This window comes from Pinus tabuliformis, chromosome 5_2, assembly GCF_031772625.1.
Source record: "Pinus tabuliformis cultivar Carrire ecotype Pingquan chromosome 5_2, CPIR1, whole genome shotgun sequence".
Lineage (NCBI taxonomy): Eukaryota > Viridiplantae > Streptophyta > Pinopsida > Pinales > Pinaceae > Pinus > Pinus tabuliformis.
This window is the reverse complement of record NC_142306.1, coordinates 1104775868-1104847956: the sequence shown is the minus strand read 5'-3', so window position 1 is coordinate 1104847956 and position 72089 is coordinate 1104775868. Positions and strand designations below refer to the sequence as shown.

General features: G+C 41.1%; 1 pseudogene; it reads right to left on the bottom strand.

Moving 5' to 3' along the window:
- Positions 1-21779: 21779 nt before the first annotated feature.
- Positions 21780-52821, bottom strand: LOC149163093 (subtilisin-like protease SBT2.3 pseudogene; annotated as a pseudogene).
- Between the last annotated feature and the right edge of the window lie 19268 nt (positions 52822-72089).

Below are 72089 nucleotides of genomic sequence, written 5' to 3'. Positions count from 1 at the left end.
TCTCTGAATGGTCTTTTCACATAAGGAATGTCCCATCAATCTCCAGTTTGTCCATCTGATGAGCGCGAGTGATTCGGGAGACATGACTGAAACCCAGGGGGCATGCACCCTGGTCTGCTTCGGCAGGAAAACTTCGAGTATAGGGTAGGTTTCCGTGAGAGATATATGACTGGTTTGTACTCCCGTCTGTGATTGGAAGAGGGAGTTATTCTGGAACAAGATTCTCTTGTCAAAGTTACGTGATTGGAGTAGCCTCCTCCACTCACCTTTGTCTATTTCGGTAGACATCACCGAAGAAATGTTTTGTTTGCGTCGTGAATAGAACAGTCTTTGGTAACCTGAAAGAGGATTACCTTTCATGATAAAACAAATGTTTTGTCAGTTTGAACAAAAGGTGGCCTTGAAACTTTATTTTATACCTGGGGGCATGCAAACCTTTTGGCATGCAAGTGAAGAGCGACTATTTATTTTTTAAATTTGTAGGTCCTCTAACCCTTTAAACTCGTAGGATTGGTCGTTTCCTAACTTGCATAAAGAAAGGATGTGGGGCAAATTGTTACACTAAAAAATGTCACCTTGACTACTTACAGTTAGTATGGCTCAAATCAACAGTCATGCTACCCTCTTAGGCAAGTCTCATGCCTCTGTTATCCATCTCAAACTCAAAGAAGAGAGAAAGTCTTGTAAAAACTATGTTTATCTCTGGGGTCGCAGGTTCTCTCTAGCCTTACCTGCGGGGACGCTGACCATGTTCACAAAATCTGCGTCCATGGACGCTCTGTATGTTAAGGGACAGGTGCGTCCCTCTGTAAAAGGCAAAATGCGCGAGTTTTATCTTGAAAAAGTTACTTGTGGTTACTTCTAGAACATTCTAGAGGTCGGTTTGATGAAATGGATGCGCCTCCAGTTGGTTCATGTATCTCTATTAAGGGGGAACTTATCCCATCAATAAGGGAGCTATCCCACCCAAAGAGGGGGATGATCCCATTGATAGTGGACCTGAATAACCTCTTTACAGCACTATAAATAAAGGCATTGAGCCAGAAGGAGAAGAGGTTGGAGCTATACATTTTCTTTGGGTAAATGCTGCAGGATTTAGGTCTTCCATTAGAGCCTTTGTGAGGAGAGATTGTCTTCACTTGATTCTACTTGGGAGAGGGTGAGCTTTGTCAAAGTAGAGGAAAACCCTTGATGGACCCTGGGAGGAACTTGCACAACACCAAGGCCAGGTTGTAAGAGTTTCTTTGTTTCGTTATTAATACAAACTGGTTTATTTTTCTCAATAGCTTGTGTTAATGAGTTATTTCATGTGTTCCTTGGTCTGCATGTTGAATATATGTTTTATTATATGAAATGCAAGTGCTTGGTAATTGTTTGATTGTTTGTGGTTGCAGGAATTGACTTGAAGGAGGAGCTCATCCGGATCGTCAAGAACGGACTTCAACAACAGCGTTTTGGAATAAGGTAAGCCTAAACACTTGTAGTTTTCATGTTGTAAAAGGTGTATTTAGAGAAAGATCACTCCATTTTGTCTTGTTTGTCATTAGAATGTCTTAGACTTCTAGGAAGGTCAGTCGTGTCCGCACCCTTGACAGATCCCGTGTGACAAATTGGCGACTCCGCTGGGGAATCCATTAATGTGAAAGTCTTTTCCTTTGTGTGAACTTTGCTCTGAGAAAATCATTTTTATGTTCTGGTTTTTGACTGTGAGAATTAGTATTTGGGTGGCTTAGCTTTAGATTTAGTTAGATTTGCTTTTTCTTAACTTTTCCAGAAGGACGCACCCTCTGAGTACTGCACAGTGCGTCTTTGGACGCGCTGTTGCCGTTTGCACAGAGCGGGCCCGCGCCTGTTCTAACGGGTTGCCTGCGTCTTCCTGTAAAAATTTAGGAAAACTCCATTTTTGCTTTAATTGCTTTTAGATTTTGGTTTTTCTTAGTGTTTTCTGCCCAGATCCTTTAGTACCCTGTCAAAAATTTTCACCTGAGCTTGTTCCTGCTCTTAGCTTTCATCAATTGGGTGTTTTGAGTCTCTTTCTTGAGTGTTTTTATGTTTTGATCTTTGGAACTCTCACCCAATTTTCTCGACTTGCACTTGATTGGTTCTTAGATTACATTAGAATCATCTTGTGTTTGAGAATTCTCTTGCATAGATCACATTTGCATAATTAGAGTTCTCAGTTTCAGAATATGAATGAAAAATGTGCATAGATTACATTTGCATACTTTTCATGTGAATTGTGCATAGATTACAATTGCATAGTTTACATTCTGAAAAATCAATCGTAGATTTAGATCAGCTTTCTTTGATTTGAATTTACACAAAAATAAAAATATAAATTGGTTTGGAATTGATTTGCATTAGTTTTTCTTGATGAAATTAGTGCATTAGAGAATTTGTTAAATTTTCTCTTAATGATCAATTTTTTGCATTGTTGGAAGTGAATGAAAACTCTCTCCTTACTCTAGTTAGGATTCATCGAATTGAAAGGATTGCATTATCATATTCGATTGCATTCAGTTGAGTCGGGTCATAACACCATTGGTTTCATCTCCATTTACCCATTTGAGTAATAACAGCCTTAATAACACAGCGCTTAATTAAAATTCATCTAGTAATTTTTACATTTCTAGGGCTTTGAAACACCAACATAGCTTAGGCTAGGGTCTTGGAGTAGGTGAGTACTTAACTCTCCAAGACTACAAAACCAAACAGATAGTTTATCTTGAGTAGAATAAATCCAATTGTTTCAATTGCACTCTGGGAAAGCTCCTCTTAAAGGAGAAGCACGAGCTCATGTCCGAACCAGTGAGGGGATCATTCCCCCCTCGTTGGGAACGACGCCAGACAGTACGTATTACAAACGGTAAACCTCGGATTAACCATTGTCGAGGAGCCAGGGGTCACTTATCGGTAAACCTTGGATTACTGTCAAGGAGCCGGTAAGGGGATTGAGCTTGTTACTCTGCCCTTGCGTGCTATCGGAGTTTAGACTGTTCCCCCAGGTGTAATTGTTGTGATTGGTAACTTTAGTGACCATAATCTTTAGGGTTCTACCGAGGTGACGGTGGAGGGAAGGTCCCACTGTACCTGGAGCAGACGTCGGTTATACTCACTTGGATTTTCCGGGGGGTTCACTTCACTTCGAGACGGTTAAAGTGGAGGAACTTGTGCCGGTCTATTCATTAAGCAGGTTGCCGGGGTAACTGTTCCACCCACCACTTCTGTACTGAATTCGGCGATGTTGGGTTTCATCTCCAACTAGTGTTTTCGGTCTGGAAGGCTACTGTTTGTGCATGGTTTGACTCCTAGATTTGATAGCGCGTGTTAATTTGTTTGTTTTTACTTTTAGAGACCATAGGTGTGAATTGTGAATTTTAATTGTTAGGTGTGAATTGTGAATTGTTAATTTTAGTTTTAAATTGTTAATAAAATTCACTGAAGTTGAATATAATGGCAAATGTTCCGGAATTTATCAACCTAGGAACCCCTCCTAATGAGAATCCTAGTACTTTTCCTTACTTTGGAAATGTTGGTCCTCCTTATATGGCTACTTTGTCATTACCTGGATTTACAATAGGTTTACCGATATGGTTATTTTCAACTTCGTTGGCCCAAAGTACTCCAATTGTTCCACCTCAACCGGATGCTTCACCTCAACCGAGTTCACCATCTCAACATCACCAACCTTCTGTTGACCCTTTACCTTCTTCGCCTAATTTTTCTTCCTCCATTTCTTCCTCTTCGCCTGGTAAAAGCCTTGATGCTAGTAACCAGGAGGCTAAGAAGAAGAAGAAAGGGAAGAAGAAAAAGAAGAAGAAGAAGCAAGATAAGAAAGAAGTCAACCAACCAACCATGGCTGTAAGTGTTAGTTGTGTTGAGGAAAACTCCGACATGCATCGTAAACCCAAATACCCTTGCAGACTTTGTAAGGGTGACCACTTCCTTGTCAATTGTCCTGGTATTCCAAAGGTCTTGGAAGTATGGTCAGAAAAATCTCATCAACTTTCCGTTGATCCATCAACCAGTGATAGTCAGGTTCCTGGGAAAAAGGGTAAAGTTAGGTTTCCTTGTAAGTTATGCAAAGGGAGTCATCAAACTCACATTTGCCCTCACATGGATGAAGCCTCAACATTGTTGGAACAACTTACTGTTCCACAGCAAGAATTTCCAACTGGTTACCGTAAACTTTCTCCCAACCTACCGTCAACTGACGGAGTGATTGATCTAATATCAAGTACAGTCAATCACACTATTCCATTGGAGAGTGAAACTCATGTCACTCAAGTTGATGATCCATTAGTTGATCAAGTGGTCGATTCAATTTCACATTCGGTCGATCACACTCTCCCTTTCGAGAGTAAACTTCATATCGCTGATGTTCTTTTTGTTACATCAGATTCTTCTATGCCGGGGGGCATTTCACCTGTTTCTACAGAACCCCCTCCAAGTAGTGAGGTCTTTTCCTTTGATTGGAATAGACTGACAGAACCTCGTCTTCCTTCCTCCATCCCTTTCCAAATCATTGTCAAAGCTGGTGGTAGGGACATACATCGTACTCAGGTAGATGAAGGTGCTTCTGTTAGTATTTTATCCTCAACCGTTTGGAAAGCTTTGGGTTCCCCTCAGCTTGTGCCTATTACGCAGAATCTGAAAGCTTTTAACAGAACCATTAGTGAACCTTTAGGGATCCTTCCTAAGTTTTCCATTACATTGGAAGGTAAAACTGTCTGTATTGATCTTATCGTAGTTCGAGGTCCCTTGGATTTCAATTTACTCCTTGGGCGAGACTATGTTTATGCAATGAAAGCTGTCGTATCGACACTCTTTCGCGTGATGTCTTTCCCTCACAATGGCAGTATTGTGACTGTAGACCAGCTTTCGTTCCCTAGTCTTGTTTCAACTACCAATAATATGACACCCCTAACTGTTCCTGATTCTAAAGTGGTATCTACCCTGCCACGGGTTAACTATGTGGCAACCGGTCCCATGTTTCCAGTTACCAATGTAAGTGAGCCTCTCACTGTTGATTTAGATTCGGTAATTGACATGGAAAACTCTATGGGATTACTTGAACACGATGTTCTTATCCCTTTTGAGTCCCTTGACATGTGTTCCTTCCAGAGAAGTATTCTTCCTTCTGATGAAGATCTCTTGGAAGCCATGATCAAGGTGTGTCCATTGACATGTCTTTCTTCCAGTTAGAAGCCATGCTCAATGTGTCCGAGGAAAGTTCCTTTTACTGTGTCAACCTCGTTAAAAAATGAATCAGTTGATGAGGATAGTTCTTTTACTGAGTCAACCTCATTAAAAAATGAATCAGGTAGGTTTTAGGATATGTAGGTAGATTGTAGAAAGTAAGTGTTTATGAGGATAGTTCCTGTTGCTGAGTCAACCTCGTTAAAAAATGAATCAGGTATGAGGATAGTTCTTTTCTTGTGTCAACCTCCTTAAAAATGAAACAACTCCCTTTTCAAGTTAAATATTGAAAGTAAACCTTCATTTCATCCAGCCGGTTGAATGCAATGAAGCCTGGGGGGCATGTACCTCGCTTTGCATCATTATGCTGGGGGCATGCGAAATTTTTGAGCATAGTTCTTTGTCTTGTGTCAAGCTCGTTAAAAAATGAAACAATGGTAGGTTAAATAGGTAGTTTGTAGAGAGTAGTCATGAGCATAGTTCCTTGTCTTGTGTCAAGCTCATTAAAAAAAGAAACAAGGATTTTAGAGCATAGTTCTTTGTCTTTTGTCAAGCTCGTTAAAAAATGAAACAAGGATTTTAGAGCATAGTTCCTTGTCTTGTGTCAAGCTCATTCAAAAATGAATCAAGGTTTTTAGAGCACAGTTCCTTGTCTTGTGTCAAGCTTGTTAAAAAATGAATCAAGGTTTTTTAGAGTATAGTTTTTTGTTAGGTAGATTGTAGAAAGTAGTTATGAGCATAGTTCCTTGTCTTGTGTCAAGCTCACTAAAAGATGAAACAACTCCCTCAAGTCTTTCCAAGATTTTGAAAGTAAAGCTTCATTCCATCCACCTCATTGAATGCAATGAAGCTTGGGGGGCATGTACCTCGTTTTGCGTCATTATGCTGGGGGCATGTGAACTTATAACAAGCATAGTTTTTCGTTTCAAGCTTGCGTAAACATGAAACCGAATCCGAGCATAGTTCTTTTCCTGTGTCAAGCTCGTTAAAAAATGAAACAAATCCTCCTCTACTTGAGTCGAGAGATTGACGAGATCTTATAGATGTTAAGTTTTTAGGTTAGTTATTTCAGTTTTTTGCATAATTTTCTTACAGTTTTAGGTCAAGTCTTTCAAATGATCTCGTACTTGAACCTTCATTTCATCCACCTTAGTTGAATGAAATGAAGCTAGGGGGGCATGCACTCTAACAGTTATGCTTAGGGGGCATCAAGCACAGTTTTATCTCTGTTTCAAGCTTGTGTAAAAATGAAACTACTTTGAAGCATAGTTTTATCTCTGTTTCAAGCTTGTGTAAAAATGAAACTACTCTGAAGCATAGTTTTTCTCTGTTTCAAGCTTTTGTAAAAATGAAACCTATCTCGAGTCAATTTCAGTTATTTTCAAGACTCGTTAAACTCATGAAAATACCGAGATTATTTTGCTATCTTTCATTCTCGTAAAACAAATGAAAATGCCGAGATCTTTCCGTCTTTTCCTACTCGTAAATTAAATTGAAAGTCGGCCATATGAGTACATTTTTATCATTTTTTCGAACTCGTTAAAACTTACGAAAAAGTGAAAACCATGAGTACATTTTTATCCCTTTTTCGAACTCGTTAAAACTTACGAAAAAGTGAAACCTCAGAGTCATCTTTTAAGCCCTTTTCTGACTCCTAAAACATGAAAAGATCGCCGAGTGTTTCTTTTTCACTCGTTAAAACGGAATTAAAAGACGGTCCCCTTTTAGCTCTTTTCTGACCGCAAAATCAGGAAAAGATTGCCGGGTTTTTGACGTTTCGAACTCGATAAGGAAATAAAACGACGTGTCCTTGATCGCTTTTTACTTTTCAGGTCAACGACACTATTATGAAAGTACTCCTTGGTCGCAAGATCAAGCGGTTCCCCCAGGTATTATTTTATACTTTTTCGGGCTTGAGGGACACAAATATACGAAAAAGTTCAACGTGGAGTCTCCTTTAGTTTTTTCAGACTCTCTAAAAATGAAAAACGCCGAGTTTCTCCTATACTGGGCTCGTTAAACTTTTACAGTAGAGGACCTGTTCAATTACAAACAGGAACGAACCACTCCTTCCTAGGGTTCGAATTTAAACTAGGTTGGACTCGTCCGAAGGATGAGCTTATAATCAAGCATATGTTATCCTCCTCAAGCTTGTTAAAAATAAAGAGGTACTTGCCAGAAATGGTGGGGGAAAAGAGAGAAGAATGAACCTGTTTGTCACCTTTTGTCTCAGAAGAAACTTTATTACCACTCTTGAACACGACACTTTTCATTCACCTGGGTTGGGAAATCTTTTACCTCACAGTTGACCAAATCACTTTGAAAGTCTTTAACCGGGTTTCGGGGATTAACTTTGAGTTATTCGTCACCAAGCCATCTGTTGTGTCATTATGTGTTCAAGAGGTCTGCAAGCAAAAATTTCATCTGCAAAATACTTGTCATCCATTTGACCATCCCTGAGTCAGTCCTTACGGCAACATTTCTTCAACTTGAACAATGATTTCGTGTTGCGGGCTTGCCTGCAACGGGTCGCTTTCTATCGACATCGGCACATTATCTAGAAAGATGACTTAGGAATCGACAGTACCTTGAAGTCTGCATACATCAATGGCAGGTTTCTCGCCTTTGACGTCAGTTTACATCATTGACTTTCGATCAAAGGATTCCGTGAAGTGTTCGACATCAAAACATCTATTCACATTTCACGGGTTGTGCTTGGTACTTTGAGAACCATTGACATTACTGGTGGTTTCTCTCACGCTTGTTAACAGTTTACATCATTGACTGGTAATCAAGTGGTTTCTACCATGTTCGACATCGAATCATTTAATCACATGGCTAGAATCGTACCAATTCGGGAAGTAGAAGTGAAGACCCTGGATCTAGTTTCTACCATCCAGGCTGCGAGGAGTTTTGTATTCATTATCTATGTAGACTAATCATAAACAGATGGCTGCGTCCATACCCTGTCTACAAAAGTCTATTAAAATGATGTACTGCAAGATCATTCCTGTATCAGAATAGTTAGTCCATTAGTTAAAGTTTTGAATCTGAGTATGGGAATGCCTACCTCAGTGATGATATAATCTTATCCATGTATTTTGTGTTGAAAATTGCAGGTTCCAACCAGGCCATCCACAAGACAGTCCTTGAAATGATAAAGCGCTTCACCCTTCCTAGAATTACAAAACCCTATTCTATTCCAGGCTTCGCACTTTAGGGGGCAATCTGTTACACTAAAAAATGTCACCTTGACTACTTACAGTTAGTATGGCTCAAATCAACAGTCATGCTACCCTCTTAGGCAAGTCTCATGCCTCTGTTATCCATCTCAAACTCAAAGAAGAGAGAAAGTCTTGTAAAAACTATGTTTATCTCTGGGGTCGCAGGTTCTCTCTAGCCTTACCTGCGGGGACGCTGACCATGTTCACAAAATCTGCGTCCATGGACGCTCTGTATGTTAAGGGACAAGTGCGTCCCTCTGTAAAAGGCAAAATGCGCGAGTTTTATCTTGAAAAAGTTACTTGTGGTTACTTCTAGAACATTCTAGAGGTCGGTTTGATGAAATGGATGCGCCTCCAGTTGGTTCATGTATCTCTATTAAGGGGGAACTTATCCCATCAATAAGGGAGCTATCCCACCCAAAGAGGGGGATGATCCCATTGATAGTGGACCTGAATAACCTCTTTACAGCACTATAAATAAAGGCATTGAGCCAGAAGGAGAAGAGGTTGGAGCTATACATTTTCTTTGGGTAAATGCTGCAGGATTTAGGTCTTCCATTAGAGCCTTTGTGAGGAGAGATTGTCTTCACTTGATTCTACTTGGGAGAGGGTGAGCTTTGTCAAAGTAGAGGAAAACCCTTGATGGACCCTGGGAGGAACTTGCACAACACCAAGGCCAGGTTGTAAGAGTTTCTTTGTTTCGTTATTAATACAAACTGGTTTATTTTTCTCAATAGCTTGTGTTAATGAGTTATTTCATGTGTTCCTTGGTCTGCATGTTGAATATATGTTTTATTATATGAAATGCAAGTGCTTGGTAATTGTTTGATTGTTTGTGGTTGCAGGAATTGACTTGAAGGAGGAGCTCATCCGGATCGTCAAGAACGGACTTCAACAATAGCGTTTTGGAATAAGGTAAGCCTAAACACTTGTAGTTTTCATGTTGTAAAAGGTGTATTTAGAGAAAGATCACTCCATTTTGTCTTGTTTGTCATTAGAATGTCTTAGACTTCTAGGAAGGTCAGTCGTGTCCGCACCCTTGACAGATTCCGTGTGACACAAATCTCTAAAAATTTCCGTTTTTAAATGGGACATTCTTATTATACGACTGGATTAATCGAGCCGTTTTAGCGCATATTTCAATCTCGTTAAAAAATAAACATAAGCCATGAGCAAATGTTTCCCCCCGCGTTTAAGCTCATTAAAAAATGAACTATTTCCCGGTAAACAACCATCGTGAATGAAGTACTTCAGCCTTTAAAAGCCTTGGTCGTGTTCTCACCATCACCTCCACTCTGTATTGGTCGATCATTCACCTCCATTTGATTGTTTACCCCCTTTTGAGGAACAGCTGCGAAGAGTGATCTCACTAGCCATCCTTGTAACACTGCCGTGATTGAAACATTCCAAACCTTACCTGGAATCAGTTTCTACCCAATTTTATCACTCGTTCCTCAAAAGATGAGTCTCCTTTAAGCTCTTTTCAACTGACTCGTAAAATATGAAAAGATTTTCAAGCCATTGGCCTCTCCAGCTCGTTAAAGGGACCGAAAGTGCTATCCCTCCTTTAGATTTTAATCTTTTTGGACTTGAGGGATTATTACACAAAAAGATCGAGCGCTTGTTTTGTTCGGCTCACTAAAAGGATTGAAAATTCATCCCTTCTGTATTGTTTTATAACTTTTCGGACTTAAGGTATTAGATGACGAAAAAGGAAATTTGGAGTTTCCTTTACGTTCCTTTTCAGACTCTCAAAAATTGAAAAGGACCGAGTTATCTTTGTCGTTAAACTTGTTAAAACTTAATAGCGACAAACTTGTCTATAGACGAGAACAAGTTTCACTATCGCTAGGCTCGTTAAAACATAGCGATGGGTTTGCCCGAAGGTAAAATTATAGAACAAGCATATGTTATCCTCCTCAAGCTTGACAAAAATAAAGAGGTACTGGTCAGCAATGACTGGGGAAAAATTGGGAAGAAAACTTGAAGAAACTTTGTTGGTAGCAAGTCGCTCTTGAACATGACACTTTCACTCGACATCCAAGTCGGGTTGGGTTGTTTCATTCACTGGTCACATCACCATGGTCCCATCATACCATCCACATTTGGGGTTAATGCTACCAATCCATCATGTCAGTGTCACCGATATGTTCAAGAGAAGTCATTCAGAGAATTCACCTGTGTCTCACCCACTACAATACATTCACACTCCATTCTTTCATGACCGCCACCCTGAACCTTATATCCCCAGATCGTTTTCACCTCCATTAAAATCATTTGCTCCGTTCCGTGTCATTGATTTGGGATTCATTAAGGCCCTCCTATGACGGATCGCTTCTTGTCGACATCAGCTCATTATCCAAGAAGTCGATCTAGGAACACCCCATTTAGTACTTTGAAGCTTGCATGCCTCAATGGCAAGTTTCTCACTTCCGGCAACAGGTTTACATCAATGAACTTCGACCGAAAGATTTTGCGTGGTGTTCGACGCCAAGTCCTTTATTCACACCACATGAATTGTACTGCAGTACCTTGAGGGTCATTATCATTAGCGGTGATTCCTCTCGCGCCTGTTAATAGCTTACATCATTGGCTGGTAATCAGGCGATGTCTTTCCATGTTCGACTCCAGAACATCTCTCACATGGATCGACTTGTACTTCGAGTGAAGATCGAACGAGATTGAAGACCCCAGATCTAGTTTCATCCATCCGGGCTGCAATATATATTCAGGGAAATAAAGACATCAAATGTACGTCATTGCTGCACAGATAATCATCCAATCAAAGGGATGATGGCTCTACCAGAATCATTAGTCTACACTCAGACGATTGTCTGTCCTATGTACATGAAAATGAATTTATAAAGCTGAGCATGGGAATGCCCACCTCAGCTAGATCATGAAAATATTATGAAGATAATGTATTGTATTTTATCTTATTACAGGTCTCCTCCTAGCTTGAAAGAACTTCGGATCCTCATAGTAAAGCATTTCACCTGACATCAGAAGATTAATGACCTCATGCTTTAGGGGGCAACTGTTATAGACATTTTTGGGCACTACAACCCCCAAGCATGAAATGGCCATAAACCAAGGGCTCCTAAGTCCCTAAAAGTGTTGTTCTAACCCCTAAAGGAACAAGGTCAATTGATTACAACTTCTCCCAGAAGTTCTCCATGAAAAACTGCTCAGAATGGGTCAAAATAGGATCATTTCAGATGCTCCATAGGCAAAGTGCATTGCATCTCACCTAAACACACTGTGTGGGTGCATTGCATTTCAAAAATCCCTTCTATGGGGTGAGATGGGCGAGAAGTGACAAATGGAAGTGTCATTCTGCGAGGTGGAGAGGCAATGGAAGCTTCCAGAAACTTCTCCTGTGACAATTGCCTCTCTAAATTCGACCAAGGATGAGTAAGAGATCTCCAAGTGGAAGCAAGAACTATCAGAGGGAAGACACTAATCAAATCACAAGCTGACTCATCTCCCTTACAGATATCTATATATGGATCCCTCATCCCAGAGATCCAGAGGCTGGAATTTTGCATATTATAAGGAATTGCTGTTGGTTTCTTGAGATAACATCAGATTGTTGGGTGATCTAAGCTTTGTATGAGGTGGAGAGGGGTTTCCTTGCTGAGAGCATGAAGCTGGGTCAGAACAATTGGTTGTAACTCCCCTTGGCTCTTTCTTGTTTATCAATAAAAGCTATTCAAGTTTTCCTCCATACTCTTGTGTCATTCATGTTTGCTGCATTTGTATGGTCAATTTACATCTGATCCTGGATTGTTTATGATTATAGATCCATGTTCTTGTATAGTGTTATGCTACTGTGATCTTACAGGTACTCTGTGAAGCTGGGCGTGCAAGGGAACAAGTAGCGAAAGACTATCAAGAGAGAGAGGAATCGAACTAGGAGATTAGCGCAAGACAGAGGTTGGTCTTCTTTGTTCTTCTCTCATCTATACTTCATAAAGGAAAGACGAAAGTAGCTTTGTTTTTGTTTGTTTCTAAGGTAGCTATCACACCTTAGTGGGATAAGCAGTTCTGTGTAGACACTTTTCCTTGTAACAGGTGATGAATAAGGACTAATGCTGGGACGAATGATGCCTACTTCCAATAGTTCCTTGATTATTTTTTCTATTTCATTCTTTTGGGTGAATGGATATCTGTATGGGCACACATTTGGTGGTTGGGCCCCTGGGACCAAGGTGATGCTATGATCTTGTTCCCCTCTCGAGGGTGGAAGCTCATGAGGCTTGTCAAAGACTGGCAGATGGTTATTTAAAATCTGTTGCATCTCAGGATGAATCGACAGAGAATTGGGTTCGATGGCCTATATGGCATTAAATTGAGCTATAACTCCATGATGGCCCTTTTTTAACAATTTTTCCATCCTATGTGAGCTGATGATAGAGGGAGCTCTAGCCTGGAGTCTGCAGAGGGTATGTGTGGGTTTGTTCTGCTTAAAGCTCATATATAACTCCTGGAAATCCATTGTGATTGGCTCGAGTGTGCAAAGCCATTCAGCATCGAGGAAAATGTCATACCCTCCCATGTGTATGGCAAACATGTGGGTCTTCAACTGATAATCCCCCATTTGAAGTTTGACATTTTCACAGCGGCCTTCACATTTCATTGTTCCCCCATCCGCAATTTGGACTTGGAAGTTAGAAACTACTTGTACAAAACAATGCATTGCTTCCGCGACTTTTTGATGGATAAAATTATGTGTACTTCCAATATCAATCAAGACTATACTAGGCGATGCTTAATAAAACCTCTGATTTTGAGAGTTTGAGGTGAAGAAATCCCTGCCAAAGCATGCAGTGAAATAACTGGTTTGTCAGGGACATTGTCCTTCTGGTTGTCCTCTTCTGCCTCCTCAAGTTCCTCAAGTGGTGGGGCTTCCTCCAATGAGCTGTAATTAGTGGCATCAATTTGAAAGAATTTGGGCTCCTTGCATTTATGACCTGGGGAGTATTTTTCATCACAGTAGTAACATAATCCCTGCTTTCTTCTTTCTGCCATTTCTGCAGGTGACACCTTTTGAAACTTAAGTGTTTGATTCATGCTGTGAGCCTGTGGGGGGAAACCCTTGGTGGTGAAATTTGGGCGAGGGACTGGGCCGCTAATGCATGTTCCACATTCCATGTAGAACGCATCTTGGAGACCCCTAGTGCGGAAAGCTAAGGCTTCAAAGGCTATAATATATTCATCCACTGTGCCAATTTGTCAGAGCTTAGTAGACGACCCAAAAAAGTGGAGTCATGGTCAAAGCGCTCTATAAGATCTTTTTTGAAGGTGTCCCAAGTCAAAAAACTTCCATTGCAACGTTAATGCCATTGCCACCATTGCCATCTTTCATTGTCCAAGTACATTCTCCCCACCATAAGTTGAGTCTCATTATCTAAGATGTAATTCAAATTGAAATAGTGCTCCATTTGCGCTACCCATGTTGTCGGGTGAGAACCATCAAATTTATGCATATCCAGCTTGGGAGGTTACGGACGGGATTATTGGTGGGTGCCCCAGAGGTGAAGAGAGTGGCTAGAATCACCCTCACTATGTTCATGGCCAATATACGCCTCCTCGCGGGCTTCCACCTTGCCCTTAGAGAGTTGGTTAGTTAGTGATGTCAGCTGATCTTGGAGGTCTTTCAAGGATTGTTGAAGTTTGTCAATCTTCTCATTGGCCATAGCTTGAGCTCTAGTTTCTACCATGCATCGATCCGATGTACTTGAAATTTCGGACCTCCTCAATTTTTTTTTTGGCACTAACAATTGAATGGTACCACCTTGCTCAACTTGTCGTCTTGATTCTTATGGGCTAGATCACCAATAAGTGCCCTGGGGGGTCTCAGACTTAGGAATAGTGCAGTAGCCGAATCCCCAAAATGTCAATGCTGCTAAAAGTCCTGCGAAAATCATGCCCCGGTATAGGAACCCCACACAACTACTCAGATTTGGTGGATCTGAGAGATCTGAATGGATAGCTCTGAGCGGCGGAACAGATTGTTGCTACGGATCTGATGGATTTAATAGATCTGAATGGTTGTTCTGTTAACTCGGAACTGCGGGATTGATGTCTGCTACTGCAAACTCCACTTGCGAGATCTAATCTGGCAGAGATTATGCGTGATCCAGAGATAGAAAAGGGAACTATGGTCTCGAGGAGTGTCAGGTGCTACAGATCGCAATGTACATAAGGGTCTGACAGTAGTACTCGGCCCAATGTTTCAGGGCTCTAACTAAGGACGATCAACCATACCCTTAGCTGTACAACCTGACTACCCTATCGTACAGGTGAGTAATCTCTCCAAGTGCTGTTCTCAGTGTACTGTAGTAGCAAGATGGTCAACGGTTTATATATGTCGAGGTTGCAAAGGAGATAGGGGGCTTCCGAAATACCCAGAGGGTACTTGGAAGACATTCCGTGCGCAATTTTGTCTAATGTGCTACTACTCGAAGGGGCACCCACAGGGGTTACAAGGGAGTCCAAAAAGCATGGCCACTTCTTGTATTTACTGCGTGCATACCTCCCCAAATCTGCAAGTTTATGCACTCAACGATAGATCCTGTGGTTTAAAGACACCAGAACACGTCTCTAGCCAAAAAAAAATTGCTAAGAAATGGAGATCCCAGCGGCCCTGGAAAGTGCTCTGATACCACTTGTTATGCTCTTAACCTGCAAGGCGATACCAGAATACCAAATATGCGAATAAATATACCCAGAACATAGCATAGTGATAAATAACAGCAAGTATTTTATTTTTTATTTTTTTTAAGTATGGGGGATTTACGCAGTGCATTATATTAGATATCATTTTTGGGATTCAACTGCGTTAAGTAAGTCATTCAAACGTATGACCATTTCCATGAGAGGTAGTCGTAACTGACTAATTTCTCATGATTTTTGAATAGTTCACTTAGCACTCATTGCATCGGGTGATGCTCACAGGGGTGAAGAAGTGGGATTGAAACTAGTGAAATGTGGAGAACGAATCACATAGCATCAATCATCACTTCCGGGGCTTGCACCCGGTAACCAGGACTTCCCAGGAGGTCACCCATCCCAGAACTCCTCTGGCTCAAGCGCGCTTAACTGTGGAGTTTTTCCCACAATCAAGCCCACTTAGCTTGCTACCCCATTTGCAAAACCTTAGCAAGTATTGTGCCTCATGAACCATTCAAGTAGAGATCCCTTGACTCTTTTTGAATTTAAGTATGGGGGATTTACGCAGTGCATTATATTAGATATCATTTTTGGGATTCAACTGCGTTAAGTAAGTCATTCAAACGTATGACCATTTCCATGAGAGGTAGTCGTAACTGACTAATTTCTCATGATTTTTGAATAGTTCACTTAGCACTCATTGCATCGGGTGATGCTCACAGGGGTGAAGAAGTGGGATTGAAACTAGTGAAATGTGGAGAACGAATCACATAGCATCAATCATCACTTCCGGGGCTTGCACCCGATAACCAGGACTTCCCAGGAGGTCACCCATCCCAGAACTCCTCTGGCTCAAGCGCGCTTAACTGTGGAGTTTTTCCCACAATCAAGCCCACTTAGCTTGCTACCCCATTTGAAAAACCTTAGCAAGTATTGTGCCTCATGAACCATTCAAGTAGAGATCCCTTGACTCTTTTTGAATTTAAGTATGGGGGATTTACGCAGTGCATTATATTAGATATCATTTTTGGGATTCAACTGCGTTAAGTAAGTCATTTAGACGTATGACCATTTCCATGAGAGGTAGTCGTAACTGACTAATTTCTCATGATTTTTGAATAGTTCACTTAGTCAGTTACGACTACCTCTCATGGAAATGGTCATACGTTTGAATGACTTACTTAACGAAGTATTTTATTATTCAGAAAGCAATGTTCACTTGCCTCTTCGAGGGAGCAACCTCCAATAGAGCAGAGCTGCATTACAAAATAAGACACGATGGTCCTCGCAGGGAGTCTCTATCCTTTATATATGACTCGTACATGCAATACCATGGAGCAATACCATGGTTCTTATTAATACCATCTATCTAATACCATGGCCCATAACTAACTCTGGTCCCGTCATTAAATGCAGGTTAACCACTTACAATTATTAATATGGGCTTTATTGACTCTTTACTTAACTATAACTATGACTCAATCCTACTACATAAATAAGGGGGTTAGGGTGGGACCCTAACGATATATAAGCATACAAAGACCATGAACTCGCTTATCTATTATTCTTGTTGTATGAAAGCATAGGTGCTGAACTAAATTAGCATTGCAGTTAATCTTGGAATTTTAGAATGTTTACAAACTTTTAATATCATAGAGATTTACACAACAGTGAAATGCAATTCCATAGTTATGTAAACATAGGAATCCTAAACCATATCCCAAAGAATACACATCAATATTTAGTACAGAAGTCATATTCCTATATATACAGGGACATGAGATTCCCAATATGCCTAATGGTATTTAAACAATATAGCCAACATTCATCTAGAATCACCTACACCTCATTCATATTAAACACGATTTCACTAAACACAAGAGTTAGATTACTCCTTAGGATCACAAAAGGATTTGCATTGCAACAATTAACATTCCATATCATCAATAAGTGTGTACCATTACTTAGGAAATAACTTGACCATCAGCAATTCATGTTTAGTCAAGAATCCAAGTTCCACTCAAATTAATGGAATTTCGATAACACAATAACTATGTATATAAATTTCACTTGCATGTAGAACATAACGAGTACTCATTTGATTCTTCAAAGGAGTCTTCAACTATTATTGGGACTCTAATTTTCTACTCAACCTTAGATGAGATACAACCAAGTTTACTTGCAGTTATCATGATCTAGGTGGATATTGGTGGCCACTCGTCAATTCCACTTGGACCCCCACCATTGCTTCTTTCAGTTTTTCATTTTCCTAAATTGTAGCATAGTTTACTATTTTTAGCAGTTTTTCAGGTCCTAAACTTCCGGAGCTGCTTTGAGGCCCTAAACGATGTTTTTTTGGAAATATATGTTGGAAAAAATACTGAGAGGTGGGGTGAATCAGTATTAGTCAAGTCAATAATCTTTTTCTTTTCATACTCAAATTTATATACGCTACTTCAATGAAGGTAACCCGCATGTACATGCAACTGTATTTAAGGCAACCAACATATATCCAACAAACTTATGATTCAGTTAATTCTTCATATGTTGATCTTTAATTAGTACTTCATTAACCATATAAACAATAACCATGTGTAGTAATATCAGAACAAACCATCACACATAAGAAACACGCATGAACACCAAGATTTAAGGGGGAAACCCAATGCGGGGCAAAAACCACCTGCTGCTGTATTCTTTTAATATAAAAAAAACTTGTTTACAATCTTGTACTGGTGCATACTCATACTAGTACGCAAGCACCCACCTGCAGAAGGCTACAACCTTCACTTGTTCTCCAGCTTCTACTGGAAGGGAGCTACAACCCCCTAGCTCTTGTACTAGCTGATCCGTTTACTAGTACATAGGCACTGACCTACTGAAGGCTCCAACCTTCACTCATTTTCCAACTGTTACTAGAAGGGAGCTACAACCCCCTAGCTCTTGTACTAGCTGATCTGTTTACTAGTACGTAGGTGTTGGCATACTGAAGGCTCCAACCTTGACTCGTTCTCCAGCTGTTACTGGAAGGGAGCTCTAACCCCCTAGCTCTTGTACTGGCCGATATGTTTACCAGTACGTAGGCGCCAACCTATAGAAGGCTACAACCTTCTCTCTTCCTCCAGGGACCAAGTTTCATAAATTTTCAACCTAGATACTCCTGGAACACAACACCACATTCTGAAGGCCACATTTCATCCAATTTTCATACTGGACCCATCAACAACATTGAAGCTCAAAATCAATCACCACTGCAATACAACCATAAATACATTTGCATTAACCAATCATTGAAACTCAATCATCAATCTCGGAATCACCCACAGCTGAATAACTGAAGGCCCATCATCACTGAAGCAAATCAAAATCAGCCAATCTAAACATTCAGAATACTGTCATCAAAATACAGTCACCAGAACACAAAGCAGAACCCAGAACTCTGCAACAACCATTAGAACCAACTGCAAATTCAAATATCATATTTCATATGTTATACGCTACTCTGATGAGTCGAACCAACATGTATATGTGCTTTTACCAAAGCGAACTAGCGTACAGATCTGCAAATACTAACTTAAAAACTTCACAGCTCTTTCAGAATCCAGTCATACCCAAATCATAACATTTGCAAAATAAAACATGTGTTAGTATTCAGATCTATACTATCCATGATCAAACCACATAATGATAATACATTTCAGGTCTTATGATCCCAATCCATCATCCATCATCAACCACATAGGTGCATCCTTAGTTTAGATCAAGCAAAGTGTCAGAAACCCAAAACCTATAGACTTGATCTCACACTTCATGAGATATTCAATACTTGCACACATGGCCTAATAATCTCCTCCTTATATACTCTTAGGCCTTTCTCAATACCTTGGACCAAAACTACTTAGGACCAATACCCCAAAACTACTTGGGACCAATACCTTGTGTTAGCGCTCGAATCTGCCTCAGGCTGAATGAAGGCAAGGTTCAAGGCAACATCAAACCAAGCTCAGCCTTGTAGCTAGCCCTACGAGGACAGGAGAGGGCTCTCTCTGGGTCTATCTCGATAAAATGATCAATAGAGTCCGAGATGACTTAAAATGGGAACTGATTTAGGCTAGTAAAATGAATTTGAATGAGGGATATTTGATTTAATGACTAAGTTGCTGGGCTTCATGGGACAAGGATAGCATGAGCAGAGATTTAACCAAAGGCACAGGATATTTCATAATCCGAGATAGGCATGAGGTTTTAGCAATCGAATTGAATTTAAATGGGGTGAAAAGACTATTTAAGAAAGCTGAAAAGGGAATTCATGTATGAATCCTTTCCAGGCAAAAGAAAACACATAAAGACTAAACACTTCCTCAAGGCAGAGCAATGACTGAATTCTACCTTTCTCACTTAAAAGTATTCAGCTGGAAACGATCATGAATGAAATGCAAAACATCACAGGATACATATGAAACAGAGAGAAAAACACATGCCAAAACTCATACCACAAGAATCTTATAAATCAGAGCTGCACCATTTAATTATTTCTCTGTCAATCTGTACAGCCAAATGCTGAGTTATTCCTCCACCGTTTCCCAGAACTCAGAACCATTTACACATAATTTTCATACAATAAATAGACTCAGGAATGGGAAAATAGATCGATTTGAGAATAGGGGTTGTTTCACCTAAAATCATGAGAATAGGAAAGGTCTGCTCTAAAAAGGAGCAGCGTTACATTTGTTTGTTGATGGCCAATTAAAAGACAGAATCTGGAGTGCAGACCCTTAGAATTGCAACTGCAGTTAAAAATATACCATCGGTTCCTATCTTTCTGCTGTGGTGACTCTTCACCTTACGCTGGCCCTTTGAATCAAAAACTAATTTTTAATAAACGGTTTTCCACTAAAATTTCGCCTTTAATGAATGCACCCAGCTACAATTTGCTAAGCTCAACATGTGTCTCCATTTTGCAGAAATTACTTTTATCACTGATCTGAGAGAGCTGGTCTAATGAAAGCGTAACAATGACCACCCAGCACACCTCCACTGTGAACCAAAACACTATGAAGAGTATATAAATCGCGCACACTTCTATCAGCATCTGGAGAGAGATATTTGCCATTGTCTCTGTCTGAGTCAAGTGAAGTAGAAATTCATTTCGATCATTTATCTTGACCATTGTGTCTCGCATGAAATCATATTCAACGCTTCACTGAAGTTGTGGTACGGGGAAAACCGAGGAAAAGAACACCTTTTCTTGCCTTCTGAAGTCCATATTGCTCTACGCGATATTTGTTATCACCATCAAGTTTTTTCAACTTCAACATACTTATCAAATGAAGCATAGACATCTCGGTAGCCTTTAACATCAAGCTGTAGATCATATAATGATTCCTTCCTTGTAGATTTATAATCCACATTTACGCACTCGATGTAGTTCAAATGATGTCTTTCAAATAGATGCTTTATTGTATCCTCACCAGCTATGCCCTTCATTTATCTTCTAACTTCTCGCAGAGTACTTGGTTTAGCTCCTGCAAATCCTCTGTTGTAGTGTGCTCCACTTCCATGCTACAGAGAGGCGTAGAGAAATCTATATCATGCTTCTTTAGAAAAGCTCGAAGCCCACGAGTGGATCTTGTGAGATATGCAGCACATGTATTCTCCAATTTCGCATTTAAACTACCTCCCACAAACATGACTATAAACTGTTGAGTGCAAAAATAAACGATATCACATGTCTTTTTCCTAAACATGTAATATATGGAATGAAATGAATCTTCCCAGGCTGATTGTCGTTTTGACAGGAACTCATTCTCTGCAACATAGTATTATTCAACATCCGGCACCAGTTTAAGTGAAGAGGAAGAAATTAGGCACATATTAACTTTCAAGCTCAAATCCGAAGGTACTCTATCTCCAGCTATTGGCAAATCATGTCCAAAACTGTTAGCATGCAAGGATGATCCTAAATTTCCCAATAAACCTGTAGAGTCATGAGGTTGAGCGACAATAGTTGAGGCCTTATTATTTGCCAATCCCTTAAATGCCTTGGTCATATCAACAGTCGTTCTTGAAGACCAAGCAGGAGAACTCGAAGAGCGCTCAGCAACATTACGAAAGTTGTTATATTCTTTGACACTCAGCCTTTAATTCAACGTTCTTGTTTGCATATGCACTATTTATGGAGATATCTGGATTACCGGATGAAGCGTGATTTCCATTCGTTCTCCAAATAAATTTTGATGAAAGCTTCACATCAGACGGTGTGGAACATCGGTTGGTCTCTTTTATCTGTTTCTTTGCCACGGTAGATGTCTTTGTGGCATTTCGGGCTTTGACTTATCACCTTCCCCGTTTGAATCAAAACCAATTTTTTATAATCAGCATCCAGATGTCTAGTTTTGCAAGCATATCTCCCAACGTGTCCTAAGAGCATTTCATAGCCGCTATATGCTCTATATTATTTCCATTCTTTCTGCTGTGGAAATGTTGTAGCTTCTCCAAATTCCTCTGGAAATTCAACACATCTGTCATTGTGCGACAGCTGTAGTCTTCTCAAATTAGGAAATTTTTTGCAGTCCTTTATAAACATTGGCCATGGAGTCATCGTATTGTAACTCCAGGTCCATGAGGTTCTGAAGTCCAAATATCCATTTGGGTACCACGCATTTAGTCAGACTAACCGTTTCAAGGCATTCCATGACTTCCAAGCAGAAGGATTCTTCCAAAGCTAGGTGCAGTACTATTACCGGTGGCATTGAGGAATACTGTAAGCTTCTGGGTCTCCCAATGTGAAACTGTAAATGATGTGGGTGCAACAGAAATAGAAACACCAAATGGTGCACTCCAAAGAGCCTTGTAACTCTCATTTACTGCTATATTCAGAAAGCTCCTCTCAATGGTACGAGAATTGATCAAACTAGCTACTGTGATTGAAGGAACGTTGAGGTCAGAACTAATTCCAACGTTTGAACTACATACAGCACCGGTGTAATTGAGAACAAGAGGTGCAGATCCATTTATGGTACATAGGAATGCAATATAATTTTCATAACCTGCATCGAAGATGAGTCCGAGATCCAAGGCAGCAGTTGGATTCACAAATCCACTTCCCATGTCAAAAGGTGTGGCTGGAATTGCATCGACATCTGGATTGTTGTAGGAATGCTGTGCCATAATTGGTAACCCTTGATTGTCATTGAGTGATGCAGTGGTGGATAGTACAGAAGCAATGGCTGTTGGGTTAAATTTGGGGTATTTTTATTTCACTAGAGCTGCCACTCCCGCTATATGAGGTGCTGCCATGCTTGTTCCCGATAACATTGCAAAATTCTCGCCTTCAAATTCAGCTGAATCTGTGCCAACAGAGTTTCAAGCAGCCCAGATGAGATTACCAGGAGCTATTATATTTGGTTTCAGTATATCTGCTGCATCTAAAAGATTGTCCTACGGATTGGGCCCCCTTGAAGAATAATACACGACTTTGGGTGCTTTCTCGCTGTAATCTGCTTTCAATCCTCCAAGGACTCTGGAAACTCCTCCAAACTTAACAATGTTGTTAGATTCATCTCTAGTTATGGAGTCACTATAGTATTTCAGAAAAGTCTTAGAATCATCTGAAGAGGAAATGATCAATCCCGACATCGTCAAAGGGACTGGATTGAACGGAAACCCAACCACAAAAGGGTTTGTGTAGAAGATGATGCCCACTGCACTCAAATTGTTAGCAGTCATAACTGCTTGTCTCACATAAGACAGACCAAGGAAAAACCTTATTGTGTAGCTACAGATCAAGATGTTTCCTTCAATTAGATGCTACTCCAGCTCACTGGGATCTTGGCATTCATTCGCATACATATCATCAGTTCCATTCTTCTGGGCATGAGTTGCAGCAACTAGACTGTACATATCATCATCATCTGTTCCAGGAGCAAGTCCAACTCCTGAGATTGTGAGATTGTTGCCAAGAAATATAGAATTATTATAACTATGATCATCGGCAGTAGCTTTGTGAATATCCGTGGGCTGAAGGACCAAATACTCTTTGGAGAAGGTCCAGCGTTTCCTGCAGCTTGAACGACAAATATTCCAACTTTCACAGCAGACAACAAAGCCATGTCTATTGGGTTAAAGAAAGTCGCAATCCCAGAAGGTGGCCTGTTAGGTATGATTGACAGAGACAGTATATCAACCCCATCTTGAGCTGCCTGGAATAAACATGTGCAAAAAACTCGCCAATTCATACTGTTGTCTGTCAAGAAGACGTCTACTGATCTATAGCTGCCACAATATCTGCATTCTAATTTTGGCTTTCGGTCCTTTCACCATTTAAACTCCAATGTTTTCGCTTCTAAACACATCATACATGAATAAAATCACTGAACAGGCCCTATCGACTTATTTGGAGAAGAATTGAGCTGAAACAAATTGAGTTTTTGATGAATCGATGATGAATTTCGGCCTTAGGGCTCTGTGCGCCGCACGCACTCCCAGTGCGCTGCGCCAGTGTTAATTTTACACTGCGGAGGAGCGCCCCATGCGCCGCGCGGCCCATGTGCACCGCGCCTTCTTCCTATGCGCCGCGCAGCTCGGTTTCAACACAATTGACCTCTAAAACTTTGCTTTTTTCCCCTTCACGGCTTTCCTCTTGGGTTTTGACAATTTCTTGCAATTCAAATGGATTTGATAACTATGGGAAATATCTCATGTATCAAAAGGATTTTAATTCTCGCTTCTGTCTTTGTAATGTGTCAAATGTGGCATTTTCATTTTTAATACCCACTCTGTTCTGCTTGCTTTCCATACTGATTTTCTAAGCTTTGAGCTGATGAACTTGGTTATTTTTTTACAGGGATATTGGCGTTGATGTTTGGCAAAGGAAAACCAGAGCCTACTTTGAAAACTCCATGGTGGAAAAAATACATGATTATTACAAAAAATGAATTCGACAATTTCTTATTCAAAACAGAGTTTTGAACAAGAAATGTCCTCAAATGTGTTTGATGATGAACTTTTGAACTAAGAACCTCTTCGAAAACCATCCTCATGGCCTGCGGGATTATTTCCCATTTTTGGAGACAAAACCCTGGACTCAAGAATTAAAATGACTCTTTTTGACCAAAATGGCATTTGACGACTGCAAATGATGAGAAATGAACCTTGGTGAATTTGATTCTGACAGAGGACTGACAAGACTGAGTCTAACACCTTGGACCAAATACCTAGGGTCAATACCTTGGACCAAATACCTCGGATCAAATACCTTGGACCAATACCTTGGATCAAAATACCTTGGACCAAATACCTCGGACCAAAAACTTGGTTTCCCAACATGTACATGCTTTTCCTCCTGTGAAAGTGTGTGTATATGTTATATGCTCCTTTTGTTCTATTAACCCACATTTATACGTTCCTTGGACAAAATGAACCTATGTATACCTCTCTCTCTTCAATCTTTGGAGTCTGATCTGTAATCCTTTGCTACTGTATTATGAACTGTCATCTGAGTGAGTTGCCATCAAGGACAACACCTGTATCATAATTCCAAAAATCTACCGCCAGCGATTTTCTATCTAAAATTGTCTTTTCCGTTGTAGTCCTCGGAGAGATCTTTCCAACGGGTTATCATGCGCGTCAAACAGAGATAATATGATCAAGCCACGGCCCCGGGAAGTTGGCTATCCAACTCACCCCAACTGGGCCCATAAACTATTGGTGTTACATCTCCTCCGGTTATGGTTTTGGTTGTTTAGGGTTTGATCTTATTGTTCAATAATAAAAAGGCCCTTGAGCCTCATTGTAAGGTAGTTTAGAGGCATGTAGCCACCACATCTCTTCTCAGAGATAATCTACCATCACCCTAGCTAGTTTATTTCCATTTCTATTTGTAAGCATATTTTAGTATTTTACGTTAATGAAATGAAGTATTATTTCTGTTTCATCTCTGTGTTTATGGTTATCTCTGTAATTTGTTGCGTTCTTGTTTAAATCCATATCCGTTGTATCAAAGTGATTTAATTTTTTTCTCTATTTTTATTTGCATGTCCCCAACGAGGTTGGGATATAAGGAGTTAGGGCTTGAACTAGTCGAACCTTTGCAAGACCAGCCTTGCAAATCTCGACGGCCTCCCATGGAAGATGATAAGAAATATGAGCTCGAAGAATCCCTCAAGCGACAAAGGAACGTGATGATGGAAAACTTTGCCTAGATCCTTCAGCGGCTACCAGGGGCAACGCATCAGCTTCCAACAACTACTCTGGAAATGACACATCGTTTAAGGTACAAGTGAATTTTGAAATCCCCATATTCGATGGTCAGATAGATGCAGATGTCGTTGATAAATGGTTAAATCCGCTAGAGGGTTATTTTTCTTTTCATGATTTTTCCAGTCAGGAAAAGATTATTTTCGCTCTTCTGAAAACATCCCCCCATGTCAAGGACTGATGGGAAACCTACTGCAAGAAAAAGGATGAAAGTACAGGCTTACTATTGTCAGCCGCACCCACTTGGAATTCATTCTGGGATGCCATCAAGGAGTAGTACTACCCTTCCGAAAGCTATGAGGATCAATACGTAAAGTGGACCACGCTACGGCAAGGAAGGGACCAAGACATGCCGGAGTTTACCAATATTTTCCATACCCTTCGCACAAAGTTGAGTCTCAAGGATTCAGAGCAACATTTGGTACTCAAATACCATGGCTACCTGCACAAGTACATATAGGAAGAAATAGAATTCCTGAACATCTCCTCACTCGGCACAACATACCGATATGTCATCAAGGTCAAGCAAAAGTTTAAACAGAAGAAGCGAGACTTTGGATCTGTGAATCCGAAGCAAGGGAAAGGTGCCCCAAAACCACAAAACAAAGGACAAAGCCAAGGTGGGGTGGCCCAAGAAAACCTGCCGAAGTTGCAAGTAAAGAATAGCACTGAAAAACCGAAAAAGAACACGGGAAAGTGGTGTGAGTTCTATAAGAGCTCCACTCACAACACAAGTGAGTGTCAAGCCAAGTAGTCACTGGTGGCCAAGCTAAAGGTTCAGAAGCAGATGCATGTTCTGACTCTTAGTTAGAACCTGACAAGGGGAATGACAAAGGGAAGCAGATTATTGATGCGGAGCCCAACGCCACCGTTTCCACCATGAAGATCCAGAAGGAGGAACCCGAAGATCCAGAGGAGGAGGAGCATGTCTTCCACTCCCAGATGTCGGTAAAGGGCTCCCCGCTACAATTCATTATAGATAGCGGAAGGCAAAAGAACCTCATTTCGGCAGAGGTCGTGAAGTGGCTAGGCTTACTGACCACATCACATCCATAACCGTACACCATCGGGGGGCTTCACCAAGGATAGGATCTTCGCATGAGCCAGTAGTGTCACCTTCCATACAACATCAAGCCCATCACAAATGAGGTATTGTGTGACATTTCTCCCCTTGAAGTTTGTGATGTATTATTAGGAAAACCATACTTGTGGAAGCAACATGTTGTGTATGAATCAAGGCCTCATGCTATTATTGTTACTTTAGGAAATAAGTTGTACAGAATACCGGAGGTAGCACCGCCTACCGCCATCTCTTTGGTTAATACAAAACGATGTAGTAAGCTCATTTCCAAAACCATGAAATTTGTTTTCCTAATGATATGCCCTCAAGGAAAGAAGAATACGGTAGCCACGACCTCCAAACAAGGCCCCTATGCATGACAACTACAGATGGACAAGGTCATGGAGAAGTACGAGGACATCTTCACCTCCCCCGTAGGGGTTCCTTTGCACTGTCAGATCAAGCACTCCATCGATCTGACCCCAGGTGCATTGCTACCCAATGAACCAATCTATCAGCGCTTCATTCTAGAGATTGATGAAATCAAGAGGTATATTTAGGAGCTTCTGCAGAAAGGTCACATCCATCCGAGTTCATCGCCCTGTGGAAGCCCGATCGTGTTGGTAAAGAATAAGGATGGGACTTGGAGACTCTGTATTGACTATCGGGCACTGAATAAGATCACTGTCCATAATAGGTACCCGATCCCATGGATTGATGACCTCCTAGACCAACTGAATGGGGGAAAATATTTTAGCAAGATCGATTTGAAGTTAGGATATCACCAGGTACCAATCGAACCCTCCGATGTGTGGAAGACTTCCTTCAAAGCCAAGGAGGTCCTTTTCGAATGGTTGGTTATGCTTTTCGAATGATGAATGCTCCTGCAACCTTCATGAGGCTAATAGATGACATCTTGTAGCCATTCACCAACTCATTTGTAGTGGTATACCTGGATGACATCCTAATATTCATCCAGAGTTGGGAAGAGCACCTCCACCACATCCGACAAGTTCTCCAAACACTACGATGACACAAGTTATGTGCCAATTTGGAGAAATTCACTTTTGGCATGACCCAGGTTTAGTATCTGGGATACATTATTGATGAACAGGGGGTGCATGTTGATCTAGCCAAGATCCAAGTCATTTGGGATTGGCCATCTCCAACCACTCTGACAGAGCTCCGTAGCTTTCTAGGTCTTGCCAACTTCTCATATCACTTGGCCCTTGAGTCAAGTCACCAAGGGAGGAGCGAAAGAAAAATTATTTTGGTCTAAATCTCAACAGAAGGCATTCACAGAGTTGAAAGATCACCTCTGCTCGACACCATTGCTTGCATTACCAGACTTCCAACAACCATTTGAGGTTGAGACAGATGCCTCTGACTATGCTATTGTGGCAGTCCTTACTCAACATGAGCATCCAATATCATATCACAATGAGACACTTTCAGGCACAATTCAGAAGTATCCCACTTATAACAAAGAGATGTATTCCATTGTGCAGGCTTGCCGACAATGGAAGCATTACATTTTGGGGAAGGAAACAATCATCCACACAGACCACCGACCGCTGCAATTCATAGAGACCCAAGGTAAATTGCAGAATGATCGCCATCAGAAGTGGTCCACACACCTACAACAGTTCCATTTGAATATCAAGTATAAGAAGGGAAACACCAATAATGTTGTAGATTGCCTCAGTTGACCACCAATCATGGCGTTAACCACTGTGCTCAACTCTTATGGGCATGAGACTTTTGATTGGCCACTTCTGTACAAAAGCGACCTAGAATTCGGCCACATATACCAGACACTCTTGGAGGGTCAGCATGTTCCAGCTTTTCACCTCCAGGATGCCCTGTTATGCCACCTAGGTCACCTTTGTGTTCCTTCAATCGAGCGTGCCAAGATGATTTGGGAAGCACACTACATTCAGGCTACTGGGCATTTTGGGGTCGAGAAAATGGTGGTAGTACTGCAGAAGTATTTCTATTGGCCAAATCTTCGACAGGATGTCGGGAAGTACATCAAATCATGCACTGCCTACGCCATTACCAAACCGACCATCAAGAAGCAAGGCCTCTATACCCTGCTGCCTACCCCTAGTCGACCTTGGGAATCCATCTCCATGGATTACATGTCAGGCCTTCCTTCCACTAAGCATGGAAACGACTGTGTTTTTGTGGTCGTCGACAGGTTCTCAAAGATGGCCATTATGGCGGCCTGCAAGAAGAATATCACAGCAGAAGCCACTGCTAAACTCTTCTTTGAATGAGTGTGGGTACACTTTGGGATCCCGCAGTCTATCATCTCAAATTGGGACAGCAAGTTCCTCAGTACATTTTGGTCCAATCTTTGGTCGATGCTGGACACCAAACTCATTAAGTCCACAACCTTCCATCCTCAAACAGATGGCCAGACAGAGGTTGTCAACAGGATGATCGTACACATTTTGTGCATGTACAAATCAAATCATCCACGCCCATGGGACGAGAGCCTTCCCTATGTGCAGCACTTCTACAACCGAGCTCTCCACAGCTCGACTGGCCACAACCCTTTTCAGGTGGGCTTGGGATTCTAGCCACAATGTCCCATTGATGTGGACATGCCATTTGCAGCTACTCACATAGATTCGGCTCATGTTCAGTCTGAAATAGATAAGGCAAACAGCTTCATTGAGCACATCCAACATATTCACGAGTAGGTCCATGAAATTCTAGAGAAATCAAATGCCAAGTACAAGAAGTGACATGATCAACATCGGGTGCCACACAAGTTTCAAGTGGGCGACAAAGTTTGGTTGCATTTGCAAAAGGAACGCCTTATCGGAGCCTATTAGAAACTCAGACCACTCTAGTATGGTCCTTACACCATTACCAAGGCTGTGGGAGACAATGCATTTGAGCTCAGCATTCCCCCATTCCTTGGCCTGCACCCAATGTTCAATGTGGACTGCCTTCGACCATGCTTTCCACCATTACTAGACACATCCGACATTACATAACAACTCACACCCACAGAGTTAAATCCAGATTACAGGGAACAAGCTACAACTGATCAGATTATGGACACACAGATCAAGCACACTTTCTAGTAGAATATCCAACTATATCGAGTTGTCAAAGCAGGCCAACTCCTTCACCAAGGCAAGTGGCTCACTAGGGACCAAGTTCAGTAGAAGTTTCCTCATCTCATGGAGGAACTCAATGCAATGGGGACCATTGCTTCCTAAGGGGGGAGGAATGATCCAGGTGGATATTGGTGGCCACCTGCCAATTCCACTTGGACCCCCACCATTGCTTCTTTTAGCTTTTTAGTTTCCTTAATTGTAGCATAGTTTACTATTTTTAGCAGTTTTTCGGGTCCTAAACTTCCGAAGCTGTTTTGAAGCCCTAAACGACGTTTTTTTGGAGATCTACCACCAGCGATTTTTTGTCTTAAATCATCTTTTCTATTGTAGTCCTTGGAGAGATCTTTCCAATGGGTTATCATGTGCGTCAAACGGAGATAATATGACCAAGTCACAACCCTGGGAAGTTGGCTATCCAACTCACCCCAAAGGGGCCCATAAACTCTTGGTGTTACATCTCCTCGAGTTAGGGTTTTGGCTGTTTAGGGTTTGATCTTATTGTTCAATAATAAAAAGGCCCTTGAGCTTCATTGTAAGGTAGTTTGAAGGCATGTAGCTACCACATCTCTTCTCAGAGATAAGCTACCATCGCCCTAGCTAGTTTATTTCCATTTCTATTTGTAAGCATATTTTAGTATTTTACATTAATGAAATGAAGTATTATTTCTGCTACATCTCTATGTTTATGGTTATCTCTGTAATTTGTTGTGTTCCTGTTTAAATCCAGATCATATCACCTCCAAGCTAGGTTTCAATGCTTGAGGAAGGGAACTTTTAACAACTTCAATACTACTCGCAATCTATAGATCCTCCTGTCTCCACCCAACAATCAAGTTATCTAACACCCCACTGCCTCCACCCCAAATTCAGGCACCCTAATATCACTCATGTGTTTCTATCCTTCCGTCTCATATGAAAATATTTCATATTTTCTTCTTCAACAATCCATTATTGTTGTGCTAGAGCTCCTTCCCTCTACATTGCTCCCAATCCATGTGTCGTTGCTCCTCTTTTTCCTTCTGTTTGTTTTCACGAGGGATATTTTCATTATCCTTTCTCTTAGACCCCTTGTGAAGATTGGTGTCCTTTTGTAAATCCCTCCACTCTCTTTGTTGCAACCATTTTTGGCTTGTGTGGCATACATTCCTTTTCGCCTGTCTTTATATCTCTACCATGATGGTTCTGCCATTTTGAGTGATGGTGGGGATGTTTTTGTGCCATCTCCCCCTTCCACCTTATTTTTTATTAACTTCATGTTGTTCCCTTCCTTCCAATGCAGTCCATCATCCTACCCTTTTCTCCTCTTTGCCTTGTGAATTTATCCAAGGTAGGCATGGCTCTTCTATCCTCTTTTCGAGCTAAATAATGCATGTAGTAATCTCCATTAAGGGATAAATTTCCCAAAGGGGTTGTCATAAACTACTTCCCCTTGGAGAAACATCGTCCTCAGTGTTCTAATCCTAAACATATTTCAAAAACATGCTTAGTCACAACATAAATATTTGGAGATTTATAATCACAGCTTGATTTAAAATTACAATTCACATATATAGTAGCTTTCGCAACAACTAAATAGACATGAAACGTTTCCTTGTATCAACCACATTTTGTGGCTCCTTTGTAGTTTTTATGGTTTTGTTGTTGCACCTAATTTCAACTTTATTTCTTTCCTTTTCCTAGAGTACTGCTCGATTTCATATTCTATAACTTTCCCTTGCACTCTTATGCCATCATCAAATAATTCTCGGCCCATTTCTTCCCAGAGCAGCCCCAAAGTTCTTTTGATTCCAATAATCCAAGCTCATGACCCTTTAAAAACCAATATTATTTTATGGCATCTCCTTCTCTACTTCCTAGTCCCTTGGGTGATCTGATCCCCCTTCTGTGTAATCACTCACCTTCGAATTTCAGGAAACCCCCTACCACCCATAGTCCATTCTAAAGGTAGAAGGAGGTAGTTATTATGATGACTTCACCTCCAAAGTTTATTTATGTAAATGGGGTTATAAAATTTATGTCATTTTCAAACTTCTAAAAACCCAGAATAAATGATGACATTGTGTTCTTCTCATCGAGGTATTTATGATGATAAGATTTACCTTAATCTAGTTTTCGAATCAAAAGTTATGGCCACTCAACATTTTTCCCCTTTACTCATGTCCATGCCACATGGTGCCTATGTGGTGACCTCACCTTGACACAAGGGTCAACATTATGTCATATTGGTATATGCCATGTTAACAAGGCCTAAAGCCACGCCTTGCTAATGAAAGGTTGATTCAACCCTCTCTGTGCAACCCAATCATGCATGCACCCATGTTATAGACAATTTTGTGCCTTACAGCAACAAGCATGAATTGTCAATAATCCAAGGGATCCAAAGTTCCCTAAACATGATGTTCCTACCCCTAGAGGAACAAGGTCAGCAAACCAACAGCTCTCAGATCAGTTCTCCACCTGAAAACACTCAAAAACAAGCAATCCTGAAATCAAAGCAGGTGCTCCACTAGGTTTCTGCGCTGAAACTCAGTTGCTCCATGGTGTACCTGCGTTGCAAAGCAAGTGGGACAAAGGCCACCTGCGCTGAGCGAGATGGGACAAGTGGCACAATGAGTCATTGCTTTGGAATCTTCCAAAAATGACACTTGGATCAGGGATTTCGCCTTGTGATGAGTCAGAGGCTTTGTTTCTCCAAGTGGAAGCAAGGTTCACCAAGTGGACTCAAGAACTGAAGATCAACTAAAGATTAACTGAAGAGAGAGAGGACACAAGGCAGCTACACATCAGTTGCAAGCTGACTTATCCTTTCTCAATTCATCTATATATTGAGCTCTCTCCTATGAGCTCAGGGGGCTGGAATTTTGTGCAAAGTAATGATATGCTGTTGGTTTCACTATAGAACTATTGGGTGATTGTTTGAGAGAGGTGAAGAAGAGCAATTCTTTCTGCTGGGAGGTGTTGCTGGGTTGGAGCCTTCAATGGTTGTAATACTCTCAGAACCTTTATTTCTTCATTAATAAAAGCTATTGAGGTTCTTCTATGTGCTCTTGTTTCAATGATATATTGTGATGATTGCATGTTTGGTTTACATTAATCCATGAACCAGTTATGATTGCATGCCTCTTGTAGTTTCCTTCTTTGTTATTTTGCAGGATCTCATTGTAGCTGGGAGAGCAAAAGAACAAGGAGCTAGGAGCAAGCGGCCAAAGAGAAGAGTTTGGATTCGACATTAAGCGCAAGGCAACGGTTAGTGCATTTCTCCATTCTCTTTTGCTTTCATAAAGAAGTAAACCTTAAGTAGTTTGTTTTACAGTTGTTGCTAAGGAACTGTCACCCTTAGAGTGGGATAGGGTCATCCGAGTCGGATACTTTTCCCTACAACAAACTGGCGACTCCACTGGGGATCGTATCCGTTTGATTGTGTTTGTAGTATCTTGCTATTCATTTCCTGAACAAAAGAGTACCAAATCGAAAAGCTTTTGACTATATCAAAAGCGAAGTAGAGGGCAGCTACTCTAGCTCATTTCTGAGCAAGTTCATGATTTGAAAATCTGATCTACAAGGATCCTTGTAAGCTCTTAGTGATAGCTTTTTACCTTCCTAATCATCCCTTTGAGTGTGCTTGACTGATTGCTTCTGATTTGAGCAAAAACTGTGCATTTTTGAGAAAATTATGACCCGGAAACTGTGAAAACGCAACTTTCGTTTTCCAAAGCAGGTAGTACACAGGCTACCTGCTTTGCAACGCAGGTCCCGAAGGGGCTACCTGCGCTGAGAGCCAGACTGGCTATGCAGCACCTGCGTTGGCCCAATTTTGCCTAGTGCTGTTGGGGTTTCCTCCTTTTCTCTTGCCTGTTTTCACTATTGATTTGGCTGCCAGTTACCAGTCTGGCACCTGTTCTGAAACCAATATTACTTGCCATCATTCCGCCTCTGTTATATAACGAAATTGTACTTGTTCTTTGTATTTCTTACTCATTTACAATTTCCCATAACGAAAAGTAAACTAGTCTTGCTTTTGGCCTCTTAGATCTGAACCTGTGTTAGGCATTTTGCTGGTCTAAAGAGTTAGCTTGTCTGCTGTCCATAGCTGATTAGCCATTTTACTTTCGTTAGTATGGTTTGATTTCATGTATTTCCAGTGATTAAGCAAGTGAATCTTAAGGTGTCTTTTGATTTTGGATAAACTTGTTTGTTTTCGCTCTAAATCGAAATCAAAGTTATATAACCACTTTCATTTTGTAATCCATCCACATTAAGAAAGGGAAAAGAAAATACATGCATTGTGCATTTTGCATTTGAAAAAGTTTGCATGATGATTTAGGAGAAAGTGCATTAGTTTGTGCTGTATGAACTGTGTGAAAAGATTTGCCTTTCTTCTCCCTCAGTAGTTAAGATTTTCATCAGTCAAAAAGATTTGAAAAAGCTTGCTTCTCATCTTAGGCTGCATTTAGGAATTGTTCATATACATCTCGTGGTGAACCTTGAAAGGCAAACTTTAAAAAGATCAACTTAAAATATACTGAATGAACCTAACAACGCATTTGAAACATAACGCAAACACATAGAGGTCTAGGTAGAGACGTGTTCCGGCGTCGTTAAACATAGTGACTGTCGATCTCTACGAAGGTGGGTGATTCCTCCTGAGAGTCGGTGGCACTAATACGGACTTGTGCTCCCACGTACCGTCGCGTATATATTGGGAGACCCCTATAGGCATTTATCCTTTATCCTTAGGAAGCCGTGTCGGCCGCCCTACTGATCGCGATGCAGTGAACACAGCATTCACGAAGATCGACCACCCGTACCGTAAAACGTATTCTGTGGTTTCGCGAAAGGTTTGGCACACCCTCTGCCTAGATCTCCAGAGCAGTTTCTTTTGGCCCTTTTCAAACTCTATAACTGAAAAGGTCCAACCGAGCGTTTGTCACTTCGGGCTCGTTAATACATCGAAGGAGACTAGAGTCATCTTTAGCTTTTTCTCGACTCTTAAAACATGAAAAAGCAAAGTTATGTTTAAAAGCGTCTAATAAAATTCATTCAAATCGGAAACACAAATTTTCCCCCTTTATATTTTAGTTGATCGAGTAATCCGCAATCGTGGAAGAAAATCAATTGAATATCCGTCGTTCTCGGAGGCTTGCGAGTCAACCGTCTTTGTCTCCGGAATCGAAAACAATCCGGACAAAGCGAGCTCGTCGAACCAGTTCAAAATCTCCTTTAAAAGTTAGAACAAGTGTTCCGACAACATCTGAGATTCTGGTTACTCCAAACATTTCTGGAAATCCTGCCTCTATAGAAGAAGTTCAACCGCCACAGAAGGACAGTAATACTGATCCTAGTCTGGGGGCAAATACTTGTATAACTGAACCAGTTCCATCTGTAACTGGTCCAGAGAGTTTTGTTCCTCAAACATCTGTCGCTGTTGATACAACCCCTTCTTCGGCACTGGAAATCTTTTACGGACCTGACGGTCTTCCTCTTCCACCTGGTCTGATTGCGATAGAGGAAATTATAGAGGAACCGCAAGTATCCACTCCAATTCATTTTGGAGTAGAGGTCACTCTATTTCCTGCTACAACAGAAGTTTGTCCATCACCAGTGGAAGTTCCTGTAGAATCACTAGGCAATCAATTGGATAGACTCAAAATGTCTGAACAACCGTCGACATCTAGGACTGTGTCAAATGACACGGCGACAGCAGAATTACCTGCTGCAAATCCAACAATGTTCGCCGGCATACCATCTGTCCCAACTAGCTCTCAATCGCTAGAAGGAGTCCACCAAGGGACTATATCGACAGTATGGTCTGTTCCTGTCTGTTCCGGAGTAATGTTTGGTAACTCTTATGGTGAGACTCATCAAATTGACCCTTTTGGGAATCAATTTAGGCCATCCAGTCCTCCAGGACAATCAATTGCCTTGAGTTCTGGATTACCACCGTATGGGGGGCAGTATGCCTTTTCATTACCCCCTCTGGGAGGGTACCCATACGGGAGTTCTCAACCTTACTCAAGTTATGGTGGAATTGCAACGAGTAGTTGGGTACCTATGCTATCCCAGCCACCAAGAGTTGTATATTTTATGCAACAGTGTGTACCTGTGACGAACATCCCAACTACACCGGCTATTGTGACCGTGTCGCAAGTTCAAATGATGCCTGTTGTATGTCAACCTCAGATTTCTCAGGTTCTCATGCAACAGCCCCTTGACCCTGCGACCCAACCACAATCGCCTACTGGTGGGGCAACACAAGTACAATCGGGTACAAGTACCCCACATCTTGGTCCAATGGTTAGTGTAGCACAACAACCCATGGTATCGCAACCGTGGATAGTGCAATACCAACAGCCACAATTCCAGCAAGTGTACCAAGGTTCTGAACAGCAAATCTTTGCGAATACTGGACAACCATATATCCAAAATGGTCAAAATCAACCACTTTATAGTGGTCAAGTCCATCAACCGTATCAATCATACCAACATCAACTCCATTATGCTGGTATGCAAAGACCAACTGTTCAGGCGATTCCATCGTACCCTGGTTACGCTTCACCTAACTTGAATCAACAGTTACCATTCGTGGCGACTTTAGAGTTGCCTTATTTACATCGGTTAACCAATGATCCAATTGCTTACGCCCCATGGTGGCCAGTGATCCCACACAAACTTCCATCCGACATTCCTAAATTCAATGGAAATCCAGGTGAAGACCCGTCGAATCATGTGATGACATTTCATCTGTGGTGTTCGTCGAACACTCTAAATGATGATTCGATAAGGCTTCGCCTCTTTCAGAGGACATTGACAGGTCCAGCGGCAAAATGGTATATAGAATTGCCAAGAGCTTCGTTCGACAATTTTAGCTCCCTTGCCACGACATTCTTAACCCATTTTCAATTACCAATAAGGTATGAAACGGGAACAGAAATATTGACTAACTTCAAACAGACAACCGCAACTCATATATCAGATCATATACATGAGTGGCGACGTCGACGAAGAATGGTTAAAACATACGTTCCTGATCAGCTTTTAGCTGAGTGGTTTATAAAGTCGTTACTTCCGGCCATAACGGAAGATGTGGCGAAGGGAGGAGTCGTAACAGAAGAGCAGGTTATCGCTCGTGCACAATATTTGGACTTAGTATATACTCAGTCCGGCACGCTCTATGACAAAATACCAGACGCCCCTAGACCAGAGTTTTCAATCCCTCCTCCTCCTAAATCAAACAGTGACTCTCATGCCGGTGATGGCGTGATTGGCACGGCAAACACGAATCTGAAAAAGACCCATCAAAAGAAGGCCCGTAAGGATTCGAATCAAAATGCGCATGAAGAGATTCTTGCTTCGGAAGTAAATGCCGTATCAGCAGATAAGGGCAAAGAAACCAATCAACCAGGAAGCAAGAAAAATCAAAACAAAGGGAAGAAGAAGAAACAAGGAGAGTCATCTCCTCGAAAAACTTCTTCAAGCCCTCCTCGAGATAGGAAACCACCTTATGGGTGTCAGATATGTGATGAGGATCACTGGACAAGAGAATGTCCATACAAAGCTGATCTAAAAAGATTCTTAAAGAGTTCGCAAACTCCAGCTGTGTTAACTGATCCGTTTCCCGATCGAGGAAAAAATCTGGTTGGTAGTGGAAATGCTTCACCGTCGCAAGTGCTTATGTTATCAATATCGAAGCAACAGAATGATGCTTTGATTTCGACAAGGAACAAAGATTACAGGAATCCACAGGTGTCGAATGATAAAGGTAAAGATAAACCTAGCAGTTCGACAACAACTTCGGCAGAAGTTGTACCCCCCATCACACATGAATTAACAATAAAACCGCCAAAGGGAGTAGTACACAAGTCGACATTTAATCCTCGTGCCAGAGCGGCACAGCATTATAATATAGTGGAAGATTTGGCGCAATCGCCGTTTGCTATGTCGACTCTTGAAGTACTACAAAATTGCCCATCCCAAAGGCAGGCATTGTTATCAGCAATTGGTGGGGTGGATCCTAAAGATTCCAATCTTGTATCCTTTGATCACAAAGGATATGATCCTCAGTTACCAGCTCAACTAGCTTTCCTCGTCCAAGTGAAAGCCCTCAACAAAACTGTTCATCGAACAATTATTGATGAGGGGGCATCGACATGTATTATGTCGATGAGTTGCTGGAAAACTTTAGGATCTCCAACCTTGTCGTGATCATCGACAACATTAAAAGCATTCGACGGAAGGACATATACCCCTTACGGTATCCTTAGTAACTTGAAAGTTGAACTAGGGGGCAAAACAGTAGAAATAGATGTTGAAGTCATCGATGGCAATCTTGACTATAACATCCTACTGGGAAGACCATGGATTTATGCCATGGAAGCTGTTGTGTCGACCTATTTTAGGAAAATCGCATTCCCCTTTCAAGGAGGGATTACGATCATTGACCAACAAAATTTCCTCCCTAATGGTTCACAAGTTACAGGAAGCGTTCCTCTGATCCATGGAAGCGACCATTCGTTTCAAAATATCGGAGTAGGCCTACTAAAAGATCCTACATTAATGGAACTTTCACCCTTCCGCCAACGTTCATTGTGGGAGAAGTGGCGACAGTAGGAACCTGCAATATGATATCTTCCGCACAAAAGATGTCAGAAAATGATATCAGCATGGATCATGCAAAGTTTTTGTCCCCAAGCCCAATGGAAGTATTGTAGCAATCAATTTTCTTGGCCTGGGGGGCAACCCCAAATCAACGCTCATCAAGCATTTGGATAGATAGGTCTAGAGAATATGGCACCCCTTTAAGTCCTTGGTCGCGAGTGCATGGAACCGACAAAGGAATAGTCCAATCAACGGTAATTGACGGGGCACCATGGAATGATTCCCACCATCGTTCCCTTCTCCCGGGTTGTGGGGAAGATACTCAAAATAACCTTTATCATCCTTCAGTTTTCGATTTTCTATCGAGTATTGTAAATACAGTGGGTAATGAGGATAGTTCTTTTACTATGTCAACCTCATTAAAAAATGAAATGATCCCCTTTCCAGATCTCAATGGTAAACCTTCATTCCAACCAACAAAGTTGAATGCAATGAAGCTTGGGGGGCATGCACCTCGATTTGCGTTATTATGCTGGGGGCATGCAAACATATCATTCGAGCAGTTTTAGCACATAGTTCATGCTCGTTAAAAAATAAACGCAAAATCCGAGTAGTTTTAGCGCATAGTTCATGCTCGTTAAAAAATAAACATAAGTTGTGAGCAATCTTCCCCTAGAGTTCAAGCTCACCCAGAAAAAATGAACCGGTAAATAACCTTGGTGAATGTAACCTTTGACAGCCATATTAAAGCCCTTGGTCGTGTTCTTACAGTCTCACCTCCATCCGTTCATTTGGCCAATCGTTCATCTCCATATGTTTGTTTACGCATTTTGAGGAACAGCTGCGAAGAGTGATTTCACTTAGCCATCCTTGTGACACTGCCGTGATTGGAATATTCCAACCTGTACCTGGAATCTGCTGCTATCCCTGTTTATCACTCGTTCCTCAAAAGACGAGTCTTCTTTGAGCTCTTTTCACTGACTCGTAAAATATGAAAAGTTTGCCGAGTTTTGGCCTTCCAGCTCGTTAAAGCGACCGGAAGAGCTATCCTTCCTCTAGATTTTAATCTTTCTGGACCTGAGGGATTATTGCACAAAAAGATCGAGCGCTTGTTTTGTTCGGCTCGTTAAAGCAATCGAAAATTCATCCCTTCTGTATTGTTTTATACTTTTTCGGACTTAAGGGATTAGATGACGAAAAAGGAATTTTGGAGTTGACTTTATGTACCTTTTCAGACTCTCTAAAAATGAAAAGGACCGAGTTATCCTTGTCGTTAGACTCGTTAAATTCATTAAATAGTGACAAACTTGTCTTTAGACGAGAACGAGTTTCCCCATCGCTAGGCTCGTTAAAACATAGCGATGGGCTTGCCCGAAGGGCAAGTTATAGAACAAGCATATGTTATCCTCCTCAAGCTTGACAAAAATAAAGAGGTACTGGTCAGTAATGACTGGGGAAAAATTGGGAGAACCTCACAGCATTAATGGTAGTAAGTCGCTCTTGAACATGACACTTTGTCCTCCGTATCACATCGGGTTGGGTTGTTTCATTCACTGGTCTCATAACCATGGTCCTCGCCACACCATCCACAATTGGGGTAATGCTACCGATCCATCACATCAGTGTCGTTATATGTTCAAGAGATGTGGTTCTGCAAAGAGTCAACCGTGTCCCACCCACTGCCATATATTATCCTTCATCCACTTCATGACCGCCACCCTGAATCATACATCACAGTTTGTTTTCACCTCATCACAATCACTAGCTCCGTTCCGTGTCACTGATGTGGGATTCATTAAGGCCCTCCTTTGACGGATCGCTCCTTGTCGACATTAGCTCATTATCCAAGGAGTTGATCTAGGAACAACCCATTCAGTACTTTGAAGCTTGCATGCCTCAATGGCAAGTTTCTCACTTCCGGCGACAGGTATACATCAATGACCTTCGACTAGAGGATTTTGCATGGTGGTCGACGCCAAGTCCTTTATTCCCACCATGTGAATTGTACTGCTGTACCTTGAGGGTCATCATCCTTATCGGTGATTCCTCTCGCGCTTGTTAACGGTTTACATCATTGGCCGGTAATCAAGCGATGTCTTTCCATGTTCGACTTCAAGAAATTCTCACATGGATCGACTTGTACATCGAGTGAAGATCGGAAGAGATTGAAGACCCCGGATCTAGTTTCATCCATCCGGGCTGCGATATATATTCAGGATATAAAGACTTTTGATATGTACATCATTGCAGCAGATGATCATCCTTCTCAAAGGATGATAATTTCAGCAGAGAATTATCAGTCTACAATCAGACGATCGTCTGTTCTATGTACCAAAATGTATTTATAAAGCTGAGCATGGGAATGCCCGCCTCAGCTAGATCATGAAAATGTATGAAAAATAATGTATCGTATTGTATCTTATTATAGGACACTTCTCAGCAGATTGAATGAACTTCGGATCCTCTCAATAAAGCATTTCACCCGATAAACGACCTCATACTTTAGGGGGCATCTGTTATAGACAATTTTGTGCCTTACAGCAACAAGCATGAATTGTCAATAATCCAAGGGATCCAAAGTTCCCTAAACATGATGTTCCTACCCCTAGAGGAACAAGGTCAGCAAACCAACAGCTCTCAGATCAGTTCTCCACCTGAAAACACTAAAAAACAAGCAATCCTGAAATCAAAGCAGGTGCTCCACTAGGTTTCTGCGCTGAAACTCAGTTGCTCCATGGTGTACCTGCGTTGCAAAGCAAGTGGGACAAAGGCCACCTGCGCTGAGCGAGATGGGACAAGTGGCACAATGAGTCATTGCTTTGGAATCTTCCAAAAATGACACTTGGATCAGGGATTTCGCCTTGTGATGAGTCAGAGGCTTTGTTTCTCCAAGTGGAAGCAAGGTTCACCAAGTGGACTCAAGAACTGAAGATCAACTAAAGATTAACTGAAGAGAGAGAGGACACAAGGCAGCTACACATCAGTTGCAAGCTGACTCATCCTTTCTCAATTCATCTATATATTGAGCTCTCTCCTATGAGCTCAGGGGGTTGGAATTTTGTGCAAAGTAATGATATGCTGTTGGTTTCACTATAGAACTATTGGGTGATTGTTTGAGAGAGGTGAAGAAGAGCAATTCTTTCTGCTGGGAGGTGTTGCTAGGTTGGAGCCTTCAATGGTTGTAATACTCTCAGAACCTTTATTTCTTCATTAATAAAAGCTATTGAGGTTCTTCTATGTGCTCTTGTTTCAATGATATATTGTGATGATTGCATGTTTGGTTTACACTAATCCATGAACCAGTTATGATTGCATGCCTCTTGTAGTTTCCTTCTTTGTTATTTTGCAGGATCTCATTGTAGCTGGGAGAGCAAAAGAACAAGGAGCTAGGAGCAAGCGGCCAAAGAGAAGAGTTTGGATTCGACATTAAGCGCAAGGCAACGGTTAGTGCATTTCTCCATTCTCTTTTGCTTTCATAAAGAAGTAAACCTTAAGTAGTTTGTTTTACAGTTGTTGCTAAGGAACTGTCACCCTTAGAGTGGGATAGGGTCATCCGAGTCGGATACTTTTCCCTACAACAACCCACAACAATGACCCCCGACATTTGACCTTGCTAGGTCCTTAACTACCAATTCACTGACTTAGTAGCCTAGGCAAATTGCATTGAATTCCGGACTCGTCTGACCAACTTGATCCATACTCGACCAAGGTAGAACCCTAACAAGAGCTTACTCGTCACTAGGGCCAACTCCTAACCTCGTTGACCTTCCAGTCCAACCTAGATGAAGCCCATTCTGAGATATTTAGACTTATTCTTTTTCCAACCTTCTATACTCAAAATTTATTTATCAAGTTTCTTGAGGCCCCTCTATGGGCCCATAAATCCATGTTCTAACATGGTTACCAACCCATCTGTGTTTGCTTGATGGGGCCTGACCCAAGTTCAACGTTAATTAGCCAAACAAATCCCTACACTACTAGCCCTTTCGGCATCAACCTGCAGAGCGTGGGCCAAAGTCTCACCCGAAGCAGTATGGGTGGATGCTGGAACCAAGTTTTCGCACCCTGAGATGGTTGTGATGTCGTTTGGTTTCCTCTATCCCACCCTTCGTGCAGGTCGCTTCACTCTAGGGCTTGCAAGACGAGCCCTCTATTCCAACCTTCAATACCCCTGCGAAAAGGTACGATTGACCTTTGTGCAGCCCTAACCTGCTATGCAGGTAATTTCATGCTGCTAGGGAAATGGTCCTTGCATATTCCCAAATTACTCTAAGTGTCTTACATATCTTATTAGTTAATTAAAGTTAACACAACATAAACATATATCCTTGATCATGTTCAGTTATCCAAGGTATTTGTATTCATTCACACATCATATAAGCATAATAAAGGAAATTCATACATAACATATCAAGATGCATCAATAGAACAAAAACACAGAAATTGCAGAATATATTTCTTTATTAATATCTTCCAAGTGTTTACAAACTATGTCCACCCTACGCACACAGCTGCAGGGGTCCATGCACCTAGCTGCGGACTTCTACCCTAGGCCTCTGCACACTTAGCTACAAAGCCTCTACCTATGCTAGAACCCAAGACTTAGACTTCTTACTTCAGATCTATGACTCTCTTACATTTTTGTCTCTCTATCTACTTGGAGCTTAGCTCTTTTTATACAATCCCATGGTCCACGGACCATCGTTAGATCTCTTACAGCCGACTTTACTTTACAAAACTAAGGGTAGACTACCCTTTATGACACATGATACCTTCGTGCTCCGTAACCACAGATTGTGGAGACTTTACAATTTTATTACAAAATTTGACTCAAACATGGGCTTTTAGCCCCAAAATTTCCCTTAAGGGATCCCAATCCCAACAATCTGTCTTATGAATCTTGATTCAAGGGAATATTAATGATTCATAGAAAATGAAAACCCCCCCTCCCTACCATGTCATCGGGGGGTTCATGTTTGTGATTCCACTACGTTGTTCCACACCAAATATCCAATGACCCTCAATCTTCGAGAATATTTATCAGTGATGGTTAAATGCATACCCCCTACCTCTCCCCATCTGGCATCAAGGAGGGAAGGGTATATTTTCTTATTAGGATCATTGATCCAATGTTCATTACCCTCCATCAATTGACATAAGTGCCCAAACCTCTTTGGTCCTAACTCTTGGCCATATGGCCTCCTCGTGATTCAATCCCCTTTCTCCAAGGTCTTGGTATCTTTAGCCCTATTCCGACTTGGTGTTCAAATCAGTCCTATGTGAAGTAACCCATGTGACCCTGATTCAACGCATAGGGCATAGGGCGTGATTCCACACGCTAACCCCTAGACCTCCTTCTAGGTCACATGCCTCGTCAAGTGACTAAGGGTTGATCCTGGAAGAGCCCTTCAATGATGGCGCAATAACATTATTATGGTTATATATATCTATATATATATATATATATAGATATATAGATATAGATATAGGCCTCGTTGATGCCCTGCTCTATATGTATATGTATTTACATATATCTGAATGCACATTTCCAAAGGGTTAATCATTATGGCAGGTGCCCCATATATATGTATATCTTACTATATACAATGATCAATACTAAGGCTCGGAAACACAGTCCAATGCCTATTTCAATACTCATTGTATAATTATTTACATAGGCCTAAGAATTTTAGTTATCACCTAAATGCACACAACCTTATGAAGCAACTAAGCCCAATATCATAATAAGAATAGTAACCCACTTTTCACAGACATATCATTCACACGATAGTTTTGCTCCCAGTGAATTTTATACATACATACATACACACACACACATTACATGCTATTACATATAAGCATACAAATACCATGAATCCACTTATCTATTATTCTTGATATATGAAATCATAGGTGCTCCACTGACTTAGTATTGCAGTTAATTGTGGCATTTATACTGTTTACAAACTATTAATACCATAGAGATATACACAATGGTTAAACATAGTTCCATGCTCATATCAACACATGAACCTTGAACCATATCATATAGAATTCACATCAATAATTAATACAGGAAGTCATAAACTATTTATACAAAGATGTGAAATCCCTCATATGCCTAATGGCATATTAACAATATAGCCAACATTCATCTGGAATCACCTGCACCTCAAGCATATTAAACTTTGTTGAACTGCACACAAGAGTTAGATCAATCCTTAGAATCACACAAGGATTTGGATATCAAGAATTAACATTCCATATCATTTGTAAGTGAGTGTATTGTTACCTAGGAAATAACCAAATCATTAGAAATTCACATTTAGTCAAGAATCCAAATTCCACACACTAATGGCATTTATATAACACAATAACTATGTATATAAATTTCATTGGCATATAGAACATAAGAAGTACTTATATTATTCTTCAAAGGACTTACCGACTGAGATTTGGCCTCTAATTTTCCACCCAACCTTAGATGAGTTGTAGCCAAGCTTACTTGCAGCTGTCACCCCTGAGCCAGATTTAAAATCTTGAGGATGGGAGCTTCTAACAAATTTCATACCACTAGGAATCCAAATATCCTCCTATCGCCTCCCAAAAATCAAGTGATTTAACACTCGAGTTCCTCCACCCCAAAACCAGGCACCCTCAGGACAATGATGCATTGTTATATTGCAGTCTCAAATGAAAATATTTTGTATCTACTACTTCAACAGTCTATTCTTAATGCGCTCGAGCTCCTTCCCTCTACTCTGCTCCCAAACCATATGTAGTCTCTCCTATTTTTCCTTTTGCATGTTGTCCCAAGGAATCTCTTTGTTACACCTTTTCTTCTGCTCCTTGTGAAGAGTGGTGTCCTTTCTTAAATCATCCAACTCTATTTGTTGCAATCATTTGTGGGTTTTGTAGAATACATTCCTTGCCATATGCCTTTCTAGCTCTACCATGGTGGTTTTGTCATTCTGAGTGGCTGTGGAGATGTTGTTGTGCCAACTCCCCCTCCCAACTTCCTGTTGGTTAACTTCATGTTGTTCCTTGTTTGCCAATGCAGTCCATCATCATGCACTTTTGTCTTATCTTCCTTGTAAATTTATCCAAGCTAGGAATGGAACCTTTTTCCTCTTTTCCAGCTAAACTAAGGCATGTATTTAGCCCTATTAAGGCCACCAATCACCCCATGATTGATATTAAGAATTGCTTCCTTAGTCTCCCAAGCAACCTCCTCCTTAAAATCTAAAATTCATGTCCCATACACACACACACACACACACAAAACCATATTACAATATTTGTAAGAGGGAACTTTTTCCTAAATGTTTTGTTAGATTTAACTCTTTAGAAACTTCAACGTCTTCCTCAGATTCTTTCTTATGTGAGAGAGAGAGAGAGAGAGAGAAATTTGCGTGATGTGTGAGTGAGTAAATGAGAAGTTCAAGTGTCTTTTCATAGTGATATTAGGGTGCCCAAGAGGCATGTCTCCTTGCAAATTAAATTAAATTTTATTTCTTTTAATTTTCTTTATTTTAACTTGTGTAGTTGGGTCATAGCTCCTAAATATACCCACAAAAATCAACACTCCCTCTTAGCTAGGGAGGTATTCACCTTGATTTCCTTAAGATGTATACTTAACTGGAAAATTTATCCATCCCAAGAAAAGATTGAATGAGTCTGCTATGTTAATGTATCTATCCCCTTCATATTCCATTCTAGAACCACATCGAAAGCATCCTGCATCAACATCATGCAAAGGATATAGTCACCCACTAGCCAAATACACTTTGGAAATATGGTCAGGTACCCCCTAACTAGGGTAAAAACAAAACTAGTCCTGGGTCACCTACTAACCAAGTCATCACTTGGAACCAACAATTTTCTCTGACCAATGGTGAAACCCTAGGCCCATTTACCATTCCCCCTTTTTATCACAGGACACTTGAATTGTAAAAATACCTGCCTGATGCTCTAAGTAACTCACTCTACCAACTAGCCAAGTAACCCTTGCTAATATGGTCGGAACCTTTTGACCCAGGGGAACTCTAGGCCCTGATGCCATGTGGGTCATTATCCCTAGCCACATTACATGGCACCTAGTCAATACTTTTGACCTAAGGAGAATGTTTTCCCTGATGCCACAACATAAATACTTCCTCTCAACAAGGGAGGCGTTCTCAACCACTCCAAAATTGTCCCTAAAGTTTAAAAACTTCATTTAAGATAGAAGCTTTATGAGAATGTCAACAACCTTCTCATCCGTAGAAATGTATTTTAGCCTCACTACTCCATTATATACCTTGTCTCAAATGTACTTGTACATGATCTCAATGTTCTTTGACATGTCATCATGGTCATCTCCAACACCTGATCAAACAATCATGCTAGTAGATTTCGAAGGAACACTCCTTCACAACTTGCTAGACTAGCTGCAATAAACTTAGGCTCTGTAGTTTCAAGGACCACAGATGTTTGCATCTAGGATATCATAGCAGAACCCAAATTGAAGCAACACCATGATGTGCTCTTACTATCTTCAACACTTCCTACCTAATTAGAATCTGAGTATCCTTTCAATTGTACTTCACAATTGGATACATATGGAAATCCATAACTAATTGTACCATGCATATACCTCAACACATGCTTTGTCGTAAGCCAATGTACATGCCTAGGTTCCACCATGAACTAGCTCATATTTCCTGTTGCAAATAAAATATTAGGGGTTGGTATTAACCAGATAAATCAAGGATCTAATATGTCGATACATAAAGGGATCCACCAAATTTGAGTCAAATCTTCTCAACTTCTTCACATTGATTACCATGGGAGTGGCCATGGACTTGTAGTGCATCATCTCAAATCGCTGAAGGATCTTAATAATAATATACTTCCCTTTACCAAGGAATATTTAACCAGGTTTCTGCCACACTTCTAATCCCAATAAGTAATGCAACAAACCTAGATCCTTCATCTTGAACTTAGAGGTCAACTCCCTCTGACACTGATCAATGAGATTATGCTCTTGTGAAAAAAGGTCATCAAGATATAACAACAAGATCGTAGGCTCACCTTTAATAGCCTTGTAGAAAATATTGGGATCAACATCAATCTTGGTGAAACTAAGACTCATCATGTATCCATCAATCCGAGAATACCAAGCCCAAGGTGTTTTCTTGAGTCCATACAAATCCTTCTTTAGTCCACATACATGAGACTCATTTTCATGTACCTAATATCCTTAAGGTTGCCTTATGTAGAATTCTTCCCCATACACTCCATTAAGGAAAGTGGTTTTCACATCCATCTTATGCAATTTCCAACCCATAAGTGTATTTGGCAACTGGAGCAAATTTTTCTTCATGTGGTGCAAGTAAATTCTCAGTGTAGACACAAACAATTCCTCTAGCCTGAGAGAGAGGGTATAGCCACAAAAAAAAAAATCTATGGAAAAATATCCTTAAGCTAGAATCAAATAAGAGGGCCTACCTCTTTGAACGCTATTCCACTTTGTAATGATCATGCTTCCTCACTCCTGCTACTTTCTGTTTCCTTCCTTCGAATACCTGAAACAAGCAAACAAACAACAACAAGAAACATGATAGCATACAATATTCCATTCATCCCATTTAATAGGTCAAGGAACATTAAGCCATAGAATGTAAGATAACACATCAATGTAGGAAATCAATCAATAGTTATATTCATATAAATTCAGAAAGAGGTTATAACCAATGCCTTGATGTTTATAGTCTCCTCCGATGTATCCGTGTTCCCAAACTTCTGCTAGCATCTCATGGATAGCCCCAACAATGGAATTTTTAAGGCCTCTTCCATTTAGTCTCAAACCAAACCAAATACACTATTCTCCCTCAAACATACACTAGAAAGCTACAAGCTATAGATGCCTTGTTGATTATTCAAGCTCCAAAAATACCAATACTGAAAAACTAGTGAAGCTTGTAAAAGGAGGGGTTTATATAGCTTGGATAGAGGGAAAATGGTTCTCTTATCATGGGAGAAGGCTTTATCTCTTGGTTTGGTTCTATCCCAATAAGGGAAAGGAGCCCAAACTAACTTCCTCGGCACCATCCAACCACCATTTACCAGACTTCCGTTACGAAGCTTCTCGACTTGGAAACTTTGACTCTATATTTAAAAAACTTTCCAAAAGAGGATCGGCGAGACTAAGAAAAGGCTCAGTAGCACCATATGGCACTAGTCCTGCTTTTCATCTCTGCAAATCAATGCTAGGAAGAAAATGGTCAATAGCATCGATCTTGTAAACTAGGGTAAAAGGAAGATTCTTGGGAAATGATGCAAAGGGGAATTATTCTACTCATGAAGAGGGACATGATCGAAGTTTCTTCATGATGGTAAAGCATGTAGGGTTCACTGTATATGTCCTCCAGGATTGTGGATGGGGAGTACAGGGACAGTGACAAAATGTTGTGTAACAGATGTCGCATAAAGAGTGAAGGCCGGACTAGAGTGAGGGGTGAAATGCTTTACAAGTGGATGCGGGGAACCAGAGTCCATTGTCGGAAAAACTGCAAGCAAGCATAGATACATATACATCATTGAACACTCTAAAAAATGATACATGAATCATGGTATGGACGTAGCCATCCAAAGAATGATCATCTAAATGGATCCAAGGCATGGGCACAACCATCCAATAGAGTGGATCATAACGAAACCAAGGTATGGTCACAACCATCCGATAATGAGAAGGATCACATATAACAACTCATGGTATGTTCCCAGCCATCCATCTGAAAGAGACATGTATACCAACATGATCATGTCACATTGCCTCGCAACCTAGACTTGTGTAATCGGAGCCCGGGTCTTGTGCTCCAAACGACCCAATCAAATTACAAATTCTAACATGTGAATGAATGTGTTGAAGTCGAACATGTTAGAAAGTCACTTTATTATCAGTCAATGATGTGAACCGTTAACAAGCACGAGAGAAACCACCAATAATGACAATGGCTCTCAAGATACCATCAGCACAATTCACGCGGTGTGAATAAGGAACTGAAGTTGAACACCCATGAAATCATTCGATAGAAGGCCAATGATGAGAACCTGTAGTCGAGTGCAAATAAATTTCCATTAAGGAATGCAAGCTCTATGGTATTGGAAAGGAGTTTCTTGATTTGAAACCACCCGTAAATGACCTCAAAGAATTAGTGAAGGTATTACAAACTCATGTGTTGGGGTGTGCCTATGTTATTTTATGCAACGGATCGATAAGATTGCGAAATACACAAACACTAAAATAGTAAGACAACACAGTAAGCAAACACACAAAACACAACAAGCTTAATAAGGATTTCACCCAATCCTCCTGGGCTATGTCTCTTGGTCTAGCCTTCAGTGGTGGCCTTTCTATTGTGTCTTAAAAGTAGATTTTTTTACAATAATGAGCTAAATTTGAGTCTCACTTAACATATGATGATTAGTAGGATTGTACTTGGATTCCCCAAGCCTCTAGAGTACACAGACTCCCCTTACTGAATCTCAACCTCAACTGGTCTCGGTGGTATGAGTCCAATTTGGTACTCAATACCTAACAGGTATACACAGAAGAGCTGCTTGAACCTCTCAAGCCTTCTCTCGAGTTCACAGACTCTTGGACTCTCTCTGTCTCTGTCGGCTCGATGCTACCTTTGCTCTGCAGGTCAGCTCGGCTTCTCTATTCTTTGAAATTTTCTTCTCTCTCTCTCTTTGCCTTTCCTTTATCTCTGTCTATTCGTGGCTTAAAGCCAATCTGCTCCTTGACTGTTCGTTTCCGCTTCCTGGCTCTCTGGATCTCCTATCTCTGTCCGCTTGAATTCCCCTGCTCTACGTCATCATCCCTGTAACGCTTCACAGAGAGGTGGCCACCTATTTCCTCACCAACCGAGCGTTAGTTCTCTTTGAACGGTCATTATTTTCGTTACTCTAAGGTTACCCACAAAACTGATTCCTTTTCCAACCCATTGATCATGCCGAACCTCAAATCTTATGTGACTCAGCCTATTTCCCCTTCGAATCCGGTCATCCATCAAATCATTTCGTCACTATTGATCTGGAGCCTCTAGATCCTATGGTCTCTGTCCATATCGGGAGGGTAAGTAGCATGACCTTTACCCATGAGATGTGAGCGATTTCCTCTCTCATTCGCTGGACGCGTGTCACCCAGTGTATGGTATCGGGCGAGACTCAGTCGAACCCACTTACTGCTTGAAGCCCTCCCGATATCCTGCCAGTTTTATCATGGGACCTGCCTTCTGATGGAATCAGAGATTTCCGTATGATTTTATGCTTTTCCTCATGACCGAGCACTTGGGGCTTTCCTTCACTAAGGGGGATGCCCTATGAAACTGCCTCTATTTTTGGATTTGACCTCCCGTTTGTCAATTTGTGCGAGTGTGCGGTCACCATGGGCCAATGATCTACACACTTTGACCGAGGGTCCTCGTTGTTCTGTGCTAACCACAAATTTCCATTGTTTAGAGGTTATTTCTGCTAAGCTCGATATCCATAAGATTTTGAATTTTGACATAATTTGAAACAGGCATGAAAACTTAGGGAATGTTTAACTATCCAATTCAGGTCATTTCTAGATCACCTTCCCTCGATAATGAGATGAAGTCGACAAGAAGCGATCCACCAAAGGAAGGTCATAATGAATCCTTCATCATCGACATGAAAAAAAGGGATGCAAATGATTTCAGATGATACAAAGAATCAGGAGTAAGTGTAACTATAGAGGGACTAACTGTTGAACATATCAGCAACACGACTCTGGAGTTTGGCAGCTTTGGGTCCATAGGATTGGTGGTCATGATGACGTCACAAAGATCAAATGGAAGGGAAAAATGAACAGCTCAACCCAGGAGAAGGTCAATGATGAAAAGGAGGATATCCCAACCCGACACGAAGCAGAAAGTGTCATGTTCAAGAGTGAGCTGCTAACACAACTGATAGAATTTCCAATTTTCCCCTGCCATTTCTGGTAGGTACCCCAATTATTGTTTATCGCAATCTTGAAGGGGATACATTTGCTTGCACTATAAGTTCATCCTTCAGATGAATCCAATCTAGTAAGTTTAATGAGCCCTAGGAAGGAGAAGCTCACGTTCGTCATGGCAACGAATCCAATGTCGTTTAATGTTTTATCGAGTTCGACAAAGGTGTAACTCGATATCCTTTTCATATTTAAAGAGTTTGAAAAAGACATGGAAAAGAGAACTCCACATGGTCCCTTTTCATACATTTGTGTCTCTCGAGCCCAAAAAGGTAGAAAATGATACTTGAGAGAACCACTTGACCATTTCAGTCAAGGAGTACCTTTTTTCTAAATAGTTTATCCCAGCTCGAAAAAGGGGTAAATGTATACTAGTTAAATGATGTTTCACAGCCTTTAACGAGTTCAAAAGGACAACATCTCGGAAATATTTTCGTGTTTAAAGAGTCGGAAAAGAGCTAAAAGTAGACCCCCCATTTTTATTCTCTTTAATGAGTCAAAAAAGGGGAAAAAATACTTGACAATATTTTCATCTTTTATGAGTCAGAAAAGAGCTTAAACGTGACTCATCCTAGAGGAACGAGTGGTATAAAGGGTAGCAACTGCTTCCGGCAATGGATGAACTGCTCAAAACATGTAATGGTCAAGAGGCTGGCTAATAAAACCACTCATTGCTTCGGTTCCTTAGGAAAGGAAAAAACAACCAAGTGAAAGCATATGATCAGCCAAAAAGATGGTGGCGATGGAATAAAACAACCAAGGCTCATCTAACAGAAGTAAGATGATTAAAATGGCAATCACGAGATGTAAATCAGGCATGGGTTCATTTTTACACAAGGTTGAACCATGGAGAACTTTTCTTGGATTTATTTTCATGTTTACACAAGCTTGAAACGAAAAAATATTCTTGAGATAAGTTTGCATGCCCCCGGCATAATCACTTAATTCAAGGTACATGGCCCCCAAGCTTCATTTCATTCAACTAGTTGAATGGAATGAAGGTTCACTTTTGAGATCCAGGAAAGAGTTGACTGGGATTTTACGAGATCTTAATCAAAGACTTGATTTGGAAAAGGGAGGTGCTTCATTTTTTAATGAGGTTGACATAGTAAAAGAACTATCATCGAGACCCTTGTTTCATTTTTTAAATAGGTTTTCAAAAGAAAAGGAACCATCCTCATGACTCCTTGTTTCATTTTTTAATGAGGTTGACACAAGACTAGGAACTATCCTCACGATGTCTGTTCATGACCCATAAGAGAACATGTCTCCCAAGAAGTTTTCACTAGATCAAAGAACCACGCTTTGGGAGGAATACATGTCATTTGGTACCAAAGGCAGATTGGGTTCCAATGCCCCCAGTACATAATGTACAATAGCATCTGTGTGATCATCAGCAAATGCAAAGACAGAACGGGTAGCCACATAATTGACCTATGGCAGGGAAGGTACTACTTGCAAACAAGAGCTGATAGGGGACGATGATTGCAAAGGAGGTGCATGGTGACCAATGAACGAGAGTTGATCAATAGTCACAATTCTCCCTTCGTGCGGAAAACAAACCACATAGAAAAGTGAAGAAACAATAGCTCCCTTGACATAAACATATTCATGTCCAAGAGGAACATTGAAATCTAAGGGATCTTGGACTACCATCACGTCTATATAGACGTTCTTTCCTCCCAAAGTAATAGGGAATCGAAAGGACCCCCAAGGGTTGGCTGGTTCCTCTGTTGGAAGCCAAAAAAATTTGAGTGACAGGCACAAGTTGTGGGGAGCCCAAAGCTTGCCAAGTAGTAGAAGACATGATGCTAACATACGCGCCTTCATCTAATATGGTGCCATGTACTACCATACTATAGGCTTGTACTCTGATCTGGAAAGGAAAATAAGATGGGAGGTGGAAAGCAGTCAACTGACTCCAATCAAAAGAGATGACATAACTACTTGGTGGGGGTATCATATGATTGGCCCCATGCTCTGCATGAATAGAAGAAATACTCTCCTAAACAAATTAGATGGGAGGGTCACTCTTTGATTCATGATAATCTGAGGAGACGAGAATAACATGAGCAGTATGATCACCACTCTCTTCAGGAACAGAGTGATCAACTGAAGGCAGAGACAAGTCAACACTCTTTTTGACCAATGGTTGTTTGGGAACAAATAGAAGAGAGTCTTTCTCGAGAAGAGCAGGATGGGAAAGAGATGAATCTAAGTCAATCTCTTTACCAACCAGGAGAGGGTCACAAGAAAGCCTCCGATAATGAATAGGGAGTTGGGACTGAGGAGCTGTAAGTTTTTCCAAATCTTTGGATGCTTTATCCATAAGAGGACAAAGGTGAATAAGATGCTCTTCTTCACATAACCTACAGGGGAATCTAATTTTACCTTTCTTCTGACCATTGCTAGCTGAGGGTGTAGCATCAACATGATCTCCAGAGGTTGATGGGGGTGGTCAATCTAGATTTTGAGACGATACCTCTAAGGCTCTGGAAATGCCAGGACGGTATCGGAGGAGATGGTCACCCTTATATAGCTTGTAAGGGAATCTAACCTTCCATGGAGGATCGAAAGGTTTATCTACAAGAGGTGCATTTGAAGTAGCCACACAGTTTGCCTCTTGCTTATCTGATTTATTCTTCTTCATCTTCTTCTTCTTCTTAGCCTCCTGGTTACTGGATTTCAAAATTTCATGTTATGTCCCTACAATACTAGTGATTCCCCCATTACTATTGTCATTGTATCCCTTATTAATATTGTTGTCCCCCTATTTTCCCCATATTGTTATTATTGTGCCCCATAGAATCCCTCTATTGTTATTTTTGTGCCTTTATATTATTATTGTTAGATCGGCTTGGTTATATTGTGACCCTTAGACTCTTATATATAGAAAGGAGGTTTTTTCATTTGAATCATCCAAGAATTATTCATTTGTGTAATGTAAAGGAGGTTTCCCCCTCAAAGAGGCTGAATTATATGGCGTTGATCTATATTTTCTATCTTTTGTAAGCTGGTTTCATAACATTTGGTATCAGAGCTTTGGATTCTAGGGTTTCACTGCTCCAAATAGGTCATCATGGAATTTGCACTATAACTTTTTTCTGCAACATTTCAAATGCTAAAAACAAAACCCATTTGGGCTGAAATCATTTTGAACCTCAGGTCCAAATTTAAGAGCTTCTTGCGCTATATTTACGAAGATATGATCTGAGGAAGGTGGCATTTTTGCAGACTACCAAATTACATTCCAAATAGGTGACTAGGGGAAAATAGTCATAACTTTTGTTTTGAGCATCAGATTGAAATTTTGTAAGAAGTTACAGAAATTGAACGGATTGTAGTTTCCTGTGTATATTTTTCAGATCCCAAGGTCAAAACAGTGACATGTAAAACTTCATACAAGTTCGCTCTTCTGAAAAGGTATATAATCAGGTCATCTTGGGAGATTGTGCATAACTCTTTCTTGGAGAATCTAAATTCGATTAGACTGGTGGAATTGGAAAGAGGACATTGAGGGCTACTACAGACCACAATTTCTGAACTAGAAGATCTGAAATTACAGAGATACATCAGATGCAATATCGAGCTCCTACAAAGTGAAAAAAGGTGTGTAGATTTTTTTAAATTTTTGCATAAGCTTGGTTTGAAAAATTAATTTGAAGGAATTAAAAGGGCATAGTGAAGCATTATTATCGGTAATTTATGCCCCGAAGAAAGAAAATGGAAACACCTAGTAAGCAACCTGAAATCTCTAGCATGACTCATGAAGAAGAGGAAGAAATGCAACATGATATATCAAAATTACAAGACCAAGTGCAACAAATGTCACTCGCACAAAAAGTAATAGAATCTAAGATGGATGGTTTAAAGAAATATGTAGAAGCTAAAATGTATGGCGTGGAAGCTAAGATGAATGGTTTACAAAAAGGCATGGAAGCTAAGATGGATGGTTTAAAAAAAGGCATCGAAGCTAGGATGAATGACGTGGAAGCTAATATGGACGATTTGAAGATAGATTTGAAGACAGATTTGAAGACAGGCATGAAAAATTTGAAGACAGGAATGGAAGATTTGAAGATAGATTTGACAAAGTTTCTATAAATTCTTACTAATGATGAAATGGTAGTAAAGGAAACTTATGATGAAAACAAAATAAATGTTAATCATGATTTCATAGACTCTAACATTGGATCGAAGAATCACCATGTTCCAAAGATCGATATGAGGAAGTTTGATGGCAAAGATCCTGGAACATGGATATTACAGATGGAGCAATTTTTCGATCTCCATAATGTGAAAAACACACAAAAGGTACAATTGCAACTTTATATTTGGAACCAAATCAGTTTATATGGTATCGATGGCTTTGCTCTCATAAAAAAATTGTCACTTGGGCAATTTTTACGGAAGAAATGGCAGCACATTATGAGGATATAAAAATAAACACTTTTTTTAGCCAATTGATAAATCTCAAACAAAAGGGTTCAATGATGGAGCACATTGAGGACTTTAAAAAATTGAACATAAGGTTAAAAGAAATTCCAGAGGAGCATAGGATTGATGTGTTCATAGGGACTTTAAAGGATAATATCCAACATGAGGTGTGCCTTTGGGAACCTAATTCATTGCAAAAGGAATCCAGGTTAGCAAGAAAAATGGAAAGCAAAAATATGGCATCCAAGAAGCCTACCACTCACAACTATAAAGATGGAAGTGTTGTTTCCCCTAGCCTTCCACAACCTATAAGGTTGACACCACAAAAATTGGAAGAAAAAAGAGCAAAAGGGATTTGTTACAGTTGTGATAGCAAATACACTAAAGGTCATAAGTGTGCTGAGAAGAAATTATTCTACATAGATTATGAAGAGGAGGAAGAAAAGGAACAAGAAATTTCAAAAGAAGAGGATATACTCCAGGAACAAAACCTAGATAAAGAAGAAGTGAAACCGACCATATATTGTAATGCATTGGCTGGAATTACCACTCCTCAAACTATCAAGATAGAAGGACATATCAAGAAGAAAAAGGTAATAGTGTTGATTGATTTAGGAAGTACCCACAATTTTATTCATTGTAAGGTAGTAAAAGAATTGAATTGCTTCTTATATCCAGCACCAGAGTGTCAAGTGAGGGTTGCAAGTGGAGGAACCATAAATTTCTCTGAAAAGTGCTATAATATCAAGCTATCAATGGGAGAATATGTATTGAATATCCCAATGCTTTCCATTCCAATGGGTGGTGCTGATGTTGTACTAGGAGTCCAATGGCTACAATCCTTGGGTACAATAGCTTTTAATTTTCAAGAACTTTTCATAAAAAATTTTGTGGAAGGAAAGGAAGTTGATTTAAGGGGTATTGTAGGGAAACCAGGAAAGATAATCAGCTCTAACAGTATGACAAAGCTTCTAAAGAAGGAACAACAAAGTGTAATTGAACAATTATGTTCACTAGATGTTTCCACATCGAAATCATCTATTTCTCCAGATCTCCAAAAAGTCTTGGACAATCATTCCAAGGTATTTGAGACTCCCAAAGGTCTCCCACATATTTGTGATCATGATCACACTATTCATTTGATTCCAAGAATTTTTCCTCTAAACATCAGGCCGTACAGATATCACTATGCCCAAAAGAGTGAAATTGAATGTATGGTTGCAGAAATTCTAGAGGCTGGTATAATTCAACCTAGTCAAAGTTCTTTCTCTGCTCCAGTAATATTGGTGCACAAGAAGGATGGATCTTGGTGCATGTGTCCAAATTATAGGGAGCTCAACAAGCTCACTATTAAAGATAAATTTCCCATTCCTGTCATTGATGAATTATTGGATGAATTGCATGGATTAATTTACTTCACCAAGTTGGATATTTGTTCAGGATATCATCAAATCAGAATGAAGATTGAAGACATTATGAAAACAACATTTAGAACTCATGAGGGTCATTATGAATATTTGGTCATGCCTTTTTTCCTTACCAATGCACCTTCTACATTTCAAGGTTTGATGAATTCCATTTTCAAACCCTTCCTTAGAAAATATGTGTTAGTATTTTTTGATGATATACTAATCTACAGCAAGTCTTGGAAGGATCATGTTGAACATGTTGACGGGGTGCTCAAACTATTGAAGGAGAAACAATTATATGCAAAAAACTCTAAATGTTTCTTTGGAGTACAAGAGGTGGAATATTTGGGTCATATTGTATCTCATGAAGGTGTTAAGGTAGACCCTAGAAAAATTAAATCCATTAAGGAATGGAAAATCCCCACATCGATAAAGCATCTGCGAGGATTTCTCAGGTTGACAAGGTATTGTCCCAAGTTTGTTAAGAATTATGGGAGAATAGTAGCACCTATAATAGCATTATTGAAGAAAGATACATTTTCATGGACTCCAGAAGCAACAAAGGCCTTCGAACATCTTAAAGAGGCAATGTGCCAAGCACCGTTCTTAGCTACACCAAACTTCACAAAAACCTTTATTGTGGAATGTGTTGCTTCAGGAAATGGAATTGGTGTTATTTTAATGCAAGATGAAAGACCCATTAAGATTTACACAAAGCTATCTATGAGAAGGAAATGTTGGCAATACTACATGCACTTAAGAAATGGCGACCCTACCTAATGGGAAGACACTTCAAGGTAAAAATAGATCATGATAGCCTTCAATACTTTTTAGAACAAAGATTATCCTCTAAAGAACAACAAAAATGGGTCACAAAGATGTTGGGTTATGACTTTGAAATCATCTACAAAAAAGGGAAGAAAAATGTTGTGGCAGATGCACTCTCAAGAAAGGATGAGGATGTGGAAGAATTATTGTGTGCCATTTATATTATCCAACCATATTGGATAAACGAAGCAAGGGAGGAATGGAAGAATGATGAAGAAGTGTGGGCACTTATTCAAAAGTTACAACAAGATTCCAGTACATCTGATACATTTAGCTGGAAAAATGATTTGTTATGGTACAAAGATCGGTTATACCTCTGTAAGAATTCCCAACTCAAACAAAAGATTCTTATGGAATTGCACACTTCTCCCTTAGGAGGGCACTCAGGATTTTTAAAAAATTACCATAGGGTTAAGAAGGAATTCTTTTGGGATGGCCTTAAATCGGATATTCAAAAGTTTGTGGCAGAATGTTTGGTTTGCCATCAAAACAAAGTTGAAACAATTAAGACCCCAAGCCTATTACAATCTTTATCTATTCCAAGCCAACATTGGGAGGAGGTTTCAATGGATTTTATCACAGGTTTACCCAAGTCTGAAGGAAAGAGTGTCATCATGGTGGTAGTTGACAGACTTACCAAGTATGCACACTTTTGTGCATTATCACATCCATTTAAAGCTAGTACAGTTTCTACTGCATTTATGGAAACAATTCAAAAGCTACATGGAAACCCAAATATTATTGTAAGTGAAAGAGATCCCATTTTCACTATAAATTTTTGGACACAATTATTTTCTTGCCTTGGTACTCAGTTAGCTCAAAGCTAATCCTATCATCCTCAATATGATGGGCAAACTGAGATAGTAAACAAATGTTTGGAAGGATATCTTTGTTGCTTTGTATCTGATAAACAGACACAATGGGTCAAATGGTTGCCTCTGGCTGAATGGTGGTATAACACTTCCTTCCATACTGCAGCAAACATGACCCCATTTATGTTACTTTATGGATATCAGCCACCATCCATCACATCATATTTAAGAGAAAATTCTAAGGTTCAAGGAATGGAACATGACATCGAGCATCAACACCAAGTTCTCCAACTCTTAAAGGACAACCTCACATTGGCGCAGAATAGAATGAAACAATAGGCAGATCAACTTCGCAGTAAAAGAAGTTTTGACGTAGGTGAATGGGTATTCCTACGGTTACAACCATATAAAAAAATTTCCCTCAAGTAAGCTAAGAATGATAATAAATTATCACCAAAGTATTATGGTCCGTACAAGGTGTTGCAAAAGATAGGTACTATGGCATACAAATTGGAGCTTCCTGCAGTTTCTTGAGTGCACCCAATTTTCCATGTTTCATGTTTAAAGAAGGTTATAGGTGACAAGGTCCCAGTTCAAACAATGTTGCCAGAACTTGACAAGGAAGGAAATTTTATATTGGAACCGGAAGCAATCATAGAAGCAAGAACTCGATAGCTACGAAATCGATCAATTTCGGAGTATCTCATCAAGTGGAAGAACTTATCTGCTGAAGATTCCACATGGGAGGATGAGAATTTTATACAAAAGCATCCAGAACTACTGAAGCATTGAGGACAACACTTTTTTGAAGAAGAGGGGCATGTTATGTCCCTATAATACTAGTGATTACCCCATTACTATTGTCATTGTATCCCTTATTAATATTGTTGTGCCCCTATTGTCCCCATATTGTTATTATTGTGCCCCATAGAATCCCTCTATTGTTATTTTTGTGCCTTTATATTATTACTGTTAGGTCGGCTTGGTTATATTGTGACCCTTAGACTCCTATATATAGAAAGGAGGTTTTGTCATTTGAATCATCCAAGAATTGTTCATTTGTGTAATGTAAAGGAGGTTGCCCCCTCGAAGAGGTTGAATTATAAGGCGTTGATCTATCTTTTCTATCTTTTGTGAGCTAGTTTCATAACATTTCACCAGGCGGAGTAGAAGGGGAAGATGAAGAAACATGGGAAGAAGGTGAGAGGTCAACATTAGAATCAACCTGATCAAGTTTAGATGAAGGATATGGCTGGACAAGAGATGGGACACACGGGACCACCGAGGTAAAAAATAACCAGATAGGTAAACCAATGGTTAACCCAGGGAGGGAAAACATTGCCATATAAGGAGAATCAACCTTTCCAAAAGAAGGAAAAGGAGCAAGATTCCCATCCGAGGAGATTCCTTGACTGGTAGACTCTAGAAATGTTTCCATTGGAAACAACCCTAAAGAATCACTAAGGAAGATAACTTTAACCATGAATATTTTGTGGGTAGTTAATTTTAAGACACTGAAACAAAACTTTGCCTTTCATATTTTCAGAGTCAAGAAAAGGATGAAAGGTGACTCTAGTCGCTTTCAAATTGAAAACAAGCTCGAAAGGACAAGCGCTCGATGATCTTTTAAATTTAAAGAGTCAAAAAGACCAAAATGACTACTCAGGATAATCTAGGCAAAAGGGATTACTAGGTAATCGTGAACTGCAGAATACCTCTCGACGAACTAAAAAGTACGAGTAGGCAATCTCCTTGAATGCTATGTTCGGTGTATCATGTTTACAAGGTGGCAGACTCGGCTTCCTACAGATAAAGTATTACAAACCTAGTAGGGTCTCCCTGTTGGGCAGCAGATCCCCCCATAGTGGATTTTTGGGCTTAAAGCCTAGTTTTGGGTCAATGTAATGTAAAGACCCCACAAAATGTAGGCACAAAGAGCGGGAGTCTAGGGTAGTCCACCCTAAAATATTGTAATTTAATATAGAATGTGTCGGCCTACCCATGGTCCGCAGACCATGGGAATGTATAAATAGAGCAAGGCTCTAACGGTAGAAGTTAGTGGAGAGTTGATCTTAAGTAATATGGGTTTTTGAATGCAATGTTCGCTCTAAGTCTGTAATTCTGAGTCTTGGGTCATAGTAGTAGAAAGAAGCTCTGCAACTGAGTGCATATAGGCCTGGTAGAATCTACAGCTGTGTGCGCAGACCCCTGCAGCTGAGTGCACAGGGCAAAGTTGGGATTGTAATGGAATAGAATTTAATAAAAGATAAGTTGATTCTGAAATATTGTGCATCTGCTCATAGATCTGTGTGTTTATGCTTCTGTTATAGTCTTATGCATCTCGTTACAGTTTATGATTGTGTGCACTTGTTATGAATGCGGAATGATTAATAAGACTACTGGACCCACTAAATTTAAGTCAAAACTATAATAATAACTCAGTAAGGATATAGGATCTAGATAGAGCCTCGTCATGCTCTTTATAGAGCTACATGAAGGTCAGACAGCTACGCGGAGAAGTGCAAGCACGTAGGATCTATTCGCAAACTTCCTAAACTTCATCAAGACATCCCTAGGGTGGAGAAACCTGGTTCCAACAGCCTCCCATACTACCTCGGGTGAGACCTCAGTCCGCACACCACGGATTGTTGCCAAAAGGGCCGGTAGTTTCAGGATTTGTTTGGTTAAATCACTTCTAAACCTGGGTCAGGCCCCAACAAGCCAACAAATGGTTCCGTTGCCGAGACCAGGATCTACCTAAGGGATGTCTGATGTTGAAACACTGGAATCCTACAAAGAAGGAAATTGAAGATTGGTTGGATTAGAAGCTTCACGAGTTCGTGACACAGGAAAATAGAACTCCACAAATATCTTAGAAGAGGTGGCTGGATTGCTACGTATATATGGAAATCCACAAGATCTTCTTCCCATCCTTCTCTTCAGAGTTGTATGATTGGATCGCGATGTTAACGGACAGCCAGGGAAGGTATAACCTCGATCAACCGATAGTGTGGACTCTGGAGTTAGTGTGCAGACTAGAGGCATCAGAAGATAAGATCGTGCAGGCTGTGGACCATTGGAGCAACCGGATAATAGGGGGATTTATCACTGAGTTCGCGGTAGACACGAGTGTGAGCTATAGCGAAGCAGAATGACGTTTTCTCAAGGGACCACGAGGTAGGTACATCAAATCCCTGAATACCTGGATTAAGATGCTATTATGTGAAAAGTGGGTTATGCGAATACATTAATGATTGGAATGATGCGGAGCAGAAATATCTACAAAGGGATTGAAGGGTTAGGAAATAGTCCTTTAATTTCACCTCTGCGAGCGAGCGAGGAAGAGAGCGCTCGGGTTTCCCCGAGAAGTGCGGTCAATTTGATAAGGTAGTGCATTCCACAGTTATCACCTCCACTTACACCTTCACCCATTTCACCTATTTCACCTCCATATTCACCCACCCCACCTCCACCACCCCCACAGTTCAGCATGGCGAGTGCGATCAAGCCACCCTTATTTAGAGTAGTAGGGAATGAGGATTCAGACTAGTTCTGGTTCGTGGTAAGAGCAGTGTGGGAAGCACAAGGGGTCATGGATGACAACATTAAGAAGGCCACATTGGTAAGCACACTACAAGATCGTGTGCTAATATGGTATATCAAGCACTCAAATGATCACCCAAATGCAGGAATAGTAGAGATCTAGAATGCGCTGAACAGGGAATTTAGCCGGCCGAAATCAGAGACATATTCAATCATCGAATTTAAAGAGATCGCGATGCTTCCAGGCAAGACCCCTTGGGATCTGGATCAGAGACTGAAGAGTACGATCCACAAGGCTGATATGACGCTAACAGATGCGCAGCACCGCACGTGGTTTGTGGCGTCTTTGACACCACACCTGAGGACGGAATTGTCACAACAGAAGCTTTCAACCCAGGCCGAAGTGTTGGAACTGGTGATGAGGTTGCATGAAACACTGATATAGGATCCAGGGTTGGGAGTCCAACAAATCCACGTGCAACTACAGAATCTATGCTTGGAGATGTAGAGTTTGAAGTAGGATAGGGCGCCATGGCCAGAGGTGTGTGAAGAAGTGTGGTGCATAAAATGTAAAGGCCAGGGCCATGACAAGGATCACTATCCAGTATTTGCAAACTACTTGGTAGGAGGGGGACCAATGCCATTGAGACCAGAGGCACAGGCAGGGCCAAGTGCAGCACCCACGCTTTGGTGCGCGATCTATCAGGTGGGAGGAAAGCACACGACAGACAACTGTCATTTGTTGCAGAAGTATACACATACTCCTCAATAGCTTTTTTTGCAATTTTTGTAGATCAGTGGGCCACGACGTGCGTACTTGTAACAACTACAAGTTAATGATTGAGCAGACCCTAGCATATAGAATGCATACGGAAATGCGAGGCTTCGACACAGCCGCAGGGATGGTGCGCGCTGGATTTCAAGGGTGAGGTCAAGGACGAGGAGGAATGGGGCCAGGAAGGGGCCACGGATAATTAATCTGTTATAATTGTGGAGGACCGGGGCACTATTCCTATGATTGTACCAACTCGATGAGACTATCTTGTTCATACTGTGCTCAATTCGATCATAAAGTAGTAGATTGTCCTACGTTGATCGTGCAGATGCGAGAGAAAGGGGTACTTCAGCCTACTCTGACGCAAAATATTCAAATGATGAGGTTTGAACAACATGAAGAAGATCCAAATGTGAATATGGTGCTCAGAAGTGGTGCGACCACAGGGGAAGATAAGGGAAGTAGCCTAAGGAAGATACATGGATTTGCAAGACTCCTACAAAGGAACCTGAGTTTGACTTGGAACACGCAAAGGAGACGTTTATGGAAGCTACAAAGAGCTTCGTGGAGGCCTCTACTTCAGGTAGTAAGGATCAACCAAAGCTAGGAATGGATCCTTCTATTCTTACTACCTTTCTAGAGACATGCATGAAACTGTTGCACGATACTAAGGCAGTTAAAGGACTACAAGAGTTGATAACTAGGTGCGCAGGGTTAGGTGAACCACACATAGTCTGGAAACTAGGAAAGCATACATTATGCACCGGGAGGGAAATGAGATTAACAGCATAGATTGGTGAATATGAAATGGATCAGGTAATCCTAGACCTAGTTTCGGACACGAATGTGTTACCAAAGCAGACATGGGTATGCATGGGCAAGCCCGCATTACAGTGGTCCCCGATTCAATTATGGATGGTGAACTAACAAAAGATCTTGCTCATGGGAAGGTTGCAAGGGGTAATAGTGGACATCGAAGGCGCAAGCACACAAACAGACTTTGAGGTAATAGAGATTGTGGATGACAGCAACCCTTACCCCACATTATTAGGAATAGACTAGGCCACTGATATGAATGGACTCATTAACCTGAAAAAGTGGAAGATGATATTCGAGAAAAAGTCTCTACGCGTAGTAGTTCCGCTAGATCCAGCCAAAGGAGCATGCTACACTGAACCTGTGCACAATGATGATAGTGATGATGAGCTGGATTGCATTTACCAGATAATGATGCAAGACCAGGATCAGGTGAACCCGACTGCAGATGGAAGAATCTCATGGGAGCGTGACAGTTCCTATACTTTAGATTCAAATGAAGAGATAGAACACTAGCAGAACCAGTTGCATGAAGTGACAATGCTGAATTGCAACATGATGATTAGATCACTGCAATGTATGACGACCTAAGCAAGGGAATTGCCAAAATATGATAGGGTAACAGGAGTAATTGAATTATTAGATAAACTTGAAAGTAAAGTACCAGAACATCAACAGTACAGTGTGCTGGAATGGGCGTTGTGCGCGACACCCGCACAATGGTGGAATACACACTAGAAGAATATTGGAAACTGATGCAAATGTAGAAGATGGATGTGCTTACGATTTAGAAGTCCCTAGCGATGAGTGCGAGCTGGGAAACCAGGACAAAGTAGTTTGCGCCCCCACCTGTGTCGATAGGCGCAGACATGTGTTGTGCAAACACCGCCCAAACTAAGGATCGAAAATTAGAACCCAAAGCGACAGCAGGGAAGGCGACGCACTCCACAAATAGTCTGCGATGGAGCATTCAAAAAGCTAGGCAGAGTAATGAACAGAGTTCACCAGGTAAGATGAACCAACGGGGACCTGTGCGTACCAGCGGTTTGATGGGCCTATAGGACCATAAGAAAAAACCGGAGCGCGGAAATGACCCAACACTAGCAAGAAGAGATGAAACCAGGAGAACAGAGAAGAATCCCTAGACCACAGCTCTCACATTTGGGACAGGACACGAGGACCTGGGTCAAGGAGTTAGGCAGTTACAGGAAGCCATTCAGGGAAGGAGTTGGAAACTTCGTGAACTCGATGAAGATTGGGCACGGTTGAGGAAGAAAAGCATGACATTAGACGAAGAAATCAACGAACTAGAAATTGAAGTCGCGCAAGTGGGCCGTGAGAAACTAAGCATGAAGGGACCAAGTCTAGCCAGCCCTACTACTACATTAGAAGGAGTTACGACCCTGCTACCATGGCTACGACCACACATCACTAAATAAGGGAGCGTACCATACAAAGAAGAACGTGATGCACTACTGGACGCAAGGGTATTTGAAGGGTACTCACGGCCTGAGCTAGCACGAAAGGTGAAGCCTCACACTGGGGCTACAACCACCTATCAGTAGGAAGCACAGTCTCAGTGCTCCAAGCAATGGAAAGAAGGTACGAGACTATAAACGAGTCTACAAAAGAGTTGCGGGGGAAGGAGGTTCCCTGCAGGGCTAGTATGTCATAGGGGTCGCGGTCGCACGCAAGGGTTGTGCTGCTACGTGGGTAGGCTGGGAGGTGACTGTTGATGTCACTGTTCATGACAAGAGGTCCAATTTAAGGTAGAAAGGAGCGAGCGGCAGGCCATTAAGATAGGAATTAAGAGCTAGATTCGGGACGATCTGCCACCAAGAAGGTATTAATGACTCAGAAGTGGAGGGAATGGTTGAATTAAAATTCAAACGTTACTATAAAATCCCGTGAGGTAGCCTCGAGGAAACACTTGGTTGTTTGATATTTGAACCAATACATAACATTGAGCACTAATCTACCTTGCCACCCATGAGTACGCGACCGAACGGATCCAGTGTAGAAACGATGACAGCTGCGAGAACCAGAGTGCAATTCACGGAAGTTACCCCAGAGTCCTGTGTGACCCAGGAGGAGCCTAGAGAGGTAGCAACTACACCAGAGGTCCCAAAGTCCCCACGCACGCTGTGAACTCAAAAAGACAAGCAACCAATGGGGCTATTCTGGGTATCACCACGGAACCCATGATTTAGTAAATTGTCAATGACAGAGAAGGGCAAAGTTGTCATCATTGAAACAGAGGACGAGGAGGAAGATTTGCAAGCCCTGATCACCCAAATTGAAGCACATGACAATGAGGCAGAGAATGTTCCCCAAGTACCTTCGGTGATAAAGTTACCCCCGTACATCCCCCCATGGAAAGGGATAGCCAAGATACCAAAGGACCTAGAGGCCATGAAGAGTGCACTCCAGACCCCGCTTCTTCCAAATGAAATAAGGTTTGAAGTTTTACTGTTGGGACGGTTACCTAATATAAAGTTTGAATACTGGGACCTTGCAGATAGCGAGAAGTTCCCACAGTTGGCCGCGGAGCAATTATTGCAACAGAAATGGTTATACGGTGTGGAGAAGGCTAGGTTACTACATCTGCGGTGGATACCCCACTACCACCGTGCACTCGTCACAATTTTTGTCATCCAGCAGCTACTATGTCTAGTACATGATGGGTATCTTTGGCTGGAGGAGTCGATTCCCATTGCGGTCGATTTAATTCACCGGTTTGCTAGGTTGCCCATCAAATGAACCAATCTTGTAGCCATAGGAGGAAAGAGCAGTGACCTGGCCCTCGCAGAAGCTATGAAGGCAAAATATAAGCTGGAGAAGAGGAAGCACGGGTATGTAATAGCAAGCATCAAGGACAAAGGGGTGCATGTAGCCACCCAGCTACTGGACGGAAAGCTAATGGGGAAATGTCGTGCAAACGACATGCCAGCATCTGTAATTGCATTGGCAGAGTTGTGCACAGAGGGGGTCCAGTTCAACTGGGCGCAGTTTCTCTGCAATGAGTTTTTGAAAAATTGTAGGGAAACCCAGGAGTAGGGTAAGACCTTCCACTATGTGTTGTTGCTCTTATCCATCCTGTTGGTTGCTAGGGAGTTGCCGAAGGACAACCAATTTCCCACCATTGAGAGGAACCTACCCGAGGCCGTGAGGTACACCTCACTTTGGGCAATGAAAGACGTGACGAGGATTCACAAGATAAAAGTGATTTGGGCATTCGTAAAGGCTATCTTACGAACATGGATCAACCATCGGCCACGCTTTTCCCCGACAGTATATAACAGTTTGCAAAACACGGCAGAATTCAAGGCGAATATGCATAACCTGTATATCCAGGAGGGCAAGGATCCAGCCCGAGCATGGGTAAAGCTACTGTTCATTGCAACAGATGATGCAATCTTCAACATGATGGCATCATGGTCTCCAGAGTGGCACACCCCAGACTTGGCAGAACTGGAAAAGATCGCAGCATAATAGCGGAAGAGGGAGACCAAGCTGCGCATTGCGAAGCTAGTGGAGAGAAAGCACCAGGAACAAGAAGCGACCACACAGTGGAAGGTGGCTGAGGCAACAACGATAGTGTAGATGATAGAAGCTGCAACCATGCCCACTGAAGAGATCGAGGAAGGTTAGGAAATTTCCATGGAGCAAGACATACAAGGGGAGGCTGAGGCAGAGGAACGCACAACAAAATCGACCCAACTCAAGAGGCCGCATGTCTAGGAGAAGCCAATGTCATGGAAGAGGACAAAGACAGTGAAGACCTCTGAGGGAGCCCTTCTTGACAATGGTGAACCAGTTCACGATGTCACTAAGGATTCTCTTGAAGAATTAATTATGAAGCAGACAACTGTGTTGGGGGCACTCAGAGCGCATTTGCAAGAATTATAGGTGTGACCCTAGGAGTGATGACATCGCACCTTGCAGAAGGTGCATCTGAAGCTAAGCAGATGTTGTGCACCCGCACAACGAACACCTTGGTGTTACCAGAAGGCGTCGTCTTAGCAGAAGCCGAAGGTGACATGAGGGGCTAGGGGTTGAATTTGGTCGCCCTTCCCAGAGAAACCCTATACCAACTGCAAGATGGGGTAACTGCTGAGCTTCACGCCAGGGAGGGCTGTGCTCTCCAAGTCTTGAGCAAATAAAAGGTAAATTTAGAATAGTTCAACCTATAGTGCGACAACTTGGTCGCACAAAACTAGGGATTAGAAAAAATCATGGAGGAGGCTTGTAGCAGCATACTGGAGTTGGCCATGCCGGCGGCACTCGCCACCATGGAAAAGATTCACCAACTGGCAACTAGAGTCCGCAAGATCTAGGAGGAGGCCATGAAGGTTCATTTGGAGCTGATCTTGCAGATCATGAAGCTACGACTGAAGGCGCAGCCCTTTACACCCCAAGAAGTTAGAGAGCAGTGCCACCACGCCATTCAATCGGGGATGGAAGTGATAGAGCATGCTATACAGGACTGCACTGGATTGTTGGATTAGTCCCTCTTCATGCTCACTTCACTCTAGGAGGACCCAACACTATAGCAATTAGACACAGAAGCTTGGGAGTTGCAGCAAGCCAATGACAATGTTTGGGGGACCATGCAGACGGTCACCCTTACTTAGCGATTGGCCAAGATGAGGGAGGCCCAGGCTCTGAAAGAACAGGTGGACGCTGCACGCCAAAAAGAAGTAAGGCTTAAAGCATGCATCCAACCTTGGCTTGAGGAAGTGTTCACAGTCACCGCCACGATCGAGGGGAAGCTGGCCCAGATGCAGGATACATATGTGAAAAGGCAAGAAGGTGCCTCTAACAATGATGCACCAGAGAGTTGCGCACAATTGATACAGCGGATAACAGAGGAATGTGTGGTAGACATCCGCAAAGCGTAGAAGTTGCTGGATGGACTTCGAGCAAAGGTCACCGCACCAGCCGAGTGACTTGGGACGAGTCACGATGATTGTGTAGGGGGCTTGTTAGGCAGTGGATCCCCCCATAGCGTATTTTTGGGCTTAAAACCTAGTTTTGGGTCAATTTAATGTAAAGACCCTGCAAAATGCAGGCGTGGAGCGCGAGAGTCTAGGGTAGTCCACCCTAAAATATTGTAATTTAATATAGAATGTGTCGGCCTACCCATGGTCTGTGGACCATGCGAATGTATAAAGAGAGTGAGGCTCTAAGGGAAGAAGTTAGTGGAGAGTTTATCTTAAGTGATATGGGTTTTTGAATGCGATATTCACTCTGAGTTTGTAAGTCCGAGTCTTGGGTCATAGTAGTAGAAAGAGGCTCTGCAGTTGAGTGTGCAGAGGCCTGGTAGAATCTGTAGTTGTGTGCGTGGACCCCTGTAGCTAAGTGCGCAGGGCGACGTTGGGATTGTAACAGAACATAAGTTAATAAAAGATAAGTTGATTCTCAAATATTGTGCATTTGCTCGTAGATCTATGTGTTTATGCTTTTGTTATAGTCTTATGAATCTCAATACAGTTTATGATTGCACGCATTTGTTATGAATGCAGAATGATTAATAAGACTACTGGACCCACTAAATCTAAGTCAGATCTATAATAACAAATTAGTAAGGATAAACGATCTAGACAAAGCCTCTTCGCACTCTTTACAGAGCTATGCGAAGGTCAGAGAGCTGCATAGAGAAGCGCAAGTGCACAGGATTGGTTCACGAACTTCCCAAACTTCATCAAGACATCCCTAGGGTGCAGAAACCTGGTTCCAGCACCCTCCCATACTACCTCGGGTGAGACCTCAGTCCGCACACTGCGGACTGTTTCCGAAAGAGCCAATAGTTTCAGGATTTGTTTGGCTAAATCACTTCTTAACCTGGGTCAGGCCCCAACAAGCCAACACTTCCTTTATATACGCGATGGTACGGGGAGCACAAGTCTGTACTATCCTTGTCTAATGCTGAAGCGAACGACAACTGCTAGGTTTAAAGACTTCAGAACACATCTCTAGCCTAGACCTCTAAATATAAGCATTAAGTTTCAATGCTTCCATAGGTTAATTCAATGGATTTTAATGGTTTATCTTGAATTAGGTTTCATTACAAGGCCCTACCACTGTCAACTAAAAAAAATCCTACATGAAGCTATATGAGAAAGGAAATCTTTGTCTTTGATGAAAGCTAACACTAATTGAGAGATAGAGAACACACAATCAATGCAACAATCAAAGAATAAAATATTTCACTAATAAATCTCCAAAATGCACTAAATCGTCCTATCAAATGCACTTCAACTAGTCCTTTTAACAGTAAAGAGAATTCATTTCTTTTCCAAAGCAAATGACGATGCAACTCTAGTCTTCAATGATGCTAGATAATGTAACATATTGATTCAACAAACTAGAATTATGTATTTTTCAATGGAATGGTAACATGAATCTTTCAGAAACACTTCAATGAAAAATTTTCAAAACAATCAACATCAATCAAACGGAAATCACAAAAGAGAATTCCTTCCTAACTAATAATGCAACAATTCAATCAAGAACAAGATGAGAAATGTAATCTATGCCTGAAAAGAGACACTTAAACAAGAGAATAACAAACTAAACTTTTCAAACTTGTTTAATTGAAATCAAAGCGATAAAAGGACTAAAACATGAAAATGCATGGAGAAGCTAACCAACAACTTGACTTGCTGAGCACACAAACAGCTAAATGGATGATGACCTAGATGCCCTAGGGCCACAAACCATCCAAAGACTCAAAAAATCAAGTAAAATAAGGAAAACCAAACAAGCACAAAAACCAAGCCAATGAAGCTTTCCAGTCAGGGAGAACACAGGCAAAACAAGCTAAGAGGTAGAAATTAAGAGGGCAAGACACACTAGTTATGATCCAGGATAAGCCCTAATCTTCACCTACAGGAATCACCATGACTGCCTAACTGACAAAAAGCACTGATCAACACGACCAGCGTGACTGGCCAGAATACAACTAGCACTGATAGGCCTGATCAACACGACTGTTTGGCCAAAAAGAGCATTGATCGAGGGATTAAAAAAATAAATAAAAATTTGCAAAGGCCAAAACCAGACCTACCACTGTAAATTTTAGACTCAGACTAGTAAACCAGGAAAAGTAGATAAAACTAAAGGGAAAAGGTGATATTAGAAAAGTTCAAACAAAACCATGAAATGACAATCAAAAAAACAGAAGGATTGTCTCCCCAGCGGAGTCACCAATTTGTGGTGCAAGTAAATTCTCAGTGCGGACACAAACAATTCCTCTAGCCCAAGAGAGGGGTCTAGCCACAAACAAACAATCTATGTAAAATCTCCTTAAGCTAGAATCAAATAAGAGGGCCTACCTCTTAGAACGGTATTCCACTTGGTGATGATCTTGCTTCCTCACTCCAGTTACTTTTAGTTTCCTTCCTTCAAATACTTGAAACAAGCAAACAAACAACAACAAAAAACCTGTTAACATACAATATTGCATTCAACCTACTTAATAGGTCAAGGAACATTAAGCCATCAATGTAAGATAACACATCAATGTAGGGAATCAATCAATAGTTTTATTCATATAAATTCAGAAAGAGATTACAACCAATGCTTTGACGTTGCTGGTCTCCTCCGACGTATCTGTGTTCCCACACTTCTGCTAGCATCTCATGGATAGACCCAACAATGGAAGTTTTAATGCCTCTTCCATTTAGTGTCAAACCAAACCAAACACACTATTCTCCCTCAAACTTACACTAGAAAGCTACAAGCTATAGATGTCTTGCTGATTATTCAAGCTCCAAAAATACCAATACTGAAAAAATAGTGAAGCTTGTAAAAGGAGGGGTTTATATAGCTTGGATAGAGGGGAAATGGTTCCTCTTATCATAGGAGAAGGCTTTATCTCTTAGGTTGGTTCCATTCTAATAGGGGAAAGGAGCCAAAACTGACTTCCTTGGCTCCATCCAGCCCAACCATTTACCAGACTTCTGTTACAAAGCTTCTAGACCTAGAAGCTTCGAATCCATATTAAAAAAAACTTTCCAAAAGAGGATTGACATGAATGAGAAAAGGCTCAGTAGTGTCATACGGAACTAGTCCTGGTTTTAAACTCTGCAAATCAGTGCAAGGAGGAAATTGGTTAGTAGCGTCAGTCTTGTAAACTAGGGTAAAATGCCGATTCTTGGGAAATGATGCAAAGGGGAATTATTCTACTCATGAAGAGGGACATGATGGGAGTTTCTTCATGATGGGAAAGAATGTAGGGTTCACTGTAGAGGTCCTCCAAGATCGTGGATGGGGAGTACAGGGATAGTGACAAAATGTTGT